The sequence below is a fragment of the Sitophilus oryzae genome, unplaced genomic scaffold (assembly GCF_002938485.1).
Source record: "Sitophilus oryzae breed Bouriz unplaced genomic scaffold, Soryzae_2.0 scaffold_1903_pilon_pilon, whole genome shotgun sequence".
In the NCBI taxonomy this organism is placed as follows: domain Eukaryota; kingdom Metazoa; phylum Arthropoda; class Insecta; order Coleoptera; family Curculionidae; genus Sitophilus; species Sitophilus oryzae.
In genome coordinates this window covers 231,805-303,893 of record NW_022146617.1, presented here as the reverse complement: position 1 = coordinate 303,893, position 72,089 = coordinate 231,805, and the positions used below count along the sequence as shown (strand labels likewise).

At 32.3% G+C, this 72,089-nt stretch overlaps 3 protein-coding genes across 3 annotated transcripts; all 3 read right to left on the bottom strand.

Moving 5' to 3' along the window:
- Positions 1–17,247: 17,247 nt before the first annotated feature.
- Positions 17,248–21,101, bottom strand: LOC115883454. The gene is made up of 3 exons (XM_030901818.1): positions 21,060–21,101; positions 20,950–21,005; positions 17,248–19,020 (listed from the first exon to the last, which is right to left on the bottom strand). Exon 3 carries the CDS (start codon positions 18,406–18,408, stop codon positions 17,434–17,436), a length of 975 nt encoding a protein of 324 aa, XP_030757678.1. The 5' UTR covers positions 18,409–19,020; positions 20,950–21,005; positions 21,060–21,101; the 3' UTR covers positions 17,248–17,433.
- A 4,139-nt stretch (positions 21,102–25,240) lies between these two features.
- LOC115883455 lies at positions 25,241–26,932 on the bottom strand. Its single transcript, XM_030901819.1, has 3 exons — positions 26,263–26,932; positions 26,032–26,207; positions 25,241–25,257 (listed from the first exon to the last, which is right to left on the bottom strand). The coding sequence occupies exons 1-3, from the start codon at positions 26,408–26,410 to the stop codon at positions 25,252–25,254; spliced, it is 330 nt and encodes a 109-aa protein (XP_030757679.1). The 5' UTR covers positions 26,411–26,932; the 3' UTR covers positions 25,241–25,251.
- Positions 26,933–28,726: 1,794 nt separating this feature from the next.
- LOC115883457 lies at positions 28,727–32,214 on the bottom strand. Its single transcript, XM_030901821.1, has one exon. The coding sequence runs from the start codon at positions 32,086–32,088 to the stop codon at positions 29,335–29,337; it is 2,754 nt and encodes a 917-aa protein (XP_030757681.1). The 5' UTR covers positions 32,089–32,214; the 3' UTR covers positions 28,727–29,334.
- Between the last annotated feature and the right edge of the window lie 39,875 nt (positions 32,215–72,089).

Below are 72,089 nucleotides of genomic sequence, written 5' to 3'. Positions count from 1 at the left end.
TACGACCTCTGTGTGCTAGCTCATAAATTATCGAAAATAACTATTATTTTTGCATCATGTTTACTATAATTTTATTGTTAAATATTATTTTATTTAAATTTTACAATTATGCAACCCGATATACACCGCGCTGCAGCTGCACATTATTGTCACTGATGCCGACCAGCAGTAGGCTTTTTGTCCATCTCTCTATATCTTTGATCATCACCGCCGTCACTTGTCACTGTCAGATCAAATCAGATATTTTTGGATTTATTTATCCTTTGTTTTGGTTATTGAAATTTTATAATTATCAGATAAAATTTCGTAGTTAAATTGGTTATTTTTGGTGTGGATCGCAGTGTGCAATTCGTTCTTTTAATTGTGGAATTTCTGAGTTTAGTTCGTACATTGACCGGATATGGAATATGGCTGAGGAAAAAACATCATTTTTTATTTATGCCTTTTTGTGAGTTGGACTAGTCAAGATATATAGTTTTATATTATCTATATCCTGGAGGGAGATTTCCGGTTGAAATCTGATTTTGTGAAGGAAATCGAATCCTTGCATCACTTCTTGGGTACCCACCGTCAGAATGTCGTCGTGAAGAACTGGCTGCCGTTTCGTGAAGCTTTCCCTGTTGGTGAATAGCAGGTCTTCGTAAAGAAGGATTACAACCAAACCAAACCAAACACCTTTGGTCAGAGACGTGGTTGGATTTTGTTGATTTGTATGGACCGCCGACCAATTTCCGCAATAGGATTAAAATAGCCAAATCCTCCGACCGATATTCCGATTCCACGTGCCCAAGAAGTCCCCGAATAGTTCCAAGGTATGCTATAATTCTTCTGCCTATTCTAAGTCAATGCTCAACTGATTTTTGTTCATATTGTTGTCTGGTTTTCGACTTTTCCACGCCCACGTGGTGTAGAAAAATTAGTTAAGTGTTATCTTTCTTAAGTCTTATTTGGTTGTTCGTAATTGTAGAGCAAGAAGACCGATCCAGACCGTACAGCACAGAACAGTCCAGAATTCCATCCGTTCCTGTTGCCCGTGTGTAGAGTTACCCGTTGGACATCATAAACCCTCGTTGAGGTAAAGTTCAGATTTGATTAGTCCTTTTTTTATTACCTTTATTAACTCCTACACGTTGTGCTAGTCCTTGTTCTATAATTGAGGCTCTTTTCTAAGACAACCAATGTTATTTAGGGTTTTTTATGTTCACCTTTTGAAGTCCTACACTTGCCTGTACATTTGCTTAAGGGCTCCAGTGACAGTACCCCGAGCTGCTGTACACCGCCGTAGCAACCCTGTAGCTATACGCCGGCGCCGTAGCTCAGCCGGCAAGAAATTTTCAATATCATATCGAGTAGAGTAAGACTGTACAATTTTAGTTTAGATTTAGTTTGATATTTGTAATCCACCCAGGATATTGTACTTAGTTTAAGTAAGGGGGATTATATGACGTCATACTTTTAGTTAGTTTTCTTGATTTAAATTTTATTCTACTTTTCAACGTTTATTCATTTCCATTTCTTTAAATATTAACTTTTAATAGTTTAATAAATTGCTTAAATATTTCTAGTAGTATTATTTATAGTCTAGTCTCATAGTTAAGTTAGAGTCACTTAAGTTTAACGAATTATAGTAATCTTTGAAGTTCATGATAGTTGCACTCAACAGTTCGAGGTTAGTGTTGAAGTCTACTTAATAGTTACATCTTTATTGCCGAGTTCATAGAGTATAATCTCGTGGCGCCCTTTTATTAATATCTTTGAACCCCGACCACCCCGCTGTTAAAATTAAAAAGCTAGTGGCCTCTATGTAACTCATTCTGCATTAAGTAAACTTGTGTTTTATTGAACTTCAAATTAGAAAGGGCGTGGCAGACTTAGTATTTTTTACTCGAGGGATCCTATCACTAATATTAGAGATATATTCAATGAGGCTTAAAGATTTAAAAAAATCCTATAACTAATAAAATTAATCCGCTGCGCCATAAATAAATAAGCAATTAATAAAAAATATAATTCGCTGCGACATTAATTTGCTTTAAGTATAAAAACTCTAGTAGTAGATATAATCAACTTTCAAAATACATATAATTAACATACATAATAAGTAATCCATTATACTATAATTATATATAGGTAACTCTATATTTTAGTTGATAATTATCTAACCGAAATTTAGACAGTAATGGTCTATATTAGTTGTAGAAACAACGTTGTGGGTGTGTTAATGAGGGTTCTTGGTTTGTTCCTGGCCCAGATCCAAGCATCGCATGTTTAAATTAGCAAATTTTGAATACGTGATAATTTATTAGAACGCTTTTGGAGCTTGGCTGGATAAGTGACAAGATAACAAATAAAATGTGTTTGATTTAGATATTATATTATTTTAACTAAAAGATCTGTATTAATAACTGAAAAACAACGAACAGAAGTCAAAGGTGATACAAAGTCTAATCTATAAACGAGGACTAATACCTACGAGAAAATAAAATTCCAAATTTTAAATGACTTCTTAATATAGAAGTATTTTGTGTAGGCCTGAGGCCTGTAATTTCCAATTCTATAGACTTGCGATAACCATGATACTGTATAAGTTATATCTTTAGAGGTCCTCCTAAATATTGTTGTATGGTCCAATATTTGGCGCACAGAAAAAACAATAAGGTATTTTCAATAATAGTCTTATTATTGAGAGCAAAGCTATTCATACAAACACAGTGCAATTAGTTAGATTATAACAGAAATATTATAATAATTTTCATTTTAGCTTAAATATATAGACATATTGTTAAAACTGACAACATCTTATTATTCGATTTAGAACAAAACATGTTCAGCAAATAAAAACATTTATTTATGATAAACTGATTCCTCTAATTAAATGTAATTTAACTAATAGTTAAAGCTAATATTACATATTTCGCAGGGACATAGTAGAAAAGCAACAAAACAATTTAATAATTCACTTTTTCAACTCAATTTCATATTTTCATCGATCTTACATTATTAGTGCGCCATCTACTGACAAATTCTTGTTCCTAATTTTGGATTATATACTTGGTTGGCATTAAACTATAGGGATCTGTTAAGTGGGTTATTATAGTCCTGCAGTAACACCATAGACGCCGCTATTGAAATATATCATGATAAAATGGTGAATGAAAATTAATTTAATATTTTCTACTTTTATAAACTCCTTTTAAATTTACTGTATACAAAAATGAATTTCTTGTAATATCTTAAAATGTATTAAATATATTAGTTATTTTTAATGTTACAGTTATAGAGACATATAAATGCCATTTAATGATCAAACTGTTTATGGCATAATGTTTTCATATGTATCGTTGCTATTAAAATTAAAAAAAAAATAATATACTCTTTAAATTAAATCAACAAAAAATTAAAAAATACCTTGCAAATTTTTCGTATTTTCTCATTAATTATTAAAGTCAGTTTAAATATTTTTTAAGCAAGAAACTATTTTTGTTGGCATGCCAAATGTGTTCATAATCATATGTTTATGTATAAATTGGAATCTTTGAAAAATTTTATTTCATACATAAATATAAAAATATGTTTCCATTATACTGGCTGTTGCAGATTCTTAATTCTATTTTATAGCTTTATAACTTCTCAAACCTAACAATAAGGTTAACAGTTTTGGTGATATGACTGTACCCATACAGCCACGGTACGTACTATGTACGTACCTGGTACGTAATGTTGGGACGAACGTCAGGTCCCTGGTACGTACAAGTACGTACAGGTACGTACTATGTATGTACTAGGGGCGTACATTTTCCAACGCTATATACGTCCCCGGTACGTTCTTGTGATGTGGTAAAGTACGTACTATGTACGTCGCATGTACGTACATTCCAGGTACGTACATTTTATGTTTTGTTCCGGACCAAAACTGGATATAAAATGATCGAAAGTACGTACAATGTACGTACTATGGACATACAATATACGTACTATGGACGTGCATTTTTCAACGACGTATAGGACCTAGGAATTTAATTAGAAATAATTCAATGGAAGTCAGCTTAAAATATTTATTAATATATAAAAACTCAGGTACAGGGTCATCCCTTATGTCTTGATACACCCGTGAGTCTGGCTTCGGTCTGGCAACTACACCCTTAGCGGTCTTTGGTTTGGACGTTGATAGATATTTTATCTTTTCATTCTCGAACTGCTTCTAACTAAAAAATACAAAAAGAAAACTAAGTATTCAAATATCTAATTCTTCCCAAGCAGCATTTGGACGTAGGGACAACGTTGTGTCACGCGACCAAACGTCGGGGCGCAACGTCGGCACAACCTCGTGCCAACCCTAGTCTGCACTAGTTTAGAGAATAATTTTTGGGTCGAAACGACGTTGGATACCGACGTTGGCTAGAAGCCTAATTTAGTACAAACTGCAACGTTGTTTAAAATCCTAATTCACAGAAATACAAAACTAATATGGCGTCTAAGTCGCGTTTTATCCTAAATTGAGATAATTATAGTAAAAATATTATTTTTATGATTTAGTTAGAGACGTTTTAGATGTCAGATGGCAGTGAAGGAAAACAAAACAAAAGTATTTAAGTTTGGAGAATGTTTGAAGATCATAATTATTGAAACACTTTAACCGACTCTGTAACTCGTTACCCAAGGCAAAAAAGTTAAACGCAAACAACTTTATTGATAAATGTATTGTTTCTACTTTGAAAAATACTAATGGGCCTTAAAATTAAAGAAGTTTTAAAAATTTTCTTGAATTTTTTTTTTTTTTTTTTTTTTTTTTTAGTAAAATGAGAATAATTTATTCGCAGTCGAAAAAATTGTTTCCGCGTGATTTTTAGGGTCCAATATTTCAAGCTAATGTATTCAAAAAGCAGGAATTGCTATTTTAGGAACGAAACATTTTCTTATTTAACAACATGGCGGCTTTCGCTTTGTTGTTTTGGAGATTAAGATGGAGTAGTTCGAGTAGTCGCATACTGGACTAATAAAGTCACAGTTCGGCCTTAACAGGTAGTATACTAGTCGCAAGATTGCCTAATTTAGTCATCCTAGAGTCTAGCTTGTGCCGCCCTCTATAATCTAAATTAACGAGGGAGTACTAGGAAGTACTAGGGGAGAAACTATCGGTAATATATGTCGATGTATATTTAAATTTAGTTTTATATGTACCTTTCTTATGTCCCTGTATATAAGGTTATTAAAGTTTTTTTTTTATAAAAACAAAAACAGCACTGAACTGTCTGACTGAACAGAACAATGAAGTGAAAATTTAAGATTTAAGGTTGTGGTTCAATACAGTTGCAAAAAGGTAGTGACTCGACGTCCTACCAACGTAAGAATAAGGAAATCTAAACAACGTTGGAATTAGTAAAACAGACGACGTTTGCATAACGTTGGAATAGGTCCCGAAACTGACGTCGGAAAACTCTATATTGTCCAACGTCGTAACTACGTTGTCCGAATCACCTAAAGATCACTTAAGCAAAAAAGTTTGCAAGACAACGTTTATTCGACGTCGCAGAAGTTTCTACTTTGCTGTAGTACTAGTCCAACGTCGGCACAACGTTATAAAAACGTTTAAATTTATTTTAATACCCAAGGTAGGGAGCTAACTATTTTTTGTAACTAATCCAACGTTGTGTTTAGTAGACATGTGGTCGAAAGTCGTGAAAATGCTACTTGGGTTGCCTCTGTTTTGAAAAAATTGAATAAGATCATTCTCAATCATTCGAGGTTGTGACTGTGCTAGGTGAAATAGTCACATTATATTATTAGACTTTAACTACTTTAACTTACCTTGAAACAACGAGCAACGAAGGCAACGACAAAAGAAAACAAGGCGGAATCCAAACAACCTACGGCCACCATGACACATGACACCGACACCCACTCACACAACACAATCTAAAACTGGATCGGAGTAGGTGCGCACTCAGTGTATTGTTTTTTTTTATTTTTTACGTTGATTAATAAAAGATGGAACTATACTGAGTGCGCACGTGCGCTCTAGCTCTGCCAATCGAAAACGCCATTAGAAACCGCCCGACGTTGTGAATGTGGTACAGTTGAAGATCTTAATCATATATTTTTTGAATGTCCTATCAATTTCATTCCTAACATGGGAAATTTATTAACATGAAATTCGATACTCCCATAACTATTTTTTCTATCTTACAGAAGCCAAATGAAGGTTTGGTCAGTTTGATTTTGTCCTTTTTGAATATTAATAAAATAAAATTGTAATGATCAGCTTTTCACCTATTAATGTTTTAGCAGCTTTGAAGCTTCCCGATCCAGTAGGAATTGCTATTTTAGGAGCGAAACATTTTCTTATTTAACAACATGGCGACTTTCGCTTTGTTGTTTTGGAGATTAAAAAGACAAAAGAAAACAAGGCGGAATCCAAACAACCTACGGCCACCATGACACATGACACCGACACCCACTCACACAACACAATCGAAAACTGGATCGGAGTAGGTGCGCACGCAGTGTATTGTTGTTTTTATTTTTTACGTTGATTAATAAAAGATGGAACTATACTGAGTGCGCACGTGCACTCTAGATCTGCCAATCGAAAACGCCATTAGAAACCGCCCGACTTCCGATTCCGACAAGACTCGATTGTGAACGAATAACTTAGCGGGAAATTTAAACATAAGACTGCATAATTTTCCTGGTAGACTTGATTGCATAATATATTGCATTTTTAACCCATCAGATTTCTTCAAAGGCTGTCATGCATTATGGTCATTGGATAATTTAGGAAATCATTTTTTATAGCGGTCGGGTTAGATTTATTAATAAAAGAAGTAGAGGTAGGTTAGAGTGACTTAAATTAACGTTAGCCTAGAAAAGATCCACTGATCCAGTCCATTCATTATTATTGGGTATACCTGACCAAAATAATCCAGTCATGATATTAAAATTAAATAACATTTTGTAATGCGTTTGCAAAAATTTTCAAGATACGTACGTAGTACGTACACGCATGTACGTCTGTAGTACGTACTCGCATGTACGTCCGTAGTACGTACTCGCATTTACGTCCGTAGTACGTACTCGCATGTACGTCCGTAGTGAAGTCCTACAATGTACGTAAATAGTACGTACATGGGGCACGTACTATATACGTACACTTTTGTACGTACATAGTGCGTCCCTAATTGGTCCCGGGACGTACCGACGTAAAATGGTCATAAAATGTACGTCCCTGGGACGAAGAGCGCTGTATGGGTACTACTCGGTTTTGAGGCAATCAAAACTTGATTATCTCTTCTAAAGATATAAAAGAGGTTTCTTAAGTGTTGAAAAATTGTGTTGTACTGATAAACTTATGGTAGGTATAGTCAATACTAATTTACACAATTTCGATACTTCGGTGTAGGCATCTTCTAGCTCCTTGTCTTTTAAAAATTGCTTTAATTCCGAGTTTAATTCTCTAGCATTATTTTTTGCACTAATTTCATCAGTTTCGTAAATCACTTGGTCCTTGTGTATCCTTGGTCCAAATACAGCAAGAGATGGGAATTAGTAAAAGATAAACTGAAGATAAACCTTAAAATCGTTGTCTGATAAAAGATGGGAAAGCCGATTTTGCTTCAGTGACGGCTATATTGTTTCAGTTTGATGATATTATCGATTGTATAAAAAATCTGCAAAATCAATCTACAGATGCAGACACTCTCTGCGATTGCCAAGCAATTATAACTGAAATTAGTGTTGGGAACGATCGGATGATTTCAATCCTCGAGTATTGATCCCCGAGGATTCCAATCATCGGATGATCATCCGAGGAATCCTTGGTCATTAAAGAAAAAAAGGCTTTAATAAATGTACTGCAAAAGCCTAAGAAGTCATACAAAAGTGCAATTGTGTGATAACAACGAGGATTACAACGACAAAAGGTTTTGCAAGAAAAATAAAATGTTTAATAATTATGAATCTGTAGATGATCCTATTGCTTCCGCTGAAAGTACATTCAGAATTGATTTTTTTATTATAATGGTTGACGCCGCGCCGTGATACAAGACATTAACACAAGATTTAGTGCACTCACTAAATGAGTGATGAGTCAGTGAGTGCAGTAAAAAACAATTTTGGATTCTTGTGCGACGTAAATAATTTAAAATCTTTGCAAAATAACGAGCTTTTGAAGGACAGTAATGATTTAGGTGTAGTACTGCAAGACGGACAAAGCAAAGACAGAATCTTAGAAGCTTTACAAAGAACTACAGCTTTTAGTACCTAATCTACCAAACTCCATTAGAAATACCAATCAGATGATTCAATACATAATTACAAATGGTTTAAAAGACATCTATCCCAATGTTTATATTGCTATTAGAATAATATTGACTATGACTGTAAGTACAACTTTCGCAGAAAGAAGTTTTTCTCGGTTAAAAATTACTACCTTAAAAATTATAAAAAGACTACTTAAGAAACAGTATGAAGCAGGACTGCTTTAGCAATACTCTCGATTGAAGCAGATTTAGCTGCAAAAATCAATAACAAATCCTTACTAGAAGACTTCAGTAAAGCAAAAAGCCGAAGAAGAATATTACTAGTATAAAAAATTAAGTCACTCAAGTTACAACATAAAACCTTTTTCAAATCTATGTATATGCTTTTCAAGATTCTCCCACCGCGCATTTATTCAATATTTTCACTATCATAAGTACGTATGTCGTGTCTAGGGTTTCACTACTAGACTTGACTTGAAATCAAGTCAAGTCCAAATCAAGTAGTTACAATTTCAAGTACTTGAAAACTGAAACAATTGCTCGCAACTACTTGATTTTTGTCAAGCTATTTGATTACTTCACTTTGTATTAAGTTTCATTTGATATTTTTAATCAACCACAAAATCCTGCAATAATACACTTTATTAAAAAATCTAAATTCTAATGTTAACAACAATCCCTATATATGGCTTCTTCAGCAAAGCTAAATTTAAATAAATAATAGTACATTTAAAATAGACCATTAATATTGTCGTTCGCCATCCAATATCTAAGAATTGTGGCCTAATTGGTTTCGGGTTTTTGTGATAGTAAGGGCGGCTCTAGAAAACTGTCTTTCAACAGGAGCTGACGACGCTGGTGTGGCTAAAAAATCCCTGGCCATGGTAGCTAAATTTGAAAAAACATTTTCATGTCTTCGCCACCATTCTAAAATATCCTCAGAACTGTCAGCTCTTGAATCGGATAAGTATTTGTCAATTTCATAACGCCAAGCCATTTCATCCTTCTGAGTGGGAGTGATGGGCGATTTAGGTTTTTTAAATAAAGTCTATATGAAAGTCACTTTCTTCAAACAGTTTTGAAGCTCAAAGTGATGATGACGACACTGACAGTGAATCGGGCTTAAAATATTTCGTTTTAAAAATTTCTTCAAAATACTTAACAGCATCCATCTGTAACTCCTTTCCCCAACTTGTATTAGAGAATGTTTTCACCTTATGTCGAGAATCTAAGATTTCCTCCATTTTTTGTATGCAACTAGTTTTAAAATTTTATATTAGTATCACTTAGTATCACTAGTGACTAGTATCACTACTAGTCACTTATCTTTTACAAATGTCACTTTGAATTAGTTGATGACTCGTTTTTTAAAAAGCAAGGAAACCATATCAAAAGGTGGATTATGATTCAGTCCAGTGCTTTATCTACATATAGTTAGGCCATATGATAGGGATTTTGGACACAAAAGCCAAGCATTTTATTTTTATCAGCATCCATAATATTAAGTGATGTTATCATCGATGTTAGATGACCGATGTCCAATCACCATTATAGAATGCGCAGTGCGACAAGATGCAATCAAGTAATATCAAGTATGTAGCTTGAAATTGCTTGATATCAAGTTAAATAGTAACGATTGAAAATCAAGTCAAGTAGTGAGATTCTAAAATACTTGGTTTTCAAGTCAAGTCAAGTAGTTTCTAAAAACATCAAGCTACTTGACTGAATGAATCCCTAGTCGTGTCGAAGCACGTTTGGTAAAATAAGTTTACTGTGTAGATCTGGGGAACGAAAGCAAAGGGGCCTCGCTGGTGCGACTTGGTTTATTGTGAATCAACCTGTTGAAATTATGGATAATATACTATGCATTGAAAATAGTAAATATATATTAAGCGACACTTTATTAGCATTGTTATCTCTTTCAAGACTCGAAAAATATTCTATAGTGAAGACTTGAAATGCCTATCGAGAAATTTAAAAAAAATATATATATCTATACTATATATATCTATGTGGCGGATTCATATCTCCAAAAAAATCCTAAGCTCCCATCTCTCCAAAAAAATACTTAAGCATTTTTTTGGTCATTAGACGAATTTATTTATCAGTAAACTTAACTGCTGACAAGTAGCTGCCGTTGGATTAACACAACAACAACAACAAATACGCTTTATTATGCAAAAAGCCAAAATAGCTTCATCGACAAAGCATTTACAAAAGAAACATAAAATTATGGATTAATGAATAAATAATAAATAATTAATGAATAATAAATAAATAATTAACTGGATTAATGCAGCAGTGTTTACAAAAAATAATTATTTTATTTTGTAGATTTTATTGCAGTGGCGAAATACACATATAGGATTTTTTTGGAGAGAAATTCTACTTTTGACTAGTGCACACAAGCGAGATTTGGATGCGAAATGGGGGATTAACTCAAACCGAGGTTGGAAATATATCAATATTATTACAAAGATATTGCCAAGAAATGTAGACAGAATGGCACCTAGAGAGCAAAAAATCAGTTCACTAAAAATAATAAAGTAAAGTACATATGACATGCAGAGTTCAAAACTAGTATACGATGATGTTAAACGAGCTGGTAGATAGATTAAGTAAACCAGATGCTTCTCAAACAGCAGGAACCGGAAACCATATAAATGAAATAATGAGTATTCTTGAAGAGTTGTTAGAACTAGGTGTAGTTGAATCTATAAATAAAGTATTACAATTAGATATATATGCATTATTATTTCAATCATGAACAAGTTTGGGCGGTCTCTATCTTTCAAGAGAAGTGACCTATAACGTTTGAATGATGACGTTTGGTAGTTTGATTGATGCTCTTTAATGTTGAAATGATCGGTGATCTTTGACGTTTGAACAACGATGTTTGAGCAAGTGCTCCCCATCAATTTTAATGATAGTTTAACTATGAAAAATCAGACGTATAAAGGTTAATTCTCACTATACCTTCCATATCAGCTCCCTTCCGTTTCCCTTCCGTTTACATAAATTATTATATCATGTAAATGAATAGGACAATGCACACTATCCGTTCCATTTCCCTTCCGTTCCATACAGTGTCGGATACAGAGGGGGGCCCATGGGGCCCGGGTCCCCCCTGAAACCTGTGAATTGTGTAAAATATTAGGCTTTTGGGTTAAAAATGGCGTCCTAAAAAGCATATTCTACATTGCTTTATATTTTGGCCCCCCCTAAAATAAATTCCTCTATCCGCACCTGGTTCCATATCATTTCCTTCCATACTTTTTTTTGGCGGACGGATTAAAGCTTATCGGAAACAGCGTTGCCAAATTCTTACATTTCTACCAGCTCTGTTAACATTTTGCTGATATTTATTTATTCTTTCACCTCTTAATTAAATTTAATACCTTTTTCAAAAGATACAAATTTTTAAAATAAAACTTTCGTAATGATATAAATTGTACAATAAAAAGTGTGAAACTGATACGGAACGGAAGCTTAGGCCGGGTCCATATATGTAGCAAATTGCTGTATCATATCTCCGTCGCGTTGCCCCAACATGTATGATGATCGCTAGTTTGGACGCAGAATTAACGCGATCATATGGTACACCTTTGTGATACCGTATCTGATAGATGCCAATCCGAATTTTTGCGCGTATCTTAACACTGCGTATCGGATACACGTATCACGATCTGTCATTTGGACGTGTTTTGATACAGTAGAACGATACAATTGACTTGATACGCCGTGACCCGTCTTGAGGCGGTTTTTCTCCGATCATCAAAGGGACATCGAGGGTTCCGTCCTGATAATATAAATGAGAATTGATGAACATGATACGACGATACAAGGTGATTTGTTGTACCGTCCACATACACTGATACGCACGCTTGTAAGCTGATACGTATGAATTTTATAAGTATGGACGCTTACTTGGGCACGATATGCATATTCAGTCGACACAGCCCAAATAAACGTCCATACTTACGACCCATACTCTTGATACGTGATACATGATCCTGATACAATAGAGTGCTACATATGTTGACCCGGCTTTACGTATAGCGCCAATACAACAAAAAATACGGAACGGAAAAAACTTAAAAAGGACGAAAATGAAGAACCTACGGTTGTTTCATAATTTAGTACTATTTTTGTGTATAATTATTATATATATATAATATATTTTTGGATATAATAATAGTATTTAGTAGTTTGTGCTAAGATATTAAAAAGTAAATGTATTGCGTTTGTACAAAGTTTACTTAAGACAAGATGAGTTACATAGAGGAAACTAGCTTTTAATTTTAACAGCCGGGTGGTCGAGGTTCAAAGATCGTAATAAAATGGCGCCACGAGATTATACTCTATGAACTCAGTATAAAAGATAGAATTATTAAGCAAAACTTCAACACTAATCTCGAACTATTGAGTGTATCTACCCTGAACTTCTAATATACTAATTACTATTTTAACTTGAGTGACTTTAACTAACTATGAGACTAGACTGTAAATAAAGCAAGTAAATATATTTAAACAATTTATTAAAAAATCAAAAAGTTAACATATAAATAGAAATTAATGAAATTTAAAATGAATGTGAGAGAATTAAAATTAAATTAAACCAGAATTTTAATGTGTACGAAATATTTAAACTTATGATGTCAACCCCCTTATCTATCTGAAGACTAAAATACAATTATAGGTGGTTTAACAAATATCGAATCAAAACTAACTAATTAAAACAGTCTTACTCAAAAGGTGTCACTACTCGAAACTACTTGAAACTTCATCCGACTTAGCTACGGTATGTAGTTATAAGGGTCGGTGATGTCTAGCTATGATGTATAGCTACGACGGTGTACAGCAGCACGGCGAATTGTCACTGAAGCCCACGGTTGTCGTCAACCACTCAGATGGAAGCAAATTGTTGAGTTTTCAGATGATGAACATAAAAAACAACTAAATAAATTGTCTTAGAAAAGAGCATCAATTATAGAACAGCATAACATGTAGGAACTCGAGTTAAATATACAGATAGTTTTTGTACAAAAAAGACTAAATAGAGCTGAAATTTACCTCAACGAGGGTTTATGATATATCCAACAGGTAATTCTACATGGTCAACAGGAAATAATAGAAATATCTGGACTGTTCGATGCTGTACGGCTCTGGATCGGACTTCTTGCTCTACAATTATGAACAACCAAATAAGACATATGGCACAATGGATTGGATTGAATTTCCTTCACCAATCATCCTTCGACCGGAAATCTCCCTCGAGGATATAGATAGAGAACTATAACTAGCGTCTACTTCCCACTTGTTTACTCGGGCACTCAACAATGTTGCCAAGTACTAGAACTAAATTTTCACTACATTTTATTCAAAGTGAACGTTAGTCAAATCATCTAGAAATATTTTTTCTAACTTTTTTTATTCATATTTATATATTTTGTTCATAAAAATATAAGATATATTAGATAAAAAACAATGTTCTAGAATATTTTCCACTGCTATATTATTTTATAACTGTAATTCCACAATTAAATGAATGAATTGCACACTGCGATCCACATAAAAAATAAAAATAATTTAGTTTGTGATATATCTTTTACAAAAAATTTTCATTGGGGAGGCATGGGACATGCTCAAAGAATTATTTAATGAAATATTAAAAGTTTGCGATAAAATATTGAGATACTGTTTTATAAAAAATCCATAAAAGATCTTTAGATCTAGATAAAATAAAGCCAAGTTTTGATTATGAATAGTTTATTTTCAGATTAGTATAAAATAAAATATCCAGACTATAACTATTAAAACTACTTATAATAGTGGATTGTTTTATTAGGAGTAAAAATGATACTCTTCGTGAGGAGAGAGTACTTTTGACCAAAATTACAAGTAAGGCACAAAAAGTAATTTTTACTCCGAATAGAACATGCTATTTTTTTTCAAACGTGGCAATTAATTTTTTAATTAATTTCAAACGTTGCAAATAATATAAGATGATTTAAAAGCCAAGGTAAGTAATTATATTATCGATAAACTATGGTTACACCCTTTGAATTTGACACACTTTATGTCAGTTTAATAATATATTTTCGTACTTTTGTGTTTAAGCGTAAAAGTGCTTTACTTTTATGCATATGCGTTAAATTGCCTTTTTAATATTGTCAATCACGTCGCAAAAATTAATACTTTTGTGACGTTTGAATAAACAACACTTTATATATCAGAAATGATTGCAAAATCTTCAACCCTCTACACGGGGGTGTCATCCTCCAACTTTTTTCAAATGGGAAGGGGGGTCAAGTGGCACCGCAATGAAAAGAGCTTTTTATTTTCTATATTTCCTCGCTTCGTTTTTGAAAATCGGTCAAGTCATTGAGAAAATATGAAGGATTGAAATTTGAAAAGTTTATTTAAACATTTATCAGAGTAAATGATAAGGATAAATTCCTTCGACCAATTTACTGTTTTTTCTTATTATTTCTAGATGTTTACGCATTTTTTCACTTGTAACAAGGTTGAACAATCAAGTGCGATCTCAATATCGTTAAACTGACCTACAATAGAATTTCCAAAAATACCAGCCCGCGACGATCAAAATCGTCTTCGTTGAGTTCTTGTACCAGGGTTGCCACAAGAAATTTTTTGATTGTGTAGAACTTGACCATAAAAATGTGTAGCATTGTGTTGCCATCCATGACCAATAATTGTAAACTATCCAATAAGACCAAGAATAAGACGTACGTTCGCCAAATTTTAAAGCATAATTACGAGTCTCACTTCCACTCGTTTGTATACGTCAATATATTCATTTCCCATTTCATTTCCTTTTATGCCAGCCTTTGAATAAGAAGACTAAGGAAGGAGCATATTAAAAATCTTAGGTCCACCGCGATGGGCCTCAAATATGGCCGACTTAAATTCCGGTTTATCAGTGCCGTTCTAATTTTATTTAAAAAATGTAAAACTATGATGTAGGGTAGACGTGGGGTAGACTCAATAATATGTTGTTTTATTTGACGTTGTGAATAAATGTTGGTAGTTATTAAAATTGTTACAAAAATATATAATTCTAATAAAAATAGATAAGTTATAATAATTACTTATTAACACAAACATCCGATACGCTACTGAAGCAGGTAAATCTGGTAAATCAAATTGACGTATCTAAATTCTTTGACATCTAATCTTTGACAAGTAGTAAATAAAAGCAAAAATGCAGAAAAAATATATAATTAGTTAATTTAAGTGAATTTCATAAATGATCGATTTACTACACGTATGTATATTATATAGTCACTTACTAGTGAAAAGTTGTTCCACCATTTCACTCGATTTTTGCCGAGATCCACCGCACGCTACACAACCAACTATTTTAGAGTCTTTTTAGATAAATCGCGATAGTGTCACTGTTAATTTAAGTTCTGCCACAATTTCCATCTAGATTTACTACCTTTATACAACTATCAGTAGTAGAATAAATAATAAATAACATAAAATAAGCTCCGTAAAGACTGACAAATCCATAAAATTTCAAATCAAATTCAAATGTGTCAAATGAATCGTCAAACAGAACTGTCAAGGATCCCCACCCTAGAGTGCTTTTTCTGCCCACCATGCATGAATACATGGATAGCATTATGCTCCTTCCTCAGTCTTCTTATTCAAAGATGCCAGCAAATATTGCAACGACGTCAAAATTGATGTCACGAAACTAACGATTTTATGTACAAATTAGACCGGTTAAAAAAGTCTGTTTAAAAATTGTAAACAATTCAGGACTGTTTAATCGGCCAAATTTGTCCTTAGAAGCCGCAGTTCTTTCTGATATGGGAGGAAGTGAAATAGGAATTGAATATTATTCGCTTATTCCAACAAGTGGAAGTGTGACGTAACGATGACGTAATTGAGCAAACCTAACCAAAGTACGTGTTATGTATTATTTAAGGAATTAAACAATCCTGTCTATTTACCGTTTTTGACTCGACCAATAGACGGTCCTTGATTCATGATCCAGTTCATACTCTCTGACATTTTACTGAACACCTGAACACCGATGACGGAAAATGATATTTGTCAGTTCAAAATTTAAAGTTCACTTGCGGTCTCTTTTAATGTAACTTAGATAACTTGAAAGCAAAAAGAACAGCTTTTGTCAGCTGATTTACTGTTTTGGTATTTTTTATAAGAAATATGCAAATTCTCAAAATGTGTAGCACAGGCGATTGTGGTGTAGCTGTGCAATCATGGTAACAAATGTGTAGCAAAATACACAATTGTGTAGCTTGTGGCAACCCTGTCTTGTACCAACTGAATTTTGTACGGATGGAACTTGTGTTTTATTTAATATCCTTTGGATACTTGTACGATTCACGCCGCGCCGGTCTCATTGGCTAATTTTCTTGTACTCAGCGTACTATCCATGGCAACTACAGGATTTTCCCTCTGCCTCTTTTTATTCATAACGGAACCAGTTTCGCGAAATTTTGCTACTAACTCGCGAACAATTTTGCCATAAAGGTGTTTGTCAGGATGGCTATCATTGAATATCTGCGCAACCCGATTGCCACATTCATTATTTTTAAAATAAAGTTCGATTATTTCCACTTTTTCTGCAAGTGAGAACACCATAATTGTTAAAAATTTTAACGATATTGAGAAGAACTTCAACGCACAAGTCACAAAAGAGCCATCTAGCAACTACCGCACCTGATCCTTCAACCTTGTGGCAAGTGAAAAAATGCGTAAACATCTAGAAATAGTAAGAAAAAACAGTAAATTGGTCCAAGGAATTTATCCTTATCATTTACTCTGATAAATGTTTAAATTAACTTTTCAAATTTCAATCCTTCATATTTTCTCAATGACTCGACCGATTTACAAAAGTGAAGCGGGGAAATATAGAGAATAGAAAGCCTTCCCATTTAAAAAAAGTTGGGGATGGCACCCCCGCTTAGAGGGTTGAAGATTTTGCAATCATTTTTGGGGCAAAAGTTGTCCCCCTTGCAAACAAAATTGGCCTGTTTTTGAACTTTTTCGATGGCCCACCCTGTATGTAACACTTGTGCTGTGTTTCCGAATATAACTTTAAGACTGACAAAAAAGAAAGTTATAATTTTATAAACGTGTTGAATATAAATATTGCTTTTTTATTAACTTTAACCTGTTAAAATAATTTTGGATTAATCCCACATAACCAGCCATTTTGCTGATATTCCTCAAGTCCAATATGCTGTTCCAACTGTTTTATTAGTTGATCGTTTAACACAAGTTTCCATTCTGGTTCTTTATCAGATTGTATATAAGAACATTTTTTAAAAGTATAGTTACCTAAGATCAGATCAAAATATTCATTGGGTGTGATTTTTTTAGAGAAATATTTATCGTTTTCTTGTATAACCGAGAAATCTAAAGAATATTTCTCTGATACCCCTATTTTTAACTCACTTAGAAGACCTTTAGGAAAATTTTCAATGACGTCGTCCAAATTAACGAAATAGGTAAGATATTTATATTTTTTTGTAAGATTCTCTATATTTGAATCTGGCATTTTTAACATGTATTTACGTGCCAGTCCTAGGCCTTTTAGTACCGTAATAACTTGCATTATAAACTCTTGATCGTCGTTTTGTTCAGCTTGGAGAATAAGTGGTATAAGGCCAGCCTTCCAAAACGCCCTGTATACTACGTCTAAAGGTACATGTTTAAAGGTTATGCCAATTGTTTCCTCAAATAAATACATAGCTAAGGCTTTATCAAGATCCAGCAGCTTGTCTTCAGGTACCCTTACTATTTTAGGATTAGGATCGATTTTAAGTTGGTAAAGTTGTTCTAATTTAAAATTAATTGGCCTGCAAACGTTGTGTAAGATGAAAGGATGTGTTCGAAGAATAGTTACATCAACCGAGTTGACCGCTATGTTCCAAGCATTAAAATTCTGATATTCCATCGTCACTTCGGCGTTTGTTGCAAAAGGTGCCAAGAGTAAATCTCCCAATTTTACCAAAATGTCTTCTTTGTTCATTTTGTAGGAACCACCGAGAAGATGACCACTCCAGACTGTTATAAAATCGATAATAGCTTGGTGAATTTCTATATGTTTGTGGACAAACAATTTTGCTATTTTCTCGTCTATATCCATTCCAAAGCGTTTAACTTTCTTTTGACCAGTATATAAATATACTTTTGGTAGTTGGTGAGTTTTATCAGTCGAAAATAATATAAAAGCATTTTCTTTTTCATCAACTGTATTGATTATATTGTTTTTATGTAGACATTTACCAGATATGTCGATATAGTCTGCGTTGCAGTCAGAATGGCTGTTTTTCTGATGAAAATCGTCTATTTTTAGGCGAAGCCTAGGTTGGAAATTAGCAGATGGTTTTGCAGTTGTGAAAATTATATATTTAATTATTTCGTTGTTGTTGCGTGATTCAAACGCAAGCGTATCAGCAATCAGCTTGGTAAAGTTAAATTTTCCTTTGTTTATGTCATCAATTTGTTTAGCATTGTTTGATATGTACTTAAAGCTGATAGCGTAAATGTTTTTGATAGGTTTTTCTCCAGGACTCGTGACGTAGTCAATTTCTAGAACTACGTCGCCAAATTTGCCCCAATTTTTATTATCAACGCTGAATTTGAAATCTTCGACATTGGAATTGGTAGCCAGAGTCACTCCCCAGTAGGCCAACAAAGAATTTATATACACTTGTAATTTTTCTTCGTGATTTTTGATATCTCTCGATCGGTATTTCTAAAAAAAGAACTTGTATGTACAGGGTGTCCTACTAAGAATAGCTCTCGGCTGTATCTCGAAAAGTATTAGTCGTAGAGCTTGCGGAAAAAATATTTATAACTAAAGAGACAATGACAAATTATTTTCAAGTTTGTAGAACGGCCGCTAGAGAGCGTAAATGCTATGGAAAATAACAAAATGGAATAATTAAGAAATTTTGCCTAAATAGATACGATGTACTATAAATAATAGCTTCATAATCTTCAGTAAAGTTTGGATCTTTTTTGGTGGAATTATTTTCCCCTATCTGCTAAAATAAAGTGGTGGGGGAAGGTTAGAGCTGTTTTTATTTAAATGTTAATAACTCCGGACTGGTTGATCGGAATCCAACTGGTGAGGGCTCGTTTAAAAGAGCGTTTCTTACTCTATATTATGCCGCATAAATAATAAAAATGAGCTTTCGAACGTAGACGCTAGGGGGCGCTGTCTTGCAATTTAACAAACATGACGCGTTTTTTCGAAAAAATTATAGCGTTATTTATTTATTTATTTTATGAATCTATTCTTATACTACTTAACGAAGTACTATATAACATATAGTACTTAACCAAAATTATGTTTTTCTTGGCTTGTTCGTTTATATCACACACATTGACTAATTCATTTCAGGAAAATCTGTAACTATTATCTCTACCATTTATATTTAATACAACAAATTAAACTAAAATTCAAGTTTTTTCTTAACTTCCTAACAGACATGAAAATTTGATAAATTATTAGTTTTTGTCATGGTAACTATGATGTTATAGCGTAATTGTGTTAAAAATATGGGTAAAAATAGAAAAAAAAATGGAATAAATCGCCAACTATTAAAAATAGGTATATGACATACTTACTAAAAGTTGAAAAGTTTTGTAAAAGCTATGAGTAAAAACGATAATATATAGGATGTACCATTTAAAAAATTTGATTTTTTTTAATTTTTAGTAGTTGAAATTGACAAATATATTTTGAACACCCTGTAGGATCTAACTAACATAACTTTACATAGGTCTTTTTCTATATCTCTATAAAATTCTCCTACCAAATTTTAGTTGTCCAGCTTCAAAAACAATAGGTTCACTTACAATTTTTTACTACCCTGCAATCTAACATATGTTTAAACGAATTTAAATATGACAAAAACTATTAATTTTAGGTATATAATATTACATATAAAAAAGTTATGAAATTTTACGCAGAATCAAAAAATAAAATAAAAAATATTGCGTTTCATTTAAAAAAAACATATTTTACATTCGCGACATTTTTTTGAAGCACCCTGTATACTCTATTCCTCTAACTCTAACCTCGAAACAAATGAGATAATGGACTTTACTCTATCGTTGACTCACCCTCTCTGTACAACACCTTGTGATCCCCAAAAAAAGCAACGTCACATTGACTCATTTTGAATTCATTTCAATTTTTTTTTGGAAAATAAAATTCATAAATAATTTTCTGTCGTGAGAAACCCCCTAGAAGGAGTGGCACTCACCCCCATGGTGAAAGCACACATCGCTACTATGTAACTTTTGTTCTTACATATATCTCTATTCACTGTTATAATTTCATGTCAATCGGTGCGGGTGTTCAGAATTCGGACCCTAAAACCCTCGCTTACTGGCCTAATACTAGTACAAAATATCCTGCAATCAGGGCCGGATTTTATATATGTATAAGCTCAAAAGCCTGGCTTATCAAAACGCTTTATTGAAAGTATTAGCTTAAAGGTTAAAGTCATTAAACTCGATTAAAAATTATATGTTCTGTACTAGTGTATTTAATTCGGTAAAATTTCCAAATTGGCTATGACATGGGGACAATTGTCAAGTGCCTAGGGGCCCTGGATGTCTAAGTCCGGCACTGCCTGCAATATAAACCTGGTAAATACCCAGTTTTTCTTACCTCCTTAACGCTTTTGTAATATGTAGGTTCTATATAATTTTCGAGACTAAAAGTGTCTGAAACAAGTTAATTAAAATTTTGTTATGTGTTAAATAATGAAAATAACTTACCTTGCAGTGAAGCTCGTCTTGAAGATGGTGTAAAGAGGCCCTCTTTATTTTTTTACGAATAATTTGATACCACACACTTGGTATTTTGGTAGTCAAATTTTCGTTACGAACCGAAAGTTATAATTAAACCATATGCGAAATGTCAAAAGTTGACACATGATATGTCATTCTATTCAGAGTGTTTTTTGAATAAAGTAAAAAAATACCGAGGGTGCCATTTGAAAATCAAAAAATTGTAGTCATGTCTGGTGAAACAGAAAGTGACTATAAACAATTGAATGTGTCAATCAATCCTAATTTATGTCATATACTAACATACCAAATCTCGTTTTTTTATCTGAAAAAACAAAAAAGTTATAGGGGTGAACCACTTTTGTGACGCACCCGGTATTGAAACTATATCTATATTTTACGATCAAATAACTCAGAAATATAATTGTTTTTATTTTATTTTCTATTATTATCTAGATATTATTTTCTATGAATAAATAGTAGATGGCGTTATAATGCGTCGCGTATTTTTCAAAAACCCAGTCTTTACGTAATCCGTAATCATTGCGCAGAAATATGATTGAAAATGTGTAATAAAAAATATCATTGTGAATTTGAAGTAAAAATATTTTCTACGCATTTTTTTAAACTAAAAAAAATATGTTAGTTAAAACAGAAGATTTTAAAAAAATATAGTTAAAAACTATATAAATATATATAATAATTAAATAATATATATAAAAATTAAAAATTTTTTTCATATTGTTCCACCACTTCAAAAATTTTAAAAAATTCCTGAGTGTAAAGAAGTATAAAAGAAATTTTCTGACGATTTTTAGTGAGTGACATATTTCACAAAGGGTAAAGAAATGAAGATTTTAATTTTCTTTCCTCCGCTAAAAATCAGCTTTTCGTTTAAGAATCACGATCATATTATTTTTTCATGTCTTTCTAAGAATTAGAAAAAAAATCATCATTAATGAATTTTTAATTTTGTAATAAAAATAAAAAAAAAATTGAAAAAACATTTTTTTTTTGAAAATCCCGAAAACCGTTTGAGTTAGAGAGCTAAAAATTTAGGTGAATTATTTTGATTCGACACCAAATCGATCCCCTGAGTGCGAGTGAAAAAGCCGCGGGAGCAGATTTTCCGGCAAAAGATATTAATCCGGCTATACCCTTTAAAATGTGAACTTATAACTTATAAAACTTATTTACAGAATATGGATAACGTAGGAGGTGGCAACATTTCATTCTATCGAAGCACTATAAACAAATTTCCGGAAACTGAACAAGCGGCACTCAAAAGTTTTTCAATATTTTCCAGAAAATGTCAAGAAAAATATAAAATTTTCAACATTTTTTTTCGCAAAAATCTCATGGGCGTATTTTTGGGGTCGAACTATACTACTAGTTAAAATACTTGCACTTGTTTCTGGGACACCCTGTATAAATAAGAATAGCCTTTATAATATATATGTTACTGTTAAAGTCCGATGTCTGGTTAATGTCGACATTAACAGGTTAATGTTAGGGTTAGGTTATGTTTTTGGTTGTTTTGTTGTGTGTTATTCTCGAGATTAACCGGGTAATGTCGACATTAACCGGACATCGGACCTTAACCGTAACATATACATTTTCATAAATCATACAAAATTTATTACCTTATAACTGTCTTGCCAAAAACCTTGTAGTTGATACAGTTTAACGGTATATAAATGAACTATTTAAATAATATTTTTAATCTAAACCAAACCAAACCGAACAAAACCGACTAGTAGACGAACTACAGTCGGATGAGATTCTGGAAATGGTCTCGGATCTCATAACACCACTCCAACTCTTGACACGCACCTACAACGTCGCGTTTCCAAATAGGGATGAATGGGATAAAGCCGAGAAAAACTCTACGAAATATATTGAATATAGAGATTATAATCATATTAACCAGGAAAATTTTAAAAAAGATGCAATTATGTTACCTTGGGAAAATATTTTTTATATAGCGGATATTAATATTAAAATAAAAACTCTATATAATTACATTTTTTATCTCCTCAATAAACATGCACCGTTGCAAAAGAAGAAAATTGCAGATAAACCATATTTACCCTGGATAACGGATAACATTAAATTATTAATCAAACTTGAGACAAAGCACATCAAGAGATTGAGATGAGACAAAGCACATCAAAAATATTTAAAACAACGATCTGAAGCCAAATTACAATATTATCGTCAACTCAGGAATTTTACAAAACATGCTATAGTTAGAGAAAAAATTAGTTATTTTAAGGGTTTATCGGAAAAGACTGGTAAAGACTTCTGGAAAGATGCTAAACGACTTAAGTTAACATTTAAATCAAGTCCGGAAGTTCCTGAAAACTTAGCGGATGTAGATAAGCTTAATATTTTTTTTTCGAACTGTCAGAATTGCATTAATAGTATATCAAATAAAAAAATAGATTTTTATAGACAAAATAAGCATGAAAAAATAGGGAATAATGTTCTAAATTTCAAACTAATAGATGAGGTATCGTTACATCAAATATTAAATTCTATTCGGTCTAATGCTGTCGGTGAAGATGATTTATCAATTAAAGCACTAAAGCTGTGCATGCCTTACTGTGGTAAAGCGGTAATAAATATAACTAATACTTCTATTTTAGACAATGTCTATCCCGAAATATGGAAAAAAGCTATTATAACACCTCTCTGTAAAATTTCCAAACCTTTAAATAACACCGATCTAAGACCCGTGAGTATTTTGCCAGCAATTTCTAAAATTATAGGAAAACATTTACATAATCAAATCGTTTCATTTGTAGATTCAAATAAACTAATACCTGAATGCCCAATCTGGTTTTCGTAAGAACTACAGCACTACCACTTGTTTACTGAAGCTGGTTAATGATATTAGAACAAATCAAGAAAATAAAAATATGACATGTCTTAGCTTACTAGACTTTAGTAAAGCATTTGATACTCTAGACCATTCATTGCTCCTAGCAAAATTACAGTATTTTGGATTTTCAGACGGCTCTTTAGAATTGATAAAAACCTTTTTAAAAGATAGATCACATTGTGTTGTCATGAAACAGGGAAGTTTAAAACAAAAATCTAGTTATATTCCTATGATTTCTGGGGTTCCTCAGGGATCTATTCTGGGGGCCACTTTTATCTTCGTTATATGTAGCTGATATGAATAAGGAATTACAGTTTTCTGAATTGCAGCAATATGCAGATGATTCTCAAATTTATTGCAGAATAGATACTAATAATTTGGCACAATTTCAGTTAAATTTTAACGACGATCTTAATAAAATTAATAAATATGCTCTGGATCATAATTTGAAATTAAATGCCGGTAAATCTTGTGTTATAGTATTTGGTAGTGATATAAACAAAATTACAAATACGGCTGGTAACATGAATATCCATATAGATAATGTTGCGATACGCATTGTTACAGAGACTAAAAATCTTGGAGTCTATTTTGATGCGAAGCTTTCTTTTCAGGCACATATAACTACTAAATTAAAGGCTGCTTATATACGGTTGAAGAATTTTTCGTCTCTTAAGAAATATATACCATCAAAGACTAAGTATCAGTTATGTGATGTACACTTATTTTTATCTTTATTTGATTATGGCGATTGTTGTTGTTTATGGTACATCCATAAACGCTAGATTCTCTAGAAAAATCAAAATACTTCAAAACTCGTGTCTACGGTTTTCTTTTAACATTCCTTTTAGAGGTCATATAACGCCACATCTTAAAAATTTATCTATTTTATCCATGACTAACAGACGACAATTTCATTTAATGACATTCATTTATCGAATTTTAACTACAGAGCAGCCTCCCTATTTGTTCTATTTGTTCTCATTGTTTCACTACGTTGACCATGATCATTCGACTAGACAAGTGCATTATTTTAAAATTCCTCAAAACCGAACAGCTAACTTCCAAAAATCTTTCAGTTTCATGGAGCCACATTTGTGGAATAATATTTCTAATAACTTTAAATTTTAATCCTTTACAGATTATAAAAAACAAATTAAAAATCATTTACTAAATTCGTAAATATTATAATTTCTTCGATTGATTTGTGAGATCTTGTTCTTCTGATATGCCCGTCATTGGTTGCTGTTCCACTGTTTTTACACTGTTTCATTATGCCTCTCTGCTTATCTCCGCTCATCCCTAATAAAATTATATTTTCACTTTTTATATAATTTTAATTTTTTTAATTTTGTTTATTTCTATAATTTAATTTATTTCTATTTTGTATTTGGGGTCGCACCACTCTGACACTTTGTGCCATTGTATCGGTTTTTTAATCGCGGTGCGATCCCTTTAGACACACGGAACAACTTTATTTTTTTGCAAATTGCCTAGTGTCTGAAAACTGTTAAATCTAAATTCAACACTAATTGCCAACAAACTTTTATGTCAATTTCTAATAAATAACAGCAGTCTCTTTGACGACATGACGTAGTTGGTTGGAGAGATATCATTGATTGTTGAAGTGCACCACTTGTTCTCATTTAGAGCAAAAATGTTTACTTTGAAGTTGAGAAAAAACAAACAGATACAAATAATTTACATTAGTTTTATCTCTAGCTATTTCAGTTTGCTGTAGGGTATTTCCGAAATACTGAGACTGTAAATCATTTGTACAGACGACGTCAACAATGGCTCCGACAAAGCGTCGTGTTAGACATGGTTCTATCTGCACTTTTTGCTTAATATGGTTCTATATCATCCAATTTTAAAATATTTTAATACCACTAGCACTATCTGTGTACAAATGTCTGTAAAAGTTCTAAATTAACAAAAATATACGAACTCAAATCTTTGACAAGCGATTTCTCAAAATGACCTTCGTCCAGATAGAACTTAAGTATTCTAATACGACACCAGTGCCGAAAATAAGATTCACAATCTATACTTCCTATTCTAGTTTACTCTACCTACCTTTACTCCGTTACTAAAATCTCCATATTTTTTACGCCCTACATTAAACTCAATTTCTTTCTTGCGACAATTTCTCCTATGTGTTTTAGTTCTCATATGAATTTTGTAAAATTCATCGTTGGTATATTTTCTATCGCAAGTTGTACACCTAACTTCTGCGCCTCTATCATTGGATTCTGAAAATATCTTAAAATAACTACATACATCTTATAACAACCCTTAATTATCTACTGGGTTCTTTTTTCCGAAGTTTGTATTTATGTTTGTTGCCATTCAGATGGTTTTCCTTATCGTGAGTGTTTATCAATATATTGCACAGATCGCAATAATAATTTAACTCATCTGAAAGCTGTTTCAAAATATAAGTTTTAAAATTCATGACTCAGTTTAAGCAAACTTTTATTTCTGGCATCATTTGTTTCGATTTAATTTATACTCATTCATACCACTTATCATTAATTTGATATCTTATCTTCGATGTACACACCTTAGAATGATTAATACTGTTAATTATCTCGACCAAAGCACTTTAGGTTGTTAATTTAATCAGTTTTTTTATGGTAGTTTACATTTCAGAAAAATACTGGTTTCATATCGATTTTATTTAGAATTCTTAACATAAAATTAACATTTTTAACATAAAATATAAATCTAAAAACAAATTAAGTAAATATAAATGTTGTATTAATGTAAAATAACAGTATTAAGTAGAAATAAGTACGTAAAGTCAGTCCTATACAATAGAGTTGTATTCCTTAAAACTAATACACTAAATTTCTTTTTAAATAGATAACATTGTAAATTACAGTTGAGGGTTGGAACCTTTGGTGTTACACAGCAAAATAAAAACACTAAATCACCACAATACACCAAAACACTTTTACTTTTACACTGGACGAGCGTTTCGCTAACCATGTTAGCATCATCAGCAAATGATTATAAACTAAAGTACAATCTACAAGTTGAGCGTTTATATACTCGCTCAGTGGGCACCGAGTGGGCGTGGCAAAATCTAGCCAACCGAGTCAGAGCCCACTGAGCGTAACAGTTAGATTTCCGCCACTAGAGTAGTAGGAACAAAGAACTTGAAGGAATTGGACCGTTGACTCTGTTCATACTCTCTTTACATTTATTAATTCTGATGCTTTCATATGCATCTAATTGCCTGTAATTTGAGACTTGTTTAATTAATTTTAAATTATTAAGATCTATACAATGTTCTTTATCAACAATATGTTCGGCAACGCAAGATTTATCCGGTCTACCATATCTTATCTGAGCTAAATGTTCTTTAAATCTAGTTAATATTGATCTTCTAGTTTGCCCAACATATTTCTGATTACAATCTTTACAACAAACTTCATAAATACCCGACCTTTCCAGTGGAGGTGTCTTATCTTTTGGATTACCTAATAATTGCTGTAATTTATTATTAGCACTATACATAAGTTTATAATTGACATTCTTAAAAATTCCTTTTAGACCACGGGATAACTCTCTATCAAACGGTATCGAAAGATATTTAGACGTATCTTTCTCCACTTGAAAAGTTGAATTTTCAGAAATCATTAACCTATACCTACGTTTTCTAATTAATTTATCAACTAGTGAAGGAGAATATCCATTACACTCAGCTACATTCCTAATATAATCTCTTTCTATTTCATATCTTTCGTTGGAAAGTGGGAAACTAAGTAATCTATGAACTAAGAAATTTAAACTAGCCATTTTATGTTCAACACTATGTTGTGATTCATTAGGAATATATCTGCGTGTGGTCGTATTTTTCCTATAGATATCAAATTCCAGGCAATTATTAGAATTTCTAATAACTAATACATCTAGAAATGGTAATCTGTCGTTGTTCTCAATTTCATGCGTAAATTTTATGGAAGGAAAACGATTATTTAACTTAGAAATAAAATTATCTATGGTGTCTGAATGTGTGTCAAAAACAGCAAAAATATCATCCACATATCTAAACCATGCTCTTGGAAAATACTCAAACTGATTCTTAGCCTCCACTTCAAACCTGCTCATGAATAAATTAGCCAAAAATGGAGACAATGGATTACCCATTGCTGTACCTTCCCGCTGTTCAAAAAGTTGTTATTAAATTGAAAAACAATTTTGTTTCATACATAACGATGTAAGCTCAATATATTCACTCACAGTTTTGTTGTCGAGACCATTTGCGTTCAGTAATTCCTTCAAGTAGCCAAAATTATGTGGAATTGGAACACTTGGGAACAACGAAGATACATCAAAGGAGACCAAAATTTCACCTTCATGCAATGTTATATCTTTAATTTTGTTAATGAATTCAATATTATTTTTAACTGAGAAAGAAGGTTCATGATCAGGTAAATTTTCGAACTCCCTTGATAACCATTTTTGCCAAATTATAAGTCGGAGAACCTACAGCCGAAACAATTGGGCGCAGAGACTTGTCCGGTTTATGAATTTTTGGCAAAGCATACAATACAGTAATGAGGGATTGGATACTTGCAATTTCTTCTTTTAAAGAAAGATCAATAAGGGTGTTACATTCTTTTAGAGTTTTTTTTTAACGTCTGCTGCCATCTTAGACAAAGGATTCTTTTTCAAATTTATGTAGGGGCCATTATCGATTAAGTTGTTAACCTTATCGTAATAGCCTTTTTTATCTAATATAACAACCTTATTTCCCTTATCAGCTTTTAGATAGAAACAATCCTTGTTACGCAAACTCTTGACAATATTGTGCTCTTTGTTAGATTTTAATGAATTACTTGAAACGATATTTTTTGATAACTGATTTCTACAAGCCTCTCTTGTAAACACTTTAGAAGCCTCGGGCAAGTGCTGAACAGCAGTTTCAACATCAACGACGATTTCCTCCAAAGCGCTACCAGAGTTGACATTGTAACATTGTAACTTGAATTAGATGCTCATCTAACTTAACCCTCGGTGTTTCCAACGATACAGAAATTAATAAAATTACAGATTTTTAAAGTTGGGATATGGCTTTTATTGGGGGCCGTGATTTGCCGATTTGTATCTATTTTCTATTAATTTATATGCATTTTGTTTTCTCAACTGCAAACGATTAACGTCCTTGTGTTTTGTCTTGTTTATCAGCTTAAAATTCTAAAATTTTAATATCCATAGCTAGTGAGTGTGGCTATCATCTACTAATTGTTATCTCATATTCTTATTGTTTTTATCCTAGTTGAAAAGTTGATCTTCTTAAAATGTTGTACTAAAGAAAATTATATTATTATATTTTTTAGTTTTTTCAAGACTAATTTCAGTGCCAGTTAATTATATAGGATGGTATTGGTTATACATTAATGATGAACATCTTCGCGAAGATTGGGGAGTGGGGGACCTTAGGTATAGTTGTAAGTAAAATTCATTGGATTCGATAGGGTCGATAGTCTCGCAAGAGCTTAATTCTTCTAAAGATTCGTTCGTCTTCTGCTTGTGTTTTGGGACATCATCTTGTTTTCTTATGAAACCGTGTAAGGCAGCTAAAATGCTTGCCGAAGACTTTTTGCTTCTATCAATGTTATTTAGGTATTCTTTATCGTCTTCGTCCAATATATCCATGGATAAGTAAAGACATTTCTCTTCTCTCCTGTGAAACAGACTGATATCCAGACTTAAACTTGCCAAATATGGTAAAGTATTCATTAACTTTTCCACCCTGACGACGTATTTAGCCATTTTTAATTGACGCATCAACTTGCTTCTTTTTTTAAGTATATCCATATCAGTTACAATCAATCCTACTAATAGGTTGTTAAGAATTAATGTCATGCAAAATATGAACAAAGTAATTATTATTCGGGAAAAGATAGGAAAATTAATGGGATGGGATATTTCCCCATCATACTGCCCTATAAAGAAAAATAGGCTTTCAAATAGTTTTACGAAAATTTGCCCCAATACATTGAACTCAGATTCTGGGGTGAGCAAAATAAAGAAACACAAGGCAAATGAGAAGAATTGGACGAAGTAGAATAGAACATATTCGAAAAAGTATTTAGTTGAACTAAAGATGATCATGTATTTGGTAAATATTGGTATTTGCCCAAATATCAATAAAACTTTAATGGTATATAGCAATATCGCTATTACCATAACTCTTTCATCCTTAGAATAAATATTGTAAATACTACAAGGCAGCACTGACAGATCAATGTAGTTCATAGGGTCCGAAAAGTATCTAAAACTGTATATACATATTTCACACAACTCCACTAATGAAAAAAAAGTTACAAAAACCCAAAATACATAGAGTACGATCTGAGGAACGGCATTAATCTTCAAATAAATCATATAGACATACAATACAACCAAAAATATACAATGGAGAATACAATTTGAATAAAAGACGTATTTGCTTTTACTCCATTTTTCATGGATCAAGTTAATAAGCACTGGATGATTAAGTAGCTCACTTGTTTTGTTACTGTGATATAATCTTCGTATAACATCAACTTCAGAATAGTGATTTTCATCGTCAAATATTATACTGTTATAACAGATATTATTATGAGCATCGATACACTGATCTAGATGATTACTTAAGATTTCAGAACACAGAAGTTCTAATTTGACACCAGCTCCGCTATTTTTTCTATAACATAAATGAGCCCCTAATCGCAGAGCCAGGTAGATAACTTCATCATACATATTGTTCTTGTTGTTTTTAATACAGAAATCTACGACATTATCTAATATTTTGACATTGTCATAAAAAGTGTCGTCGGTATTGTAGTAAAAAGTGTCCAGCTTGCTTAACAGTAAAAAGAGAACATGCCTGAAATAATAGTCGTTTGGATTGTTAGTATTATGTACTAGTTTCAATTTATTCAAAATGTCACATGGTCGTATTTGATTTGATCTATGTTGAAATATCATTACCAGAAATGGATAATACCTTAGTTTTATTGCAAGATCGAAGGTGTTTAATTTCTGGAACATTCTGTGTCTCTGTTTTACGCTTGCGTTATTATCAAGTAAGTGTTCTAAACTCTTTACCATTCCTTTGCGGCAAAATACGTCAAGCATTTGAGTCTTCATGATGTCTTTGTTGAAGTCCGTTGAATGTTCTTTTCTGATTTCTTTCTGATAGGCAATAAAGCCTTTGACAAGACATAGTTGTAACAAATTACCACTTGTAGTTACACCATCTTTGCCGTCAAAGGCGTTAGAATATTCCCTAATATCTTTGTTGTTGTAAAGTAGGAATTTATCTTCGCTGTTGCTCTTAAGTAATGTAAAAAGCAAATTGATTGGATCATTAAACACAGCAGAAGAGAATAGAATACCATTTAAGTCTATATCATACTCTTTCATTATATCCCGCGCTGTTTTATTAAGTGCTAAATCTTTACAAGAATCTATGTCAATGTTTGGTTGACGCTGAAGAAGATTTAATACCTTCAGAAATCTGTACCTAAGGGCTATAATTATTGGAGATTCACACCAAATGTTTTTGTGGTTTACGTCTATTCCTGCATTGATCAAAGCTTCAGCACAATTTAGTAAATTATCTTTCTCCTCAGATATGACGCGGCATGTTTTCTTTTCCCATCTATTTAAAGCAAGATCCACGTTGAATGATTTGGATTTCTTTCTATATTTTAGTAATACATGTAATGCATTTTCTGAAAAAACTGACAATATATTTATTCTCTTTTTGTAGGGACTATTCAAAATTGTTATTAATTTGTTGTAATCTGCATTCCGAGCAGCATAATGAATCGGTTCCCAATAATACCAATCTTCATTTCTTAGATCTATATCAGAAAAGTTGTCAAATACATACTTCAGTAGTATTTCCAGTGTTTGTTCTGTTACCTCTGATGTGCTGCAAGCAATCGAAATGATATTTTGTCCATTAAATTTGTTAAATCCCCATTTTATGAGTTCTTCATTTAAAATTAAATCTTCCACTTCATTTTTCAGTACGCTTTCAAGAACATGATCAGACTTTAGAAAATTAGAGTATTTTGTAAATTCTGACATTTCTATATCTCCCATAAATTCTGTATCTTCCATATCCATTCTTCAAAAAACTTTAGCAATGTGGACTGGTTTAGAATTATTTAATGTAATGTTTAAATTTCTAACTAATGTGCACTTGAATATTATGATAATACTATATACGGTATTTCTAGTAGTTCTAATTTAAGTAGAGTAGATATATAGTGGATAAGTAATATTGAATTTATCGATAAACGTTGATAAGAATACAATTTGGTTATCTCTTTAATAACTCTTGGAAAATATTACGGATTTATATACTTGATTTATATTGATTATTTAAACGAACTTATTTGATAAGTGTAATGTTTAAGTGGACTGTAAACACTTTAAAATCATTTGAGTCCCATTTGTTAATTAAAAATTATATTTATACTTACATTTAAACATATTTTGACAGATAGTCAATAAAATTATTATTATTCAAACAAAAACTGTGTCGATGACAGGGTTTTTGAGCATCTTGGTATAAATTATTAAAACCTTATCAGTTAACATACCGCTGGCGCCAACCTTAAAATATTTATTTCAATAAAAAGTCTTGTGTGGGAAGAACACATAATTTTGCAACTGGACGTACTGTTCGGTGTTGAGATTTGAACACCGGTTTTAGATGTTGATGACAACCGGTGTTTCAGTCATGTACCGGTGTCAACACCAACACTGGTGTTGATCTACAACACCGACGCCGGTGATAATCTACAACATCGGTGTTCATCTCGACGATATATCGAGGATTTATCACGACACCGGATATCCGACATCTACAAACTGCAACCGTATAAAAAAAAACAGCATCAAGTTGGCTTGGAAATGAAGATCGATGACATTTCTCGTATAATTTTACATATAAAATGACTTATTTTTTAAATGTTCTTAATTTTTTTCGATCATATTGTATAATCGAAGCTATGAACAACATGGACATGTATAAATACCTAGTTGTACTTCAATCCACTCGCACCGAACACAAAGCAATGAAGCACAATGCCACAGAAAATTATCTGAAAAGAGTAGAAAGTCTTCTCAAAACGAAGCTCAGTGGAAAAAATCTTGTTAGTGCCATAAATACATATTGGATCCCAGTGATTACATTTACATTTGGTGTAATAAATAGATTTAAATAATATTGAAAGAAAAACACGAACCATGCTAACAAAATATCATGCAATACGTTACTATCTAGATTATTATTATTATCATTATTATCACCAGATTCTTAATCTAAAAATATTTTTAGTCCCTGACATGTAATGCTTTACATTTTATTTTTTAATTTCAAATCGGCGAGTTTTATAAAAAAACTACAAGAGATAAAAAAGTTTCTAAACAAACTAAACTATCCAAATTAATTTTTTTGCATGTGTTTGATAAGATTTTTCTTTAAATTTCGTTAACAAGAATCATAGGGGTAGTTTATTTCAACCCCTTCCACTTATTTTAAAAAAGTGAAAAGATTACCAGAAAGTGTGTTTTCTAACAGTAATGCTTCCATAAAATTTCATTAGTCTATCTCTTTTCGTTTTCAAGATAAAAAATAAGAACATTATTTTTCCGCCATCTTTGTACCGCGATATCTCCCTAATATGGTTGACTTTTGACCCAACGTTTATGAAGCAAACTACCCTTTATTTTGAACAAGGAATCACCCCCTGAAGTTTTTCGCATTTGTTTTGAAACACCCTGTATAACAATGTTTATACCACAACTATATAATTTGTCTTATTTCAGGCTAAAAGTCAGAGTTGAGTAATTCCTTATTTAATGGGCACACAGTATTTTTGATATTTCTGAAACAAGTAAGTGATAAATATCTAATTTTTATTATGTTTTCTTGGTAGGTATATTTACCGAGCACTTTTAATTTTTCTAAGTCAATGGATATGGAGAGGTGCATATTTTTATCAATATTTGTTTGTTTTTCGTCGATACCATATCAGTAAAATTTTATCGTATCTATATTCTCGTATCTGTTATATATTATTCTGATATACAGGGTGGTCCGAACTGTATTCCGGAAACTTCGACAGCATATTCTGCAGATAAAAATAAGTAAAAAAGTTCTTATAAATGTATATCCTAAAATGCTTAGTTTCGGAGATACAGGGTGTAGAAATTTCATTTTTATTTGGATTTTTTCCAAATAATTTCTGAAGTTACATCAATAGTTGGATGAAATTTGATGTCTGGGAGTTTTTTGATATGGGAAATTCGATTTTGATGTCAATATAGCTCCTACTTGTAGAGGGCGCCACCTACATATTTTTAACTGGTTTAAAGAGTAATACCTTTTCGTCCGTACCTGTATAAAACTACTAAGTAAAAAAATATACATTTACGACGTTTTTAACGTAAAAAAGATCCCTTAATAAAAATCGCTGCGAGTAATAGTTCTCCAGATATATGAAATCGAAATTATCAATACCTGTCGTCATTGACATAAATTAAAAATGTTGACTAAATAGTTAATAGACGGAATTCATAAATTTGAAATTTTTTTGTGCCAAATCATCACCAATGATCATTTTTTCGAAGAAAATTTTAAGATTAGTTTAAAAAAATAAAAATTTTCCAAATTTATCTTTTTACTCCAATAACTATCTCCTCAACATGTTTATTTTTTGTCAATAATGACATGTATTGACTATTCCCATTCTAAATATCTCGAGAAGGGTTGCTCTTAACAATTTTTACCAAGAGACATTTTTTACGTAAAAAAATATGAAAATGTATATTTTTTCACTCAGCAGTTCCATACAGGTACGGACAAAAAGTTATTACTCTTCAAAACAGTTAAAACACATGTAGGTGGCGCCCTCTACAAATAGGAGTCATAATGACATAAAAATCAAATTTATCATGTTAAAAAACTATCAGACACCAATTTTCATCCAAATATTGACGTTACTTCAGAAATTATTTGGAGAAAATCGAAATAAAAATGAAACTTCTACACCCTGTATCTCCGAAACTAAGCATTTTAGGATATACATTTATAAGAAGTTTTTTACTTCTTTTTATCTGTAGAATATGCTCCCGAAGTTTCCGGAATACAGTTCGGACCACCCTGTAGATATATTCTGATATACAGGGTGGTCCGAATTGTATTCCGGAAACTTCGGCAGCATATTCTGCAGATAAAAATAAGTAAAAAAGTTCGTATAAATGAATGTCCCAAAATGCTTAGTTTCGGAGATACAGGGTGTAGAAATTTTTCTGTTTATGAATAAAACTCACTCCTTACCAATGACTTTTAATGAAAAATAATCCATATAGCAATAAAAAAAAATAATCAGTTCCCAAAATAAACAAAATGGTATTTTTTTGGTTTCTGAAACGAAATTAAGATTTAAATTTTTAATTGCCAAAAAGCTTAAACAAAAAGAAAATTGATAATTTTAATATTCTTTGTTGCCACCTCTAGCCCTTATGCAAGCTTCTATCCGCGCCGGCATGCTTCTTGTTAAATTAACCACGTTGTCTTGGGGTATGTTTTCCCATTATGCTAATGCTGCATCAATAAGCTGTGCGAGATTTCCTGGATTGTTTCGACGAGCTCTAGCCCTTCTTTTGAGCTAGTCCCACAAGTGTTCGATAGGGTTTAGATCTGGTAAATAGGCAGGCCAGTCCAAAACTATGACACCTTCCGTTTCAAGACGTTCTTTAGTCACTCTGCTGGTATGGGGAGGTGCACTATCGCGCATTAAATTAAAATTATAACTAATTGCAGCTCTCCAAAGACTAACGATTGGTTCTAGCACCAAATCAACATATCTCCGACCCGTTAAAATTTGTTGAAGTGGTAACAATGGAGTTTTTACTCCTAGTATAATACCTTCCCAGAACATTACAGTTCCTACTTTATATCTTGGTACAAATTTGGCAGCCTGAAGTCTCGCTCATCTTCCTGGAGCTCTAAGAACCCGAATTTGATGGTTATCTGATCTTAGGCCAATTCTGCTCTCATTCGAAAAAAAAGAACATTTTGCCAGTTCTCAGTTGTCCAGTTTTGATGTTGAAGGCATCAATTTAGCCGGTCATTTTTATTTTGCCGAGATAGCTATGGGATCCGTATTTCTCTCCTACTGTAAAACCCTCGTGCACGAAGACTTTTTCTTATGGTTTCAACTGAAATGTTCACACTTGTAGCTGCCAGAAGTTGTCTTTGTAGCTCTGGATGAGAAACATTGGCATTTATTCTACTAATTTGGCACACAAGGCGGTCTTGTTGTTTAGTTGTGACTCTTTGGCGAATTTGTATGGGCCTATCCTTGTGTGTTCCTAATTCCAAGTATCTTACATGTGTTTTCGATACAACACCCTGGGTAACGCCTACTATCTCTGCTACGTCTCTCTGGAGCATTCCTTGTTCGGTGAGAGCAATAATTCTTCCCCTCTATACATCTGTTAATCCAACATAAGGCATTTTTTATTTTTTTTGGATTGAATGAAAATTACCGGACAATCGTGATTTTTACTACTGAACACAAAATTCAAAAGAAAATAAATCGCAGCAGTCGTTTATTCTTTATTATCATGTTTATTTACAACAAAAAGCCTTATCTTAAAGTTGTATACCGATTTTTATCCTTGCAAGAAATTTAGTCAGAAATAAAGAGTGATTCCATATAAGTTTGGTTGTGTATATATTATTGTTAACTTAAAATTGCATAAAATTGCTAATGTTTTGCAAGAAAAAACTGTTACATTAAATTGACAAGTAAATATTAAAACATATAATTTTTATATATACTCTCCCACGAATGAAATCGTTTTTTATTGCGAACATTATCGATTTTTTGCTATATTATTTTAGCAATAAGTCAGTTAATAAGTTTTAACGAACTAGAGAGTTTAATGGATACCTAATAAGTTTTGAAATATAGATACAATATTATTTTACCAATATGTGAGTTCCTGAACGTTACATTAGCAACGTTTCAATAATATTGTGAAATGTTCTCACGAGGTTGTGACAAAGTTTCAATAAACTTGCATTAACATTATTTTTTTCAAACTTGCACTGCAGTGTTATTTGGCGGAAGATTAAGCTACCATGCAACTTAACATTGCAACTTGCATATACCTCTTTACAATGAAAAAAGCAATGTTACACATTGCTTTGTGAAGTTTTGGCAATGTTGCAGCAATAAATTCTATTTGCAGCAATACATTCTACTTTTCTATAACTTTCAAAATAAAGAACTTTACTCTATCGTTGACTCACCCTGTACATACATATTATAACAGCATAAACGTTCATGAAAGAAATGGCCGGATTGTTATGCCATTTCAGCACAGAAAAGTTTAAATAACATTTCTGGATTACCCTTGTCCCCATATGAAGAAATGTATTTACTGTTTTTTCGTAACTTCTTTTAGTTTAGTCCGTGATATACATAGAAGTATTCTCTATACAGAAGTAAAATATTGTAACAAAAATAATGGCAAGTAAGAATTTAATAAAATAAATAATTATTAAATTCTTATCTTATTTTTCTCACTTAAAGACAAGAAAATTAAGGCTAAATTATTCAGCTAACTAAAGACATATACATTTAAAAATATAAGAATTTAAAAATATAGTAACATGAGACGAGACAAAGTAATTCACATTTTTTATTTTTTAATTTCAAATTTTTTTCGTAACTTACATTTTAAGTGCGCCATTTAGTGACAAATTCTTGTACCTAAATTGGTTGGCATTTAATTATAGGGATCTGTTCAGTGGGTTTTTATATTCGTGCAGTAACACCATAGCGGCCATTATTTAAATATATCATGATAAATTGGTGAATGAGAATTTATTTAATATGTTTTACCTTTATAAATACTTTTTAAATAATATACTGTTTATAAAACTGAATTTCTTGTAATATATTATTATAATGTATTAAAAATGTTATTTATTTTTAATGTTACAATTATAGAGGGAAAATAATACCTTTATGTCCTTTAATGATCAGACCTTTTTTGACACAATGGCGAATGCGCTTATTATTTTTTTTATGTATCGTTGGTATTAAAATTGCGCTATTTACAACAAAATCTATTAATTATCAATTTGTAAGTTGTAGATTTTGAGTTAAAAATATATACTCTTGAAATTAAATTAACAGAAGTATATTTTTGTTCATTTACCTACAATATGTATAGTATATGGTGGAGGTTAGGTAAATTATTTCCATTAATTTTAATTATTAAAAGGTTAGTTTAAAGATTTTTTGAGCAAGAAACGGCATAAAAAGGCCAGGCACAAAATATCATTTTTACTCCGAATAGAACATGCTAGTTTTTTTCAAACGCCACAAACAAGTTTTTAAACAATTTCAAACGTTCCAAATAATATAAAAAGATTTAAAAGGAATACCTTGTAACGTAATACCTTGTACCTTGTAACGTTGTAGCGTATTTACTGAAACTAAAAAACTGAACAAAAAGAATACAACTTATACAAAAATAACTTAATTAATAAATAAAAATCTAAATTAGTTTGTAATTCTAAAAATTTTTTGCACATGTTCTAATTGAGAGTGCCAATCTACAGGGTGTTTCAAAAAACATGTGCCCTTCTCTCGTGGGGAGATTCCTCGCGTAAAAATCAATATAGGTCCGATACTGCTTTGTTTCGTAGCTACAGGGTGTTAAAGTTTCAATATTTTTAGCGTTTCGAATGAAATTTTGAGGGTAAAAGTTACTATAAATGCGACATATTTTAAAGTCAAAAAAGTGTCGACATATTTACCAGGGACGTACATAATAATTATAATATAATTATAATTATAATTAATATAATTATGGGTTATCACCGGAATATTTTTCTAAAAAAAGCATGTACGCCACTGACTTTTTTTCTTTTTGTTAGCGAAATAGTGTAAGTAGTTTAATGCCGATTAAAGTTGTCTTGATATTTTGTCGATTTCGGCTTCCTTCAGGAGATAAACGTAATTTTATTAATTTGCCTTGATCCAAGTCTAATGGCAACCTATAAAAAGTTTGTTTTGGATGTTAAAACTTATTAAAATTAGGTTTTTTGAAATTATTTTATATATCATTATTTTTATTTGAAATTGCTGTAAGTTGCACTAATAGTAATAATATTTAGTAATAAATTACGTAAAATATATAATTTATTAATTTTATTATTATTTTAATTTTATTATTTAAATTGTGATTAATAAATTGCGTTTTTCTTAGGAGGCCGAATTCGACAAAATATCTAGAGATAACTTTTAATTGACGATCAGGGGGGGGGGGATCCAGACCAAAAAAAACGCCACTGCCTTGTAAGTAATTATATATCGAAAAGATATGGTTACGCTCGTTGAATTTGACACTTTATGTCAGTTTATAATATATTTTCGTACTTATGCTTAGGCGTAAAAGTGCTTTACTTTTAATCCTAAGCGTTAAATTACTTTTTTATATTGTCAATCACGTAGTAAAAATTCATACTTCTTTGAGGTTTGCAAAAAAATGATTTTTACCCAATGTGATATAATGCTAAATATCTTGTAAATTATGGAAAACATGTTACACACATGTACTATTATTTAACTTAATGACCTGACGAACTTTTATTTAAAAATAAAATTGTATTTTGAGTTTCTGATTTTAATTTCATAATTTTGTAGATATATGTATAAAAGTTAAATTATCTAGTAATTTTCTAAATTATCAGATAATTAAACTTTGCTTTCGTGCTATTTTTTTATGGCTAATTTTTTTTTCTTGGTTTTTTACTTTTTGCCAAAATTTGCCATTTAAAACAAAATTTAAATATTTATATTTTTGTTTACTTAAAAAAATTAGTTTAGTTAGATACCTTTCCAGAAACCTGACTATCATTAAAATAATTAAACAAAAATGGGTTCATAAAGGCATTTTAACTAACTTCAAAAACCAGTGCGTTAAAAACTGCTATTAAAAGCTTAAATGCCCACTAAATCTTCCAAATTATCTTCAACTACTTCGGAGCACTTATTTGTTATTATACAGGTTAGATCCAAAATTATTACAAATATTTATGTTATCGGAGTATTTTCCAAATTATACTCAACGTAAAGAAACATTTACCTTTTGGCAAAGCTGTCGGCACTTTCATATTTTCCACCTGGTTTATTTTTACAAAATATTAAACTGGGTTATGCGAGCTATTTTATTTGCTTTAGTAGTGTTGGCTTTTTCTCCTGCTTTCTGTCCTGGGTTTTGAATATGGATCGAATATATTAGTACTTATAATCACATAAGAATTCGAACTTCCACTAGCCATAGCCTTTATAGACTTTGAGAAGACTCTCGACTCGATATATCCTAAGGCAGTGATAGAAGCCCTAGCGAACAAGGTATTGACAGGCCTTATATAGAAACTCACGCCAATATATACAAAGAAGCCAAAGCAAGAGTAATGATATATAAAACAACCTCAGAGTTTCCCACTAGGAAAGAATTACGACAGGGAGACGTGATATATCCAAAGCTGTTTACAGCAACACTAGAAGAAATCTTATGTCAACTGGACTGGACCAACAAAGAATTAAAAATAGAAGTAGAATATCTTAACCATCTAAGATTCGCTGACGACATAGTCCTAATTGCCAATAGTTCTGAAGAACTAACTACAAGCACAAATTATTAATGAAATAAATACAGCCAGCAATAAAGTGGGTCTCAAAATGAATTTAGCAAAAACTAAAGTTAGTCGAAAGAAAATATATTTTAATAAATAACACTGGAAATAGTAGAAGAATATACAGGGTGTCCCAGGTTGAGCGTGCATTAGAAGTTTCTAGAGAACCACAATATCTAGATCGGAGATTTCTTGCACATCAGTGTTTTACAACGAGATCTATCGATTAAAAATATTTTCAATATGACGGTACTTCCGGAAGTACCGGAAGTTGACTGCAACTTTCTTATTTTAAATGGCCGCCCCCATTTTTTATTACATACGTAAACTCTTTGTAAAATTCTATGAATATTGATGTTAAACAATCTATATCTAACATTAACCGTTTTTGAGAAAAAAAATTTTTGGACGAAAAAAACTACCTGTCAAAAAAAATTTTATAGCCTAAAAGTCAAATTTTGTGATTACTACAGCTACTGTGTCATAACATGGCTGGGAAACTTAAATGGAAATGACAGTTCATTTAAAATAGTTTTTCCTCCAAGATGCAGAGGCGCAAAATATTAAAACAATATCAACAATGCAAATGTCAATATCTGACAATAATAAAATTTGATTTTTAACTGACACGAGACACTCAGAGACGCTTTTGTTGTGATTTTACGGTTTGAGTCGTTTTGATATGTCGAATTATTGTAATTTCTTCAGATTTTTTGGCAGTATTCTGTTTAAGACAATGTTTTTTAAAAATGGTGAGACAATTTGTGTTTTGTATAGACTATTAGTTATTTTTTATCATGGAGCATGAAGTTTAATTGTTGTACACCGGGTTTCCGAAGGATACAATGGTAAGTAAATTAAATATATCTACTTACAGTTATAGATTTTTTAAATTAGTACTGCTAATAAATTCTGAGCAGTTATTTATTTTTTTTACGGTGCATGTAAGGAATTAAGGACGCGCGTTGCGTTATATTAGCATGAGACATGATCAGCAGATGGTTAAATCTAATTTAATTTGTTTTCATTATTTCAGGTCTCAAACGGAAACAAACTGGGAATCTTGCCTACACCAAAATTATATAGCCGTTTCCAATTCACTTCAAAGGGAGGAAAATTATGTAAAACTGCCTGCTATTTGCTGAAAACGGCCAAAGATTAAATTATAACTGTAACAACTTAATATATACTATTACTAGTCTTTTTAATATTTTTTTAATTAATATCCGACATATAAGAATACTTTGTATGCTTTTAATTAAGTTGATTTATCGTTTATAATATGTTCGACCTAATTAAAAGCACACAAATTGTTCTTACATGTATGACTAAATTTATTTTAAATTAACTAAAACAACCCCCTTCCCCGCACCCCTCTCTTCCCTTAGTATTTCTTCCTCCGACTACCAGAGGCGCCCCTGTATAATAAAATTGAAATGTATTATAAGTTGCCTATCTATTTAATATTATAAGTCCTTTATCTATGATGTCATAAAGAGAAGACATGTAACTATTTATTTCAAAAATTAAATTGTTCAAATGTCATATGATAATGGCGGTAGCTGTCATGGAATTGAGCGATTAAAAAGTTATCATAAATATTTTTTTTCAAACGAAAACCCACTTTTTTTATTTCACTAGTTTACAATTCGTTACTTTTTAACCAAACATGTTCCCATACCAAAAAAAATCGTTTTTAAGATATTTAAGGTTTAGTTTGAAAACGTACATTTTTCTTAATTTTATCTAGCTTCCTTTGACATTAAGTGTCAAAAAGTCTAATTCCATCTGTCAGAAAACAAATTATTTGGATTTCCTATATGGTAATTATTGCCTGGGGGGTGACAGTAAACCGGAAAATTGGAAACAGTTGTGACGCGGTTCTACCCAGGCAGAAAGCATGGCCTGCTAGACTGTCCTAGACAAAAATCTGAATATTTCTATATGATTTCTGTCAATTTCTGCTACGGAACATTTTTATGCACGTTGGCGTCCTGTTCTTTTGTCTTTTGTCTGTGTGTCAGCGTCAGCTCCCGAGGCCTCTGGCAAGGTCGGGCGCCATTTTAATTTTTGCTGTTTAGATTTGATTGGAAGTTTGTTTCTGATATTTCGGCTGGAATTTATAAGTACAAAGATGTTTTTTTGATATAAAGTTCCTTGTTAACACTTTAATAAAGTATATATGATATTAATTACATGAAGAAAATTATGAAATCGGCGTTTCTGCGTGTAGTAGGTAGGTATGGGCCATATTATATGTAAAAATAGGTAATATATTAACTGTTTTTATATTTTTTTAGCTTTAAACCCAAGGATCTTGGGATATTCTTTGCCAAGGATTTTTCCGTATCTCTACTTTAAAGACTGATCGGTGATTTTGAGCAATTGAAAGCAAGTTATACAAGGTAAATTATGATTATTGAACTATTATTAGCCTACATTAATTTTCTACAAGATGAACAGAAATGCGTACATATCACATAAGGTACCTATTATGTATTTTCATAGCAATAATGCATGTAGATTATTTTTAAATGTAGTTTTTTAATGTAGTTCTCATGTATGTAGATTATTTTTAAAATACAAATGAGGTATTAGATGTATAGGTATGTATCATATTTTTTATTCATTTTATTTTCATTCAAGTCCTGTTTGATTTAATTCACAAAAGTCTTATGTACCTATATTTATGTTTTTTACATATTTTTTTTGATTCCAGGTTTTGTGTGGGTTCCGGTTGCCTTTTTCCTGCTTCCAGTTATTTAGTTTTATGCCCGTGAAGCTGTGAAAACATTTATTTATCTTCAAGTTTCTGTAAGTCAATGCACTGTTACTTTACTAATTCACTTTTTAACACAGCATCTCTGATATTATTTAAATATTTGATATTGATACAGTAGTTTATTGGTTTATAGCTCTTTAATTGTGTTGATTTGCATATTTACATTGTTCTAAATTCCAAATAAATATTTTTGAGTAATTTTGTTGTATTATTTACTACTAGAAAGAGTAAAAAGTATATTAACCCTCATTTAAACCTCCTGAACAGCCCGCCATTAAAAACCGGAAACGGAAATAAATTTCATAAAATTGAAATTGTCATGTCTATGTCATATCTAAAAGCCATATATGTCATATCTAGCCGCCATATCTGAAAATTAGTTACCCAGGCAGCCACGCTGTTTCGATAATTTAATATTGACTTGACACTTCTTGTATTTATTATTTTATGATTACTGCTGCTTAAAAGTTTAAAAAGTGTATTTATAAAAATGTATATCTTGTATTTTCGCTAATAAGTGATACCTAATATAGTTGATATTATTAATTATTATTAATAATATACCGTATCAACCCTGAGGGAAAAACAACGCAAAGTTAACTTGCACATGATGACCGATAACATTCTGCTTTTTGAACAAAGTGTCACAATATGAGATGGCCAGATTAAGGTTGTATAGGGTTAAAATCAAGAAAAATATACACTTTAAAACTAAATTTTAAATAACTTAAAAACGATTTATTTTAGGTATAGGAACATGTATAGTCAAAAAGTAACAAATTGAAAAGCATTTTCAGGAGTGAATTAAAAAAAGTGAGTTTCCATTTGAAAAAAATGATTTATCATATTTTTTTAATCGCTCAATTCCATGACAGCTGCAGCCGTTATTATATGACATTCAAACAATTTAATTTTTGAAATAGATAGCCACATGTCTTTTCTTTATGGCACAGTGGCTGTGGCAATCACTAAATATGACGTTTAGACTATACACGTATTTTTGACAGGCAGTTTTTTTCGTCCAAAATTTTTAAATATTTTTTTTTCTCAAAAAGGGTTAATGTTAGTTATAGAGTGTTTGATATCAAAATTCATAATATTTTACAGGGAATTTATGTATGTAATAAAAAATGGGGGCACCCATTTAAAATAAGAAAGTTGCCGTTAAATTCCGGTATTTCCGGAAGTGCCGCCATATTGAAAATATTTTTAATCGATAGATCTCGTTGTAAAACTATGATGTGCCAAAAATGTCCGGTCTAGATATTGTGGTTCTGTAGAAACTTCTAATGCACGCTCAGCCTGGGACACCCTGTATATATTTGGGACAACTAATACACAACTCGAGATCTCTACTACCAGAAATCAACAAAAAAATTAAGAGAGCATGGAGTACTTATGGAAAAAACTCAATCCATATTAAAATCTAGAATGCCACTCTATCTAAAGAATAAAACATTCAACTAATATGTACTACCAGTCATGACCTATAGATGCGAAACCTGGACACTTAAAACGGACATCATAAGGATGCAGTTTCCTTATGATGTCCGTTTTAAGGTCGCACAACGCTCAATGGAACCAAATATGCTGGGAATAACTAAGAGAGATTGTAAAAGAATAGAGTGGATACGACAAAAGACACAGATAATAGATGTCATTCACAAAATCAAATCTAATGGCAATGGGCAGGACACCTGACAAAAAGAACAGACAACAGATGGACCACAAAAATTCAACATGGTACCGCGAGGAATTAAGAGATCTAGAGGAAGACCGAACCTGAGATGGGGCCATGATATTAATAAACTGGCAGATCACTTGGGCCCGCATAGCCAAGTTAGTTACTTAGTGCTTAGTTAAAGTTAAAATTACACAGGAGGAGGGCTGAACTTTTGGTGTAAATATATGATGTATATTTCATTCATATAATAAAATTGCTTCGCTGCAGGCTTCACTGCAGGAGTGGTTATCCAACCATACCACTTATAACCAGTAAGAAAGAAATCCAAACGACTGGGAGTGAAAATCACATGAAAAGGTCTCGTTCTAGTGTTAACCACTTTGAATTCGACTCCGTGTTCGATACTACAGTATTTCATGCAAATGCAAAAAAGGCTATCAATGCAATTTTGAATGCAGAAGGACATAATAACTTTTTATATTAAACTGGATATTAACAATAATATTATCAATTTTAGTTGTCTATGAATGTAATATTACGACAATATTATAACATTTTTCAAATATTTTTGTTGTAACCAAAGTTTTTTATAAAGTTACCTAAGTTGTATAGGGTCAAGTGAGGTATTTGTAAATGGAATATGACACTTTTTAAATTAACTCTACTTTGTTTTAGTTTACTAGAATATTGTCTTAACAAAAACACGTTTATTAGGTTACTAGTAATCCATTTCAATGGCTCAGTAAATGAAAATGTGAGTTATCTACTTTTTTTCGGAATATTAGACATTTACAATTTCATTTACAATTCCCCCTTTACTACGGTGTATATTCAAATAAAATATTTAATCGATATAAGAGAAAGTACACCTAAAACTGGGGTATTCCGTATTTGAGAACAAAACAATAAAGAATGAAATCTTGCCAATATTTCTAATAAATTTTGAATATTTATAATTTTTTTTACAATTACCCCAATATATAAAATCAAATATATAAAAAAAAATATTGAAAAAACACAAAATTGGAATATTGGAATAATTTTTTTTTTAAAATCGTAACTCCATAATTAGTAGTAGCTAGCGAAAGGCGGTTTTCAATTTAAGATTAGGAATAATATTTGCAACAAAATTTGTAATAACATCAAAATCAGTCAAAGTTGCAGTTTCTGAGATAAAAAAAATTCGAAAAATTCCTTTACTTTGAAACTAAAAGAACTGCCTACCAACTTTTTATTAACATATTTTAGTATGGGCGGCTATACGTGCCTCCCGGCGCCAATTTTTTATTTTTTTTTTCATTTTGCTGGGGTCGATTCTTTTTCAGGTTCAATTTCTTTGTTGCTTTCTTTTTCTATTTTACCTCAGTTATTGCCATTTTTTAGTACTTCATTTGTGAGTATTTCACTATATTTTACAGCTTTTAGTCTAGGCACTGAGGTTATTCTTTTTTAACTGTTTCTATTTTTTCATTTTTTTTCGGTAATAGTTTAAAGGAAAAGCTCTATTATTTTATTTGGAGTTTTAAGAGGTGATTCTGTAGTTTGTCCCACATCAGAATCGTTGAGATGATTCCAAGTACTGCTAGAGTTAGTATTTGGAGTAGTATCTGGATCCACCCTCATTTTATTAGATTCGTCAATATTTTTCATTTGATAAGTACTTGTAGCAGGAATATCAGTATTTGCATCTAGAAGTGATGCGATGTTGATAGTCACAAGTGGTGGGTCGTCTGCCTGGTGGTGATCATGTAAGTATTCCCTTCCTATGTTGAATGTTATTGTTGTATTGAAAAGTAGGTAGTAATTCTTTACATAGAAAAATATGTTGATTTAGAAAATAACAAAGTAAAAAATAGTAAATTTTCAAAAATGTAACGAAAACCAAAAAAAAGTGACGCGAAGTGAATGAACTGACATAACTTACTTTTTAATTTTTTTGATCAATAATTTATTTTAGAATTAATACCAATCACTAATAAAACACTAATCCTAAAATTTAAGATTATTGCCAACTATTTCAATCATTGTTGATCAGTCCGATATCTAAATATATTTGATGATTTTAGCTGGAACAATCCACCGGCTACATATTTTTGTTCTAATATTAAATGACTCATTGAGTTATAAAATTCTTCGAAATCCGACACGAAGCAAAAAAACAAATTTTAGAAAATCAAACCCACTCCTATAAATACTCATCATATATAGATTCTCGGTTTACCTCGTCTTACGCAACTTCCTATTCAATTTAAAAGCCACGTCCATTAGAGCAATCCGGTGGCTCCCTGTGGAGAGTTTATTATTTCATCCTTTTATTGGAAGAGTGCGCAGTAGCAAAGACACATGAGTGACGGCTTGTTTTACTCCAAACGTAAACAGATCACCGGGTTTATTGTCTATCTTCCTGCCAGTGTCGGAGCATTAGTTGCGAAAAAGAGCATTATAGACCAGCTATTTTTTATATAAACATAAGCAGTGTTAGATTGCTTAAATTTTATTATTTTTCTCCTCTCCCTAAAATATTCTGAGTTATATTTTATATTTTTAGTAATGATAAAGTGAATATAATTTAGTAATGATAAAGTGAATATAATTTAGTAATGATAAAGTGATAAACTTAATTATTAAAGTGTTGCTGTTTACCAAAAATTTTATTTCAAACTATTATATTTTTTAGATGTTTTCGAATTTGTATTGAGTAAAGTCTCTTTGGCCTCGACATAAGATGCAAAATACTCACATGGAATTTAATAAGAGCAGTTGTGCTAGTTTGTAATATTTTCAATTTTAATTTTAAACACTCTATGGAGTGGTTGTCGAGAAAGGAAAAGAGCTGTTAATTTTCAATGAAAAGCTTGCTTTTCTCTGTGTAGCGGGGGCATGAACACTACTACATATTTTCATTCGAGGAGAAGACAGAGATCTATCTAGTCGTTGATTTTCCAAACCACGTTCTGAACACAATTGATATAAAACGTATAATCTTAAAAGAACCATGAAACCCTCACTAATATTTTTTTTGAAAGGAAAACCTCGTGGTTAACAAATTACAAATATGGACGAACAACAAGGTTTTAGACGAAATATATCAACTACAGGCGCCGTATTTATTATTAAACAAATTAAAGAAAAAAGCAATAGAGTTTAATACGCCATATTAGCCTATATCTGTTTCATCGACTTGACTAAAGCATTCGATAAAGTACACCTATCTGACATTATAAACATATTGAAAGAGAAAAAAGTTCCTGATAATATTGTGAAAATCATCAGAAAACTAAATATGGGTAACACAACTCAAGTAAAAGCAGGGAATCATCTAACACGAGACATACCAACACCAGGGAGGCATTAGACAAGGAGACAGCTTTAGCCCCTTCTTATTCAATCATTTAATGGACATTATCATAGGAAAGGTGACCTCGATGAATATCGGTTATCGAATGGGACACAACAGAGTCAGCATGGTGTGTTACGCTGATGATGCAGCCATTATCGCGGAGACAGAGGACAATATGCAGGGACAGCTTCATAAATTCATAAATTCTATCAATTCTCCGCTTAATTAAATATGATTATCTCTACAGAAAAAAAAACTAAATTTACAGAAAAAAAAATTAAATGCTTAACTTTCTCTAAAGAGCCGGATATGTCGTACTACCATGATGCAGAGAAAGATCTGAGAAGCCAAATAAACAGAGCAACCGCCATGTCAGGATGTCTGAGACGAACAGTGTGGACAAACCCCTTCCCCATGCGAACAGACAGCAAAATTAAAATTCCTAGCCTAACCATAATGGGGAAGATTAGAAGAGACAGAATTAGAAACACAAATATCAGACAACAATGTGAAATTCAGGACGTAGTGAGATGGGGTAGGCAAAGAATAAGACAATGGTTCGTACACGTAAAATGCATGGAAGAAAACATGTTACCACGCATAGCTCTTGAAGGAAAATCCAAGGGTAAGAGGCAACCGGGAAGACCTCCAAAAAGATGGAAAAACAGTTGGCGGTCCATCTCCCAAGAACTCCTACACAGGCGACCTTAAATCGAATAGATCGACTAGATCTCCAAATAAGTAGAAGAAGACGAGGAAGAAGAATATTAAAAAGAAGATATTTAAAAACTTTGTAACTTACGAATATATTTGGTGTTAAACCAAGATGGTAAACTCAGGTGTAAATGGCATTCATGGCAAGAATTCAAATTAAAATACAGGAAAATGTACTGTATACTAGGGCGGCACAGTGGTGAAGCTATGGGGGGTGTTGGGGGGATGCACCCCCCAATGTATAATAGAGTTGGGAAATTAGTCATGACAACGCGACCACAGAATATACCTAGCTAGAGAAAGAATGGACTCTGCCATAATGAAAAATGGTCCTACAGAAGTGGCGCCATCTATTGAGTAGGGCTTGTTCTAAATGGATCGAAGCGCGGGCTTTTTAAATGAGCGTATTTATTGAATTTTACTCTGAAATATAATTAAATTTGATTATTAAATCTTATTTTTTACACAGATTCAACAATACTAATAACAAGTATCGTTGTGATGTGTAAAAAATAAGATTTAACAGTATAATTTATACAATTATTAAATAAAATTAAAGCCAAATATGTGAAATATTATTTATTATTTAAAATTTTTATTTTAAGTCAAATATTTAAACATCGTTTATTATAATAAAACAAGACCAACGTAATAGCTACTAATAAAGTTTTGTAAATGGAGTAAATATATATAGGTACTTAAATGATGGCAAAAATAAAAAACTTACATTATATTTTTAGGGCCACAAACAAAAGGAATTTTCTAATTAAAACACATATAACAAATTATAGTTTGAAAAACGTTTTTATAGTTATTTGATAATATTATGATTGGCGCTATGACAACGACAATATTTTTTGAGAATTTGAAAATAGTATGACAATGGCCGTTGGAAACTATGGAAACTACAAGAAAATTCTGATTTAACGTCATCTGGCAATAACGAGTAGCAACTTCTTAACCTAAAAATTAATTGCACTACCACCTAGCGCCTGAGGCTGGAACTATTTTATTTGAAATTTCCATGGAAACGGTGGAACCGCTTTTGCTATTTCACTTTTCCGCCCCTGAACGCGACGTCTAAATCCCAAATTAAAAATATTAAGGATGGTACGATTTTATTTTAATTTTAGAGTTGTCATAACAATAATTTTTTATGCATGTTATAATGTTGAATAATGTTAAATTTAAGTTTTAAATTAATAAAATAATTTTTTTAAACTAGGGTTTTATTCCTATCACGATACATTATTACATGTATTATGGTCTCTAAAAAAGTAGGAAGTTGGGAAAATTGCTTGTCCTTATAGAACTAGTGTTATGCAATGTGTTACTACAGTACCGTGCATTCTAAAAATACTACTAAACAGAAGAGACAGAGCCAACATTTCTATCATCGGATTAGTGTTTTGTATTTTAACCGTAACAAATTAAGTCAAAAAATAAATAGGGTATTAGTATAATAATTTTACTAGTTTCTATACTAAATTGTCGAAGAGTGATTAAAAAAATATATTTATTTTATTGCTTACTAGTACGCCACTGGCGAAATGTATTAATAAGACGTTTAAATGGATCTGATGTGGCTGATTGTCTGGATGGTTTAAATGACCGCCGATTTTACTGTAAACGTTTACCTCAACGCTTTAACTTTTGAACTGAACGCACACGTTCGGCCTTTAATTGATGCAGCCAGCAGCTTTTATTACCAGAAGGCGGTACTGAACGGCACGCACATTTAAAACAATTAGAAATCTTCAGAGGTTCTCATTTGCGATTTCTTTTTTACTTAGATTTTTTTTTCTCGATAAATTCCTTTGATTTTCGAAGAGAATGGGAAAAGAAATAATAAGAAATTAGAAGAAAATGGTGAAATTATATATTTTGCAATATGAATATTAATATCTAAGTTCAATATCAGATGAAGGTTCTTCTTCATATTTCCATATATGTATGTATAAATATCAAAGTACACCCACCGGCACGAAAAACGTGCACCTTAAAAATTTTCATGTATTTTAAAGTTTTATAATAATACTAGCGTGTACCAGCGACTTCGTCGCGTCGAATTAATCATTTGTAATGTTGATGATAAAGTAAAGCAAGAATTTCCATTAACATACAAACCGGATAAAATTTTCTCACATTTATGTCAGCATGAGAAAAAACAATATGGCAATATTATTATATAACTTGGTAATATTTGAAGGTAGTTTCATCTCGTTGGAATTTGACTGTCGAAAAATCCGTTTGCCAAAAATAAGCTTTTTACGTCAAGCAGTTTAAGCAGAATCGTGGTTAACAAATTACCCAACTTTTTGGAACACCCTGTATGATTTTTTAAAAAATTTCAAAATATGTAAAAAAACCAAATAAATTATGCTTGTCCAAGCGTTTTCCCGGAAGACTAACCGTTTTTTAAATAACAAATATTGTAATATTTGAGGGGCGTTTTCACCCTCTTGGAATTTGAGATTCGAGAAACCCCTCCTTATCGAACCTCTACAGCCCACAGTCAATCCGTTTGCCAAAAATCAGCTTTAAACGTCAAGCAGTTTAAGCAGAATCGTGATTACTCCATGGTCATATTTTAAGAAGCATTCTGTATAAATTTATAAAAATCTTAAAATATGTAAAACAACAAAATAAAATATACGTTTTTAAGAGTTTTTCCGAAAAACTCACCGGTTTTTAAATAAAAAATATTTTAATATTTGAGGGATAGTTTCACCCCCTTAGAATTCGAGTTTACACCTTAAAGTCAATCAGTTTTCCAAAAATCAGCTTTTTACGTCAAGCGCTTTAAGCAGGGTCGTGATTAATCAATGACCAGATTTTTCGAAACACCCTGTATACATTTTTAAAAAATCTTTGTAGCTAAATTATTTGATTTTTTAGAATGTCTTTCTAAATTAAAAATGATTTTCCATCTGTCCATCACACGAAGGAAAACAAAATGTTGATATTTTGGTGAAAGTTTGGAACACTCTGTGGAGTACGTTAATAATATAAAGAAAAAATTATAATATAAACCAAGGAATGTAAAAATTAGTTTATCATCTAGGCAGGGGTGGATGGACCATATGGGAAAACGGGATAATTCCCGGTGGGCCGGTGGAGAGATGGGCCGGTGGGCCGGTCCCGATCAGAGCTCAAAAAAGATTGGTTTAGCAAAAATTAAATGGTTAATCTTCTAACTAAAGTGACACAAGATCCTTAGTGACTCCATAACAAACTAATCAATTTGTATCAGTATAATCATCAGTTGCTTTTAAACATAAACACCAATTTGTATAACTATTTTAAAATGTCTTTCTCTAGGACACTTATAATTTTAATAATCATCTGTTGTTTGTTAGGTTTAATTTTTTTTATTATACAAGGTGAGTCTATAAGTGCAAATATTTTCAGGGCTGGTAGATCTCAATAAAATAAACATAATATATTCTCTTTATCGAGTTTCAAATAAGTCCAATCGAGTTATTAAAGTTTGGAATTTAAAAAAAAATTGAGCCACCTCAACTTTTTGGTATTTGCATCTCTTTTAGTGCCGTAATATCAGAGATTAAGAAATTATACCGTTGGAAAATTTGTGGTGAACAAGAAGTTCTAAAAAGTTTTTTAAAATATACAGGACAATTTAAAAGAAAACGCTCGATTTTTACCATCTTTTTTGCAAAAAAAACTCATAGACGTGTTCCTGGGGTCGAAATATACCACCCCTGAAAATATTTGCACTTATTTAACACTCACTCTGTATAGTTTTACCCACTATTCTTTTATTAATAACTCACATGACTGACTGGCAGCAAAAAAAAAGATGAATAACACTAGGTAAATTTAAATAGTCTCGATCTAAATGTATACTAAGAATACGATAGCATAGATTGACAACTGGGGGCCTCCTTGCAATATTTTTCGAGCTCCCCTTTGTAAAAAGGTAGACGAATTTGACGGGAATTTTTCGGTTGACGGAGAAAACATATCTATGCTTGGCTTGAATTGGGGACGAACTAAAAGCCAAGTCTGAGAACTAAAAGTCAAGTCTAAATTGTTGTTTAAAATGTTGCTAAAATGAATTTGCTAAAAATTACTGAGACAGCAGAGAAAAGTTAAATCAGGTTTAAACTAGATTAGATAATAAAATATTAATATGTCTCGAAAATCCAAATATTCTTATTAGGGACTGTAACATAGCATTACATCAGAACACATTTATATATCCACTGCCTACGTATTGCCTAGGTTTTTTCGTTTGAGTCATGCCATTATCATACAAGATGCCAAATGTAGAAAAGTATAGAGGAAAAGTTTCGTGATAAGAACTATATAATAACCTAAAAAATGCTGCAGTTTTAATGGCGACCGCGGTTCATTCAGTTAAAGACACGTGTACACGAGGAGGCTGCTGCTGGCTGTAGCAGAAAAGAGAGAATTTCTTTCTACAATGTGTAAGAAAGTATATACCCGAAAAGCTAAAAGTAATGTATTTCACAGAGAATTGGGTCAGCTGAACTGAATGAATCAGGAAGTCTTAAAGTTTCTCAAAATCGTGACTCAAAATCGTAGCCTATTCAAGATCAAATTACCATTATCGATAATGGAAATAAAGCACTAGAACCCTATAAAACTGAACCATTTTGTAGTAAAAATTCAGATGTCCGACCCAATATTGGTCTTTAAGAAAATGTTGATCAAGACAATTTATTTCTTTTAAACCTGAAGCAAAAGAGCTTTTTCGCGCGACAGAAAAACACCCTTATTTATAGATTAATAAATAAAATATGTTTCTTCGTTACGGTCATTTTGTTTTTGTGGATTTGGGCCGGTTGCCTGTTTTTCTCGGGCCGGTTTCCACTTCCCCATCCACCCCTGCATCTAGGTATATCTTTTCTCAATAGTTTGTTTTTTGATTCATCTCAATAGGTGTATTTCTTTTGGAGATATTCGGGGCTTTTAAAGACCACACTAACATTTTTTCGTATTTTTTTTATTAAAACCATGCTTTTGCTTTTGGTCAATAGTGAGTGTATATCATTGAATTTTTACAAAATTGAATAAATAGTACATATAACAACATAAAAAAAATACAAAACTAATAATAAATAGACCCAATAGTTTTGCCTGTACGAAAATTAGACAGGCATATATTGACATTGTTATTTCTAAGTTTAGAATATTATAATTGTTCCATCCAGGCTTTGGTCTTTAACCTGAATTCTACAAATAATGATTAAAACTTCGTAATAGTATACTCCGACAGGGCTTATTTAGAATATGACGTATTTCCGTTTTGGAACAAGAAATTTGCATATGAATTCAACCTACTTCTTTAAGCTAAGTAATGCCATTCATTCATTTTGTTCCATGACTAAGTGGAAATATGAAATCAACTTTACTTATAAATTGCTACAATTTGCATTATCTTACTAAATTATGTTTTTAGAAGTTCCTATGTAATATACTATATCTTTTTAGGCTCTTCAATATTTAATGTAGTGTTCATGTTATTTACTGGGCGACTGTTAAATATTCTTAATTCAAAAATTACTTTTTAGTGTGTAAAAGTACCTATAATCATAAAAAATAAAGAATGTATATTATTATTGTTTTATTCATTTTACTGTTTATTTTCTATATACATTTCTGTATGTTTTCTAACTTTTAAAGCATTAAATTAAAACCTTGTAAAAAAATGATTATTTTATTTTAAAATTTTAATTTTCTTTTAATCGATTCATTTCTATTACTGCATCATTATTGCAAGGTATTTTTCCAGTTAATTTAAAACTATTATTCTTCCATAAAGACTCTTTCATAGATTTTATTCCACTAAGGGTGGCTGCAACGACGTCCCGTCATCCTGCTGTTAAAATATGACAGTTGGTTTTCATATATAAAAACCCACTGTTTTGTTTTAACCGCAGGATTACGGGACGTCGCGTCATTGCAGCCACCCTAAGGGATTTAAAAAAACTTGCCCAGCGGTATGTTTGGGTTTGTCTCTATGATCATCTCTCTAGATGGTGTTGGATACGCGCACTATTCGGATATAAAAGATTCTAGTTCGCGATGCAACGGGTCCCCGACCGCCAATGCGTTACCGCCCTAAAGCCTTAAATATTTATAAACTCGGCAGTTGAAGTCCAGTTGAGGCAGCAAATGTTCAATATTATGAAATTAAGAGGCGCATTTATAAAATCAGTCTATCGAAAAGTTACCATTTCGTGGATTTCAGAGATGGACAATGTCTAAATTGGCAGTTCACGACGTTCGGTAGTAAATGCAAGTATGCCAATGAGTAAGTTCCTGTCGATCATTGGAAAACGACCCATCAGCCCATATTGTTTCATTTTTTCTGTTTAAATTTTGGACAATCTTGCATTAATTATGTTTGAAAAATGTCAAAAGTATTTATAAATCTAAAGAAAAACGTTCCATATATTGATGATAATTCGAAACTTAATAACTAAAATTGATAGTTTATAGGGGCAACGAAGTTAAGCGGCCTTAGACGATGCGAGTGGACGGACGGGTGACAGGAAACTCGGTCATGCTGTTGTTTCATGGCATGAGCGCAAACTATATTGACACACACTGCTCATTCACGCCAGTTCGAGGCTGGATGAGATCAGATATCTCATGACTCTAAGAGTCGATTTAGAGTCGCCAAGTCGGTAGGCCATTGATCATGTTATGGCCGATCACCACAATTTGAATTCCGCGTAAACAAAGTAGGCCCCATCCAGATTAGCCGTAGTAGCAAAAAGGAGACGTTAACTTAAAATACTTTTATTGATAGTTTATAAATGCAAAAATATTGAACCAGAACTGCTGCGATCTCTTAGCTGAACTGAACCTCAACTGAACTATAACTTCCCACATTATAAATCTAGCTTTAAAATACATACGAAAGATCGTCTATGTTCTGTACAAAGTATATGCTATGGGAAAAAAGATAATCCTAAAATTTGAATAAACGAAGTTTCAATAATCGATAAATCCAAATCGCCGTTTTATTTCTGAATAAAGTACGTTCAACATAGGAATCAATAGGAAGTATTCTAAAGAACATCTCTGGACTTAATAGGAGTTGGTAAAAATCCAATTAAGTGACTGAAGAAGGGAGAAAGATCCCTGGAATACGGAGGCACGGGCACCGGCTCGTCCGGCAATTTTCCAGGGCGAAGTTTCCGCCGTCGGCCGGGGCAAATTACCGCTTTTCATTGGCCAACAAAAAAGTTTGCTAAAGTTGTCAACTGCTTCTTTTGCGAGCTCTCTGTAAATTGGGAACTATCAAGTACAACCACAGAAAAAAGTGTTGGATTTTTAAGGAAAGATTTTATTTACTAGCATTTTAAAGAGTTATATATTATAACTCTAAGCCCTTTGTATATACAAAGGGCTGGCATAGGTTAGTCTTGGGTCGAGATTTCCATATGTAAGAACAGTAAAATGCGTTTATAACGTATTGAACAAAGAGAGAACAGTAAACACGTTGCCAAACGTATGAAATAAACCGAGAAAATGTGCACATTGTTAAGAGACGTGTAAGGGTGTGATTTGTCGAAATCGACCGGTCGACCCAAGCAGTACCACTGTCAGTACTTATTCTAGGGAAAGGTGTACATCATGAGTTCAGCTTCACAATTTAACTACGTCTCGCGATACTTTGTTTATTTATTAATGAGTCGTTGTAATTTTCCCTATAGCTTGAAAATTTTCAAGTGCAAGTTAGAAACACTTGCATTTTTGGTAAAAAAATAAGTGAAATCGAGTTGTTCGTGTTCGACAGTGGTCGCCCTATTAGAACTCTGAATTCAAAAATCGATATCTCGAAATCTATTAAAAATAATTGATTGTAGTTTTTTCAAAAACTTTCTTAATATTTCTGCTATATTTTCTTCGCAGACAGTATGTAAAAATCTTTATAAATAAAAAAGTTTCACGATTGCTGAAAATTGCTATGCATCCAAGACTAAAAGTATAGGGATGAGTTGTTAAAATTTTTTGAATGGAAAAACAACCTTATCGAATTTTTCTTATTTAAACATATTGTAAAAGATCCGATCTTCAAAATAAAAAAAAAGTTTCAATGTCTAAAGTGGTTCTTAAGTTAGTTAAGCGCAACTGATTTGCAACTCTTGTCACAAAACAGTCGCACTGTGGGCGCTGGGTAAGATTTTACTACTTGACTTGATTTGAAATCAAGTCAAGTTCAAGTCAAGTAATTACAATTTCAAGTACTTCAAAAATCAAGAAATTGCTCACAACTACTTGATTTTTGTCAAGCTGCTTAATTACTCCACTTTGTATTAGTCTCATTTGATATTTTTAATCAACCACAAAATCCTGCAATAATAAGCTTTATTGAAAGAACTAAATTCTAATGTTAACAAGAATCACGGATTAAAATAACCATAAAAAACAAATAAAGTAAGTAACTATTTATTAACGTAAATATAGATTATCCTTAAAGATTTAATAAAACTGATTTTCTATTGTATGTATGGCTTCTTCCGCAAAGTTAAATTTAAAGTAAATAATAATACATTTAAAATTAAGGTTATTTGTGTAGTTGAACCAACACAACTTTGGGAACACGTGACTTTTTAAAAGTGAAGTTCGACAAACCCCCGTCAGTTTTGAATTCGCTACCAACACAAATGTGGCGCCAAATTCAAATTTTCGTGCATTAAGCAAACAGCATATGATTAGCGTTGCGAGCCTGTGTAAACAAAAGCCTCGTCCTGTAGTCACTTGTTCCCAAAGTTGTGTTGATTCAACGATAAAGGCAAAATTAAACCATTTTTGTATACAAATAGTTTTGAGATTTCATATTAGTATCCATTATTTACAAATGTCACTTTGAATTTGCCTATGCGTCGTTTTTTTAAAAAGCAAGGAAACCATAGGCATATATATGATATTTATTATGCACACACTTCACACTTGTAACTTCTACGCCGTTAAAGGGCCAAGTATTTTATTTTTATTAGTGTCAACACTAACCATTGATGTTTTAAAACATCGATATTTTTCAACCGATGTTTTATCAACATCCATAATATTAAGTGTTATTATCATCGATGTTAGATGACCGATGTCCAATCACTATTAGACAGTTAAAGCACGGCCAAAGACGTAGACGTAAACGTATCGTTTGACATGTACGCTTGCGCAGTGTGAAATTCAATTGCGTTTACGGATACGTGATACGCATCTTTACGTGCCTTGACGTACGTACAAAACGCAAACGTATCGAGCCAAAGCAGTTTCGATTTTCACCCGAATGATGCCGAATGTACAAATTCACAAACAACTCGTTTCCACAACTGGCTAGTAATTAAGTTATTTCATAAATTTTGGGGCCAGTGTCACAGAACTGGTCCTATTTTATTACAATAAATTAGTATGAAAATATTAAGCATCATAATAAACTCATTTTGGAATATATTTAATTAAATGCTAATTCTTATAGGCAAAACCTACCTACCTACCTACATGAGGATTCTAAAAGATGGAATCTAATAAATAATATAAAGCTCTGTCTCTTTTCCAATATTTTTTTATTACGAAGAGCATTTTAAATTGTAAGGACTACTTTCTGTAATAAAATTTATAATTTTCTTCAGTTTTCGATATTACTTTTATAAATTTAATGTGGAATCAATGGAATAATAGATATCCATTTTCAATTTTAAAATTAAATAAATTGTTTCACAAAATAATTTAGAATTACAAATGTACCATTTGCGTTACGTACGTCAAAATACTTGCTTCAACTCTTGTTTACACGACAACGTAACGGCAGACGTAACGTAAGTTTCTGCGTTACGTGTCGAGAGATACGTATACGTATTGTGCCTTGCTTTAACTGTCTTTTATAGGATGCGCAGTGCGACAAGATGCATCAAGCAATATCAAGTAGCTTGAAACTGCTTGATATCAAGTCAAGTAGTAACGATTGAAAATCAAGTCAAGTCAAGTAGTGAGATTCTAAAATAATTGGTTTTTCAAGTGTAGTGAAGTAGTTTTTAAAAACATCAAGCTACTTGACTTGATGAATCCCTAGGGCTAGGCCTAAGTAGTCTATGAATTAAGAAATTTAAACTAGCCATCTTTAAGCTGAAAATGGTATTAACGATTTTATATAAAAAATTTTGAATGATAAAACTTAAAATTACCAATAAAAAAAGTATGACTAAAAAAACAGCTATAGAATTTAACATGCTTTTGCCGTCGATTGTACCCGTAATCCACGTCCTCTGCGAAGTAAGTTGCGGCGGCGGCACAGTGGAGGGCCTCCTTGATTGAAACGTCTTCACGTAAAATGGGTCTCGTTCGCGGGCCTCATTACCGACGCTGTGGTTAGGCCAAATTGATCGTGATTCAAGAAAAGTCTCGCGATTGGGGCGTTCTCCGCCAGCTTCCTTTCGTCTTCTTACCGTTTCGGGGATCTATCGATTGGAGATAATTTGGCAATTCGCAAAAATAGGGATGATTGAGCTGATGAAAAAATTGTATCAATGAGTTTTTGTTGAATAAGACATACATCTATCTTTGATTTAACTTAATAATTCTATACTAAAATCTATTACTGGTATTAATATACATTCAAATGATTAATGAACAAAAGTATAAGCAAATGTATTCAAAATATATCATCTAGCTAGACTTTTTGAGCTTATTATAACTATTCCTTTAGATCTATTGTGGTCCTCCTCTTATAAGATTACATTCTCTAGTAGTAGCCTTTATCAACAGAATAATAGCTTGAAGACTCAACCATTAATATAAATAACTCTTTGGTTTATCATTGCCCAATATGGATGGACCCCTGATGGCCTTGTTTGGCCATCATATCACTATAACTCCTAACCTCATAACAAATTACTTAAACAGATGGTTCTAAACAGCTTGCTGGCTTTTGATAAGCATATTACTGCATATGTGCATAATGGTTACAGTGATGAAGTGGCGGTGAGTAAATACCCAATAGGTAAGAAATTTGTGTGTATACATACCTGGTATATACCCAGAAGAGTGTAGGGTTTATATACATATTGACAGTATATTTCGTCGGGGTACCTTGTAAAATATAGTTATTCACCTAACCTAAATCGAACTGTTTGTCTTTGTGCTGTATTTTTCATTTGCCACAACAGTCGAAGGGTCCCAATAATCACCGCTTTTTGCATATGCATCGCAAGCTGCCCGGATGAACTGCAGATATAATAGAATATTTAGAAAGTTCGGTTCATTCCTCCTAAAATGTCGACAATCTTGTAAAATTGTAATTCAGTGTATTATATATTCACCTCGGCAATCAGTTCGATGTACACTCTTTGCTTATTCTATTCTATCACCAATATTTCAAGTCAGTAAACTGACTGCGGTACACAAGAAAATGTAAGAAAAAACATCAATTATTGATATTTTTATTATTATTATTTCTATATTAATGTTTTATTTTTATTAAAAGTATTATATTGGCATGCACATTTCCATGTTTATATTTTATTAAAAATTGGCCCCCTATTTTTTTTTCTAAAGCCGCCCTTGCATTCAAAAGGAGAGCTATAACTCCACTCGAATTATACGTTTTCATTTCTGAACGAGACGCATAAACTGGTGAAAAGGAGAACAGACAGGTCAAGCCAGTTCGTGGTGCTAGCATAGAGAGGGGCATTAATATTTCATTATATGTGATATATTATTTTATAATTCTTTAAATAGCTTTTAATAACTAGTTTGGCGTAGTTTGTGTGTCTTTTATAAGGCACATCTTGAAATTAGACATCCTTTGTTAAACAGATAACATAATATTACACTAATTACAAAAAAAAAATGTAAAAGTAAAAAAGACAAATATACTAGATACTCTAATCAAGGTTTCAGTGTCAGAATTCTTTTCTAACCCGTTGGACGACCAATCTAACAAATTTTATATATATTTTAGAATGAGTCCTATAAGCAAAATGACATCTGCAAAATCTTACAAAATTACAAATTGCGTCTGATGCACTGATAAAAAAGATAGACTTGAACTAAAGTCGTCATCGTTCTTGAAAAAAAAATTAGTGGCAAGAGAATTTATTTTAGCGTAAAAGAAGATATTTTGCCTGAAGAAAAACTCTCTTAACTCAAGAAAACTTGTTCTCTTGAAAAATACGAAAATTTCTCTTGAATCTATTTTCATTCAACCAAGTGCAAGTTTTTTTGTTTCAAAAGTACGCTAGGAAGTACTTCATTCAAGATACATGGCCATTTTTCCAATAGCTAAATACTCTTTTGATGAAAAATAATAACGACACGCAAAGACGATTACGAAGGTCGGTATATACAATCAGTCGGCAGTCCGATCAGTCTCACGTCGCATTTCATAGGTCGCACATCATAGTACGCACGGTTTTCGTTGCTTGGAATTTTCCACTTGGAATTTTGCATAATTTGCTTTTTAAATGCATATCGTATAACAAATTAGTGATCGTTATTAACATGCATTTTTCATTTTTTATAGACAAATTTTAGGATATATGGATTCTTTAGAGCAGTTCCTGAAAAAAATGGAAATTAGAGCATTTATTTGCTATATTTGAAGGTAAGAGACATTTACCTAATGCACCTGTTTAGATAATGCATGCGTGACTATAGATAGAATAAGAATATAGGTATCGATTTTATTATGCAAATAATAATTACAAACATTATAGAATTTCAAGTCGTCGTATTAAAACATTCAAAATGTGACCAAAGCTTATAATTTTAATAATTTGTTTACTTTACTTTGATTAATCGTGATGTAACATTTTTTTGTAATTTGTAGAGTGATGAACCACATCAAAAAATACCAAGGAGTGAAGAAGCAGAAATAACTACCTACTATCGAGGAAAATATTGTCACTTTACTTACTACAGACTAGGAAACCCTAAATTTATCAGAAAATAATATACCTCGTAATATGCCTGTATATGCCGTATATGATATGTATAGACTTATCTTAGATCAAAATAAATTTGGGTTGAATCAATGGTATTCGCTATTGGTTTAAGAAATTTGTCTCTTTAATCAAGAAATGTCCCTTTTCAATCAAGAATTTTTGCATGAATCAAAGAGACTATTGTTCTTGTAGCAAGAACTTCTTTGCATATTTATTTTGGGTCAAGAGTGAAATACTTTGGACAAATAGATACTTCTATTCTCCAAAGTAATTTTTTAAAGCTTATGAAAAGATAGTTAATGCTTTGGGTAAAGAAACGTCGTTCTTGGCCCTATTGAAAAGCGCCAATTTTTTGGGTCAAAGTCATATTCATTTCGACTGAGAGATCCTTTTTTTCAGTGTGCGCATGGACTGGGTCCAACGGGACTGGCTTGGTACACATCAGATTACGTGAGCATAAGGCACAATTCAGTAAATGATACTTTAAAACGTCAAATTCAATATTTTCCTTCAATAATTTTTCTTAATTTTCATTAGCTACTTAGTATTCGAACAGTCACATAACACAATCGACAAAATTCTTCGACAAAAAATCTTTCCGGTTATGCTGTATGCTTCTGAGACATGGACATTGTTGACAGCCGACAGATGATGCATTGACGCCTTTGAGATGTGGGAGGAGGATGTTGCGAATACCATGGACAGCACATCGTAATAATGTGTCGGTTCATAATGAAATCCAATTACCACACAGACCCTCCAGCACTATCTATAAAAGCATCCTTTCCTTCTTCGGTCACGTCAACAGGGGTGTGCATATGGAGAGCTTGTAGTGCAGTGAAGACATGCAGGATCCCGTCGCCGAGGCAGATCGCCAACCAGGTAGGTGGACATGGTTGAAAAACTTATGCATACCAACCTGGAGGGTGCCGTTCGAAGAACAGAGAACAGGGAAAGTTGGATAAGGGCGGTACGTGCGGCCGTCCGGTCTTAGAGCCAGAACCAGAGCCACTACACGTCGTACGCGATGTACGGACTTAGACGACGACTTAGTACTCAACTTCATGGTCATGATGTCCAAATTTACGCCAGTTCTGATGATAATATAAGGAAGACAGCTTTCCAAACGGTCCCAAGCTTCATTAAATAACTGTGAAACATATTCTTTATTTTTCTCCTACTCTCCCTTCTTAGAATTCCTGTCTCATCCTGTAGAGCCACAAAAGGAAAAATGTCCCCGACCCCGAAATCCTGTAAATAATACCCAATTTTCATTAGCCATTTATCGGCTCATTGAATGAGTTAAATACGTGGAACGAGCGACTGGAAAGCGAGGGGGAGTCCACTTAAGAGCGGCCGAGGAGGGGAGGCGAGGGCAAAAAAGAGGTCGAAGGCAATCGGATTGATTGGAGCGAAAAGGCGAGGACTAAGTGTTGCGGTGAGAATGCAAATGGTGACAATCAGAAATTAAGCTTCCGCCGAAATTGTCAGTCTTGGGGTAAGACCCTACGGGTTTTTTTTTGGCTGTAATTTTGTCTGTTCTAATTTTTCATGACGCTCGGTTGAATAATAAAAATAATATGTTGTGAAAACGTATTTTTGGCGAAAGAAAATATAATAGACCCTGTATGACCTGTAAAAAAACTATACAGGGTGTCCCAAAAATAAGTTCAAGTATTTTAACTGGTAGTGTAGTTCAACCTCAGAAACACGCCAAAAAAAAAAATTTTGAACGTTCGGAATTTTTTTAAAAATGTTTGGATTTTTTTTTAGTTAAAAAACATAATTTCTTGATAATATGGCAACATAGGTATATAGTAGATTAAATTTACAAGAAAGAAAATCCAAAAAATACCCAGTGGTTTTCAAAATTTTAGCAAAAAATCTTTTTTTTTTGTTGTGAAATTTTCAAAGTAAAATAACTCCGTTATTTTGGACTTAAACGATGTAACGTGCCAAAATTTCACTAAACTATTTTATTTCATTTTCTTCAATAATTTAACGTTATTGATATTATTATTAGCCTGAAATATCGATCAGTTCAATTCAGTAAACCAAGAATAAATAAATCGTACTTACATGTCAACAAAAGTAATTATTCCATCCTTATTTTTAACTAAACATATTTCACACTTAATAACATTTTTTTGCAGCACCTAACTAGTTCGATTTATACAATTTAATATTTATTTTAGCCGAAATAGATAAAATAATTCTTTTCGCCGTTAATTCTGTTTATTTACTAAATACGTAGGTTAAAAATTTTTGAACTGAACCGTCAAATATTTATTTATATTTTTATTAACATTAACTATAGGCAACCCAAAATTTACTTTAATAAACTGATTATATATTTTTGTATTTTATTTAATCAACAGTAATTAATGAGCCAATTGTCACTTAGTTAAACTCATTAAATTTATGTAGCTCTATTTTAACTTTTAAGTAGTTTTCTAGGCATAACTGTCTTAGTAAAAATATTGTATCGATCCGGCAAGTGAGTCATGCGCAATATTTCTAGATGGTTGTTATTAATTAATTTTTGAATATCTTAATAAGCAAATTTCTATTTTTTATTTATTCTATTAATTATATAAATTATTGATATTAACTTTATTTTCTTTTAACATATAACTTTTTTCTTCATGTCTATATTCAGCTCATGGTTGGCAATCCATATTTTATCAAGGGCTCGTGTTTTTATCTGGCTATTTCTTTGTTGCAAAAAAGGTTTTCGTTTTTCTTGGAACTACCTTGGTTTGGTCACTTTACGTTCAGCTAGTGTGAGGTACAGAGGCCTCTCGGTATTTTTGTCAAGTTTTTGATTTTTACCCTTGTGGGGATTTTCGAGTATGCCTCAAAAATTACTGCAGCACCCTATCTTACCTTTTGTTTTTTTGGACGGTGCTACAGTTTGCCGGTAACGGGATTTTTACCTCAAAAAGCTGACGTGGGTCAACCAAGCAGCCCGTTTTTTTTTCTCATCGAGCACCCCATTCCATCCAGGGGAAGAACTAATATTAATCACCTGAGGATTCGTAGAAAACCCTGAGTTAGCAGGTAAAGCCTATTTTTTATATTAATACATTTCTTTCCACTTTTTTTTCTTCTTTAAAAAAACTATTTTTTTATGGTACCTCGTACTATGGAGAAACTATAATATTATTTCTGCGTAGGGTTTTTTGTCTGGGCCAAAGAAGTTTTTTTGTCTGGGCCGAAGTATTTTTTTTTGTGTGGACCGAAGAAGTTTTTTTGTCTGGACCGAAGAAGTTTTTCTTCTGTGTTGAAGACTTTTCTCTGAGCCAGTTTTTTGTTGGAGCAGTTTTTTTTCGCTGTATCCATTTTACTTTTCTGGAGGAGTTGACAGTCGACGGTTGACAGTTGACAGCCGACGGTATCTATACAAGATATTGATTGAGAAGATAATCAACTATTTGGTATCGTACACTTCAATTTTTATTTTTTTTATGTTTTTCTATCTTACGATTTGAATTTCATTGGTGCTTACGAATACTGACCGTATATATATTTTTTTACATTCTATTATAATTAGAATAATTTTTTTTATAAAACAATATTTCATTTTCTTTTTCTCTCTTTATTTTTTTTGTAAACTTAATACAGCTGACATAGTTTCTTTTTATCTCTATTTAAATCTATCATTTTTTTTATCGATATTTGAATTTCCTAAATTGATGAATTCGTAATTATTAGTTGATTATTTTATTTATTTAATAATTATATTATTAATTATTATTATTAGTGAATTAGTTTAGTATTATTTATTTGATTTATTACTTTGTTGATTAATTTCATATATTATCTGAATTTAGTTGCGCTGATGTATACATATATATTTTTTTTGTAAATCTTACGTGATCACGGAAGGTACCTATTTATTTACGTAATTTTACTATTTGTGTATGGTGATATATATTTTTCATGGTGCACAATTTTTTTATTGATTTATTTAATTTATTTTTGCTATTTCGTATTTTCTATTTACTGTTTCCTATATTTACTTTTTTTATATTTCAATAGAGGGTACTGAAACTAATCAGTTGCTTTATTATTTTTATATTTCCTTTGGCCCTATGTTTACATAATTCTCTAAAATCCAATAATATTTCTTTTTATTTAATTAATTATTTATTTTTTTTTATTTTATTTGTGGAGCTTGTAAGGCCCTAAATACAACTTGGGGGATTTCTGACTTTTCTCCGTCCAAAGTCAGTGGCGCTCTTAACCAGCCCCTACTCTCCCAGTTTTCTGAGCTAGGGCATAAATTTGTTCACGACCAGACCCCTACAAATTCCACAAATATTTATTTTTAATCGCTAACTTAATAATTTTTTTTCTTCGTTTTTTTTCTATTTTTTTTAAATTAAAAAGAGCTAAGCTAAGGCCAAAACGCGTGCCACCGATAAAGAGAAAATTAGTTCTTTTATCTAGATCTACCACCTCTTAAAATACTTGCACTTATTTCTGGGACACCCTGTATATCACTTATTTATCATTATAAGCTGTTCCATTTTTAGGGGTTCAGTTGGACAGTGAAATGCGATGCGATGCTCATATTGAGCAACTATGCAAGAAGCTGAAGAGCGCGCTCTTCGTTCTGTGTAATTTGTCAGGTACTGTTTCCTGTTGCGTATTGCGGACGGCTTACTTCGCTCTTTTTCATTCTGTGATGTCCTACGCTGTTTTGGCATGGGGTGACGCACCTCAATGGCGTAGGGTTTTCGCGCTTCAGAAGAGGGATGTGAGAGATGGCGGATGTTTGGACTACAGGGATCTTTGCATGGAAACCTTTAAAATATTAAATATACTTACTCTCCCAAATCTTTATAAAATATTGGAAAATCTATTATACATTAAAGTCAACACAGAAAAATATCCAACAAATGGGTCTCATGACACACATGGTCACACACGGCTCTCATGACACTCGTATGGCGGAGCGGTTCAGTATCCCTATATAGGTTCGAAAGGTCTCGAGATGGACATATATAGATACTGGGGTGTGAAGTTTTACAACAAACTCCCGGATAGGTATAAACTATTGTCCGATGAGGTGTTTAAGGGTAGGGTTCGTGGCTGGTTACTTAAAAATCCATTGTATGATTCGAGGGAGTTTCTTTTAAGTGATATACATATTAATCTCACTTGATGGAAATTCCTTCTACAACAGAATGTGAGAACTGGAAACTCCTACCCTATGTTTTATATTACAATGTATTAACTAAAATAATTGTCATTGTGTACCCATCTAATATGGTAGGTAATCTTAACTTTATGTCTTTTGTGTTAATTTTTAAGTTAATTGTGTTTTATATATGTGTTTTATTTTTGACTTATGTACGCCACTTGTACGTATGGTATTGACATCAATAAAAAATTATTCTAATTATTCTATTCTAAAGTCTTAATAATTTTTCGATTTATTATAATTTTCTTTCAAGTACTTTTAGTGATTCGAATGAAATTTTGAGAGTAAAAGTTACTATAAGTGCTACACATTTTAATGCTAAAAAAGTGGAGATACATTCATCAAGGTCGTTATCACAGTAATAATTAAAAAAAGAGGTGTGCGCCACTGACTTTCTCTGGATATCAAAATTCTGTAGGCCGTTTAATACCAATTAAAAGTTAGCTCTCGATATTTTGTCGAATTCGGCCTCCTTGTTGAGATAAACGCAATTTTAATAATCACAATTAATATAATTAAAATAAAATTAATAAATTATATATTTTACCTAATTTGTCATTAAATATTACTACTATTAGTCCAACCTACAGCAATTTCAATTAAAAAAATAATGGTAATTAAGAGAACTACAAAAAACTCATTTTAAAAAAAGTTTTAACATCCCGTAACTCCAAAAACTATGCATTTCCATACCCATGTTTATCGGAACTTTTTTCATATTTTTTAATAAGGAATCAATTAGTACTTATTATTGTAATAATTTTTACGTGAGGAATCTCCCCACGAGAGATGGCACATGTTTTTTGAAACACCCTGTATAATGTATAACAAACATAAAGAAAATCCTTTTTAAGCACTTTAAGCCCTTTATGTTTAAAGAGGAGGTGATCAGCGATTTATGCCATTACTTATATATGGTGCAGATTCTTACACTGGCGAAAAAGTCCATACAAAAAATCCATGTAGCCCATACTACATACATACATACTGCCATTACTCGCTGACGAGTATTTGACATGCATCAGAAGACGGTTACGCAAAACGTTTGCTTTCATGAGCTTTTCTGTGACTGAAAGGTCCGATAGAAGATGTTATGTCTCTTCCGCACTCCGGACATTCAAAAATCTCATTGCTTTGTTACCTTTTTACTTTTTCTCGCTGTTAACTGAGTTCACAATATTTCTCCATTGCGTTCTATTGTGCGCTGCTTCCTCCCACTGATTCGGCATGTTTATCCCCTTTAAGTTTTTGTAGAAAATATTGTCGCAACATAGCTGGAGGCTGTTTGTTAGGACCGTTATACCAGGTTCTCTCTTTTAATCAAAATAACTATTAAGAACAAATACATTTATTTAGCATAGAGGATGCAAGCAATGGATAAAAATATCAGAACAATTACAGGAAATGCGCCAAGACTTAAGGATATGCCAAAGGAGTACTTACAACAGCATCTTCTTATCTGGCAGGCTGACTTCTGTCCTCTAAACTACCGAATGCCGGCGACTAACTGATGTTAACTCTACCACTAACCAAGTGACTAACCCCTGCTCTCTTTAGCATACTCTTTATATATTTCCTATCCCCCGTGGTCATCGCTGGTTACGCCGTTCAATATTTTTCCATCTAATTACATTCACCCGGCTATGACCATGGGAAATCGAACTTCGGTAACCTGCGTTTGATTATCGACCCGTGATTGTTGTATTTTAATTCTTTAATTTTTAATGATATTTAAAAACATATCTGGGTCGATGTCATGCAGGTAACCGATCTCTTGGGCCTACATCAAATTGGTTTATATTTTACAGGATTTTTCCCAATTTGATAGAAACCAAAAAAAAAAGTTTACATTTATTTAAGTCTTGACAATATCTTTATACCTTTTGAGTTGTCCACCCGGTTTCCTCTTACCGTCTACAAGCTCACCGTAAAGCAGAGATTTTGGTAGGTTAGGTTAGATTGAATAGAGTGAATAACATATGCTATATATCTGCTTAAAAACCCAAGCTAATACTAAAATGTTCCTGCTAAGATAGCATGTTCTCAGATGCAGTGGCAGACCTCCGACAAGATGGTCAGATGACTTGGAGAGATTTAAAGGAAACTAGATCCAATAGTGGCGCAAGACCGAGAAGAGCGGAAATATTTGAGGGAGGCATCCAGCAGTGGAAACTTCAGGCTGGTTGATGGTAAAGGGAATCACAGACAAACATCTAGATATTTTACGTATTCTACCGCTTGCAATTAGAAAATGATTGCGAGATTCCTCTATTAAGTAGTGTTTCTAACCTCTCCGCAGCCGTATAAAGAAGACGAGATGTTTTGTTTAGGTGATATGCACATCTCCCGTGTTGGAGCCCATCATTCATGCGCCCATATCTCTCTGTTTTTAAACTGAGTTTCTAGAGTTTTTGGCAATTCACTATTATAAGCATATAAATTGATGCCATAATATATAGCTCCTTGATGTTCGCTTGGGTTTAAATTGTATCTTTGTACTTGCGTATCTTGGGTAAAAATGCAATAATATGGTACCATGAAGCTGGTCTAAAGATGGTACACTTATTCAGTAATTAAATTATAAAACCTTGTGATAACAGCCGATAAATATTCGAATTTCCTAAATATCAGAAGAACCAACTTAGATTCGGAGGTGATAGAGAGCTTATTGATAGAGAGCTGGAAGAACCAGATTAGATTTCCTAAATCAGAAGAACCAACTTTTTTCATTAATAGTTGATCGCCCATAATATGCATTTGAAATGTGTAAAAACAATAATTACCCACAAAATCTAAGGCTATACGATGTCTAAACAATTTATTGCATCCCAATTCTGAAACATTTTTTTTCCAGCAAGAATAAGTTCGTATTACTGACTTAATGAAAAATCTAAAATTACACCTCAACCCAACACGCCAACGATTACAGGAAACTAATTAATCGTAATGAAGTTTACATCGATCGTTCAAAGAAAAGAAATAAAACCGAACCATTACGTCGATTCGTATAAACCGAATCGAAGACGATGATGCCACGTTTATCAACACGCTCGGCCAATATCATTCGTCCGCACGGATTTACGACTCTCGGTGCGCTCACTAAAACATATTAGTTTGTGAAAAATACAAAATAACTTTTATTCCCCGGCGGTTTATAAACAACGGGCCATTAAGAGCCAAAATTAGCTCTTTCCCAACGCCAGATCTCTATCGTTAAATCGGAGATTTATCGCTGTACGAAGACTCGACGAAAAGTTATCGGTTTTTACTGATTTACATGGGTAATCAAAGTGCCATAAAATTAAGCAACACAACGTAAAGTATTAATCTAAACGGTTTGATTTTTATCAGGTATTTTTGGTTCTTAATCGATCTTTTTTTCTCAATTTCCGTTAATCATTTTCACTCTTCCTTCGGTAAAATAGCTTTTTTGAACTATCGAAAACATGAAATTGCCATCCTATCCGATAGTCAAGCAGCACTTAACGCGATCAACTCAGTAACCATCAATTCGAAGTTGGTCAAAGAATGCTTGGAGAAGCTCAACAAATTAGGCAAAGAAAATAAAGTCCTCCTACTCTGGGTGCCTGCTCACCAAAGGATAGAAGGCAATGAAAAGGCAAATGATCTAGCTAGAAAAGGAGCGAACACTCCACTAACTGGACCAGAACCGTTGTGTTTTCCAAACGGGAACCAACTGAAAGCGGAACTGAAGAATCTGGAAGACTCCATCCGTAACTTGGAATGGGTGTCCTCCAACGGTCTAAGACACTCGAAAAAGTTTCTTAGAACTTATGACCGAGCAAAATCAAAGGTTTTCCTTGATTTAAGTAAAAACAATTTTCGGATTGTCACGGGGTTTCTAACAGGACACTGTCTCCTCAACGAACACCTCAGTAGGCTGAAACTGAGAAACAACGGCGAATGCAGATTTTGTGGGGAAAATGGGGAAACACCAGAACACCTTATCACTGAGTGCGCCGAGACGACGACCATTTGTGCCATGAACCTTGGTACGTCTGATGTCGAGGATGGAGAGCTGGCCTCTGTGGAGCCGTCTCAGATACTGGCTTTCCTTAAAGCCCTGAGACTGTATGATGAGTTATAACTCGTTATAACTCAAGAAAGGGGAACACACAATAGATCTATAAGGTCGCGGTGATTAACTCCCCTCCTAAACATTCTACATTCTACAAAGTAGCTTTTATTTTATAAAGTACTTACTTACTTACTGCCATTACTCGCTGACGAGTATTTGACACGCATCAGAAGATGTGAAAAGCCCGATGCGTGATGTGATCACTCTTTAGCACTCCGGACATTCAAAAATCTCATTACTTTGTTGCCCCTTTAAGTTTTCATGGAAAATATCCTTGTATCTTTTGAGTTGTCCACCCGGTTTCCTCTTACCCTCTACAAGCTCACCGTAAAGAAGAAATTTCAGTAGGCGGTTTTCTTGCATCCTGCATACGTGGCCAGCCTATCTTAAGCGGGATTTATTTATAATCATGACTTCAGCGCTCTCGGAGCTAGCTTATTCAAGGACTGATACATTTGATCAACTCGATTTTATTTGATCAATTCATTTGAACCAAATAAATCTATAAACGTATGTTTTGACGAACAGAAAACAATATTTTTCTTGTTGAAAAATTATTTTTGGATGCCTGGTTCCAATAACCAAATTCGTGATATGTAGGATTTGGTTACTACTGAAACC

Coding starts and splice junctions, on each gene's coding strand:
- LOC115883454 (XM_030901818.1), bottom strand. CDS start 18,408: ATGGATATAGACGAGAAAATAGCAAAATTGTTTGTCCACAAACATATA.
- LOC115883455 (XM_030901819.1), bottom strand. CDS start 26,410: ATGAATTTTAAAACTTATATTTTGAAACAGCTTTCAGATGAGTTAAAT. Junction 26,208..26,262: donor ACTTCGGAAAAAAGAACCCA/GTAGATAATTAA, acceptor AGATATTTTCAG/AATCCAATGATAGAGGCGCA.
- LOC115883457 (XM_030901821.1), bottom strand. CDS start 32,088: ATGGATATGGAAGATACAGAATTTATGGGAGATATAGAAATGTCAGAA.